Consider the following 72089-nt stretch of genomic DNA (forward strand, 5'->3'; position numbering starts at 1 on the left):
GTTGCATATGTTTAGACAATTTAAATTAATTAATTATTAATGCAAAACAACTAAACGAAAATCCAAAAAATACTAGAAACAAACTCATTTGTACATAAATAGTTAAAAATTAATAGTTTTTTTTTTTATATACATATATTACATTATCGTTATATGGCGTAAGTCGCACTGGTCAAATGGCAAAACGAATGACTCAACAAAGTTAGTATAAAAGCAAATTAATATACATACATATACTATATATTTAGCATATACCATGCATATGCGATATATAGTATTATCGATAGGAATAGCGGTACTAGAGTTAACTGTACTATATTACGCTATTTCAACTATTCGTTCAACTGACTTTTTGATTGGGATAACAAAAAAAAACAAAACAAATACCAATAAACTACGAATCAATAATGATATTATAATAAAATTGTGAATTGTTTAACCCACTCGCTCCTCCGCTTCCAAGCTCATAAATCGCAGCGGAATATATTACTTACATATTATATATAGATAATATATTTATATTGTGTTTTTTTTTTTTTTTTTGTCTGTTTTTGTTAATTACTTTTGTAGATTTTAGTGCTAAACTACACAGAGCCTTATACATTTATGAATGAACACAACTAACCAGAAAATTTGATGAAAACCAAAACGAAAATATTTAAATTTTATGAGTAATACATAGAAATTATTAACTACAACGTAAAGAAAAGCAAAAATTTACCAAATTATGAAAGGTGCAATTACGATTTTTAAGTCAGTGCGACAATTAGTCAAAATTTATATTGAAAAATGAAAAGAAGAAAATCGAAAAAACTAAAACTAAAAAAGGAAAAACAAAAAAAAAAAATGGCCGAACAGATATTTATATATATATACACAAGACATACGAGGAATTGCGAATTTCACACACAAAAAACAAACAAAAACAAACTCAAACCCAAACTCGAACTCACTCAAAATTCACATAAATATTTTGTCAGGTTCATCCGAAGTAGCTAAATGGAAAAGAAATACTCATTAAATACTAACAATTATACGATCACCTTTGATGAATTTACTCCAGTGATCGAATGTATATATTATATATATATATATACACTATACACTCAATATATGTATACATATATATAGATATAGCAGCTTCATTCGCTTAGAAGCGCCAACTGAAATCCCATACAAACAAAAAATCAATTTAGAGTTGAGCAAGACATACACAACAAAAAATTTCAAGAAACCAAAAAAACAAAAAAAAAACAAAACAAGGAAAATTAAAATAAACTTTAGAAGCTTTTATACGCCAGAATTTTTTTTCTAAGCAAAATAATAAGGTACATAATTAATACTACTATAATAACTAACTAAACAAAATACCAAAAATACGCCACTTAATTATTAAAAATGATATAAATTGTAATTAAACAATGTGAATATATACAAGACACAGATACAAAAGCCTTACAAACACTCAAAAAAAAAAGAAGAAAAATACCAAACACACGCCTCATTTTTTGTATACCCACTGCAAAAAAAAAAGAAACCAAACACTTTTGGCAAACTAACAAAAAACAAAGAAATGGAAAAAAACTATTACATTTATGCGAAAAAAATAGAAAATAAATTCTTAAAATATAAATGAAACCCAGTCTTCGGTACATCGAAGAGTAAATACCTCTGCAGAGTGACGTCAATTTGGACAGAAATTAGAGTTGAGTAGAGACATCTCAAGAAACAAAAATAAAGTCAACATACAGAATATCAATTAATTCGATCCGATGAATCCTTAAATAAAAAATATTTGAAGCAAATTTGGTCAAAGTCAAAGTTTGTGACTAATTGTTCCTATCACATCTACTGTGACGCACCATACTGCGCCACAAAAATAAATAATCGTTTCGATAACATATGTACCAGTGTTTTCTCTTATACTTGGTCACTCACCCAGCTGTGCTGAGTTAACAGCGCAAGGCGAGTTCACAGAGCATGCGCAGCGCAAAAATGAGCAAAGCGAGTTCACAGAGCATGCGCAGCGCAAATATGAGCCAAGCAAGTTGACAGCGCGTGCGCAGCGCAAAAATGAGCAAGCAAGTTAACAGCGCAAGTGCAACGCAGAGCGAGTTAACAGCACAAGTGCAACGCAAAAGCGAGTCAACAGCGCATGCGCAAATTTAGGTCAAGAAAGTACAAAGCGAGTTGGCAGAGCCAAGACCTTGACCTAGATAAAAGGCGAGAGTAGGAGGAGCGGCTCTCTCACTCTCTGATAAGAATTCGTAGTGCGTAACACGTAAACCCGCGAGTGACAAAAAACCTAAGTACCACGTGCCGAGTACGCGCCAAGCAATAAAAACTCGCAAGACATTTGGATATTAAAGGTACGTTCAAGCTAAATGCTTGATACACTTTAATTACTCCCTTTGCTCCCCGTTCAACACATGCGATTACGCATAGCCTGTAGCATAGTCATTTGTATTAACCCCATCGAGTGCGACAACGCACAAACACCACCACACTAACGATACACATTGTTTTCTTTTCGCCGCGTCTTACGCTCGTCGTTGTCTACCTTTTTACACAGACGCACACATTTTTCCCCGTTCGCCGTAGTAGTGTGATTACAGATTTCTACAGTCGACGCTGAAAAAGGGTGTATAGTGTGACTGTGCCAGTGTGATAACACGCCAGCATTTGTCTCACTAATACTGTGTGCCTCGTTTTCTCCCGTAGTGCTAGTGTAAAACAAAGTGCCCTCTTCGCGGAACAGTATTACAGTCGACGCTGTAATAGTGTGTATGGTGCGACCGTGTCGGTGTGATTACGCACCAATACTCGCCTCCCCCGTACGTCTCGGTTACGATTCTCCGCGAGGTATACCTAGCTCCCGCCAGCTGCAATAGTGTGACTACAACTATTACAGTCGGCGCCAGAATAGTGTGTACGGTGTGAATTTGGCCAGTGTGATTACACACTCTCAACCACTTCACCCACGCCGCGCGCTACGATTCATACAAATCATCCGAACCCCCGTTTTCTTCCCGGTTAGCTGTAGTAGTGTGACTACAAACTACTACAGTCGACGCCGGAACAGCGTGTACAGTGTAATTGGGCCAGTGTGATTACACACTCTCAACCACTCCGCCCACGCCGCGTGCTACGATTCCTACAACTCGTCCGAACCCCCGTTTCTTCCCGTTAGCTGTAGTAGTGTGACTACAAATTACTACAGTCGACGCCGAAACAGCGTGTACAGTGTAAGTGGGCCAGTGTGATTACACACTCGCAACCAGTTCACCCACGCCTCGTGGCCCGTTTTCCGTATTCTTCGCACGAACCACAACTCTTCCCGTTTTAGCTGTAGTAGGGTGACTACAACCACTACAGTCGACGCCGAAAAGTGTGTACAGTGCTGCATAGTCGGTGTGCTTCACACTGACTTCCGTGACAACTTCCCCGTGTAACAATCCTATCGACGTTGGACCCGAGAACAACCCCAGAAGCAGAAATATTCACATCATTGTTAACAAATCCGTTTCCAGAGTAATAACAAATAAAATTAAACAACGTTGCAATTTGAAAAACTCCTGTCTTTTCTTTACGACTTTGATCCCCCTTCGTCCACAAAGACCGTCTCACACCTTGAGATACTCGACTTGTAGGGTTTCAGCAAACATAAATTTCTTATTTCGATCCCTGGACAGCGCTAGTTACCTCGGCGTTGTGACGGTTCGTTACACTACATATAGTATAAATACAGTAATCAAAGTAACGTAGATTAAATATTGAGAGAATAGTTTGCATTTAAACTGACATACAGACGGAATAGATGTATATATGTATATATACATCATATGTGTATGTCTTCTCTGAACATCTGAAGAATACTGTTTTTTATCTCTGCAAAGGTATAACAAAAAAAAAAAACAAAAAGAAAAGAAAAGAAAACAAAACTACCAATGAAAGTACTAAGCGTTATGCTCTAGACTCTAGATTCTAGTCTCTAGACGAAAAAGAACCAAAATTTTACAAAATACCAAGAGAAAACCAAAATGAAAGCAATGTTAAACATTTTCCACCAAATTTGAGGAGCATAATTGATGTGTATACAACAATATAATCTGAATAACAATTAATGAGTATGAACATTACAACTCGAACATAATAACGTAATAACTACTACTATAATGATAAACAAGAATGATTTCGTACACACGCCCTTTGTTTTTGAACATGAAAAAGCTGCCTATTTAGTAAATATTTACAAATCTTACTGACAACAACAACAAAAGAAAAACAAAGCAAAAACAAACAAACAAAAAATAAATAAATAACAACTTATAATTGTATGTACCAACCAAAAATAATACATTCCAAAATAGTTCGTTCATATATATATTTAATTGTGTTTTTCCGTTGTATTACGCCCGAAAAATACAAATTATAAAATTAACATTAAAAACGAGAAAATTTAATAAATTAAAACTTAGAGAGCCATGCATATTTACAAAACTATATAAAACAAATATATAGGTTATATACCACAAATGCTTGGACAGAACAAAATGGGCATTTGCCTCGACGCTGAACTTATGAACAACTGATGAAAATACCATAAATAAACCAAATAAACAAAATTAACAAAAATTAAGAAACCACAAAAAAATGGAAATAATTAAATTAACTTTATAAAATGAAAACAATATGACATAGTTGTACAATTTATTTGAAAGAAAAATCAATTAATAAATGCTGTAATTAATGTGTATAGTAAATTAATTATTATGACATTAGCATTGATATTAAAACACACACACACACACAAACATAAACACACCAACAAACATATACACACACACACTCATGTTAATAAATCTTTGACTATGTTAAAGAAGAATCCGAAGAAAAGCGTAAGAAAATGTGAAAATACTACTCGTATTCATTCATTATGAGAATTATATTATAAAAGATGAAAAAGCAGCTGAAGAATAAATTGATATTTGATCTATCAGAGCAATGAATATGAAGAAGTCGCAAACGAAATGATTTGAAAAAAACAAAAAAAAAGAAAAACAAAACAAAAAAAAAAGAAAAACAAAACAAAAATGCAAAACAAAACAAAAGAATGAAAGAAATAAATACAATAACAAAATAAATATGTTTTTAAGCTCGTTTTATTTGTATTCTCTATTTTGTGGGGATGGGATTTCCACTTGCATCTGAAGAACGGCATTAATTTCCATATTAATTCTGTGTAAATCACTATAATGTTAGAGAGCTGGCTTGCTTCTACTCCTTCTTAATTTGAAGTTTAACAACTGAGAGAAAAATAGTAATTTGAGTAAAATCAAATTCATTGGAATATCATTTCAGGTCCGAGTATTAGCTGTGATATTATTGTATTCTGTAAGTTCGGTTAATAAGGAACTTGATCTATTCATTTACGTCAATTACAAAATGTTAGATAAATTATAAATACTATAATCTATATAGCAACCTTATTAAAATACAATTGAAACGAAATTCTTAAACTTTTTTTACCTTTCTCTGAGTTATAGCCTTTCATTAAACTACAGTTGTTAGTTTATTATCAATGATTCAATGCTTGGTTTTAATTCAGCTTCATAATCAATTCAATTACTACAAAGTAAACCATTTAATATATTAAACCACTTGCATGCAAAGTATGTTTTTTGACTGACTCCTTTTTCTGAAACTTTGTTAGCAATCATCGTGATGATCACATCAAAAGGATCGGCAACTTTTCAGACGACGTGCTACAAGTTCATAACGTTCTCACCTCTTATTTTGTGAATATGAATTTGAAATAAAATGGAATTTCTAATAGCCATTGGCAATTCATGTATGTGATTGTCGGATGATGTAGAAATCGCCGAGATCACGATATCCATTGCACGTGATTTATAAGCTGTAAAAGTAGCTTTCCGTCAAAAAAAAAAAAGATACCGAAAGTCCCACCAAAACGTAATTGTTTCCGTGCAATAAGTCGACAGGTAAGTGTAATTGAATTAGTTGTTTATTGTTTATTTTAATTACATTTGCTTTTTAGGGGTTGTTTTTTTGTTCGTGTGTGTGTTTTTTTTTTTGTGTTTTGATTTCCTCTTTTTTGCCACATTTATAATAAATATATTTTAGTTATTACATGGTTGCTGCATAATTTGCATTATTTTTCGCATGGTTTCGAAACAATAAAGTGAATTTGCTTTTGTGGTTCATTTTGTTGTCGTTTCTAGTGAGTATTAAAAATAATATTGCAAATTGCATAAACTTTCATTTCTCTCATACATTTTAAAAGTATTTCATGTTATCAATCAATTCACATCTACGTATAATTAATCATCTTGATGAGATCCTAACATTGCCTATCATTTTGTCGCATTCGCTTTCGCTTCCATTTCCGTTTCCGAATATCAAACCTACTTAAGAATAAGTTATGTGAGTGTGTGTGTGTTGGTGTGTATCCAAGTGTGGACGTGTGTGTGTGTGTGTGTGTGTGTGTGCTAACTATGCATGTGTGTACAAAAGAGATTTGTTCTCTCGCCCAAAAAAAAAATGCAGTTAATTGATTACAATTACAATTGCAATTAGAGTTACAATTACAATTAGAATTATATAAAGAAATAAATAAATAAATAAATAAACAATCATATAGTCAAGTACACATATAGCTAAAAATTGCATCTCTCGTATGACATTTATATTAAGACAATAAAAAAAAAAATGATGAACAAAAAACATTAATTTACAATTATTTGTATTGTAAGCATATTTTATTTATCATGATGCCTATTCTTTGCTATATATATATGTATTTATATATAGTCGGTATGTGGGGGTTTCTTTATGGGTTTGTTCTAATTGTTCATACGTTGCCCCTCGGCGCCGTCGCCAATACTGCGCAGCGCCTCCACATCCTCCACAACGACATCATCATCATCCTCTACTTGCTGCTGCTTCTCCTCAGCCTCAGCTTCAGCCTCAGCTTCATCATCATCCTCCTCGTCGTCGTCATCGGTTCGCAACTGCAGCGGCAGATGCAATTTCAAACGGAGTTGCTAGAATGTTTGCGCATTGCGACAGACGCCACAGCCCAGGGCAAACTCCTCACCAGTCGGGGGATGCATCACATGCAGCGGACACTCGTCTCCAAGCAGCTGCTTGGCCTTCGGTCCGGCGGGACACTGTGGCAACTTATTCTTCGGTATGTTCGTGAGACGCTGAAAGTCATCGTGGCACGTGTCGCAAAAGTGCGTGGTGCCAAAGCAAAAGAACACGGCCACCGAGCAGCAGTAGCGACACTTGTACTCGAGGAAATCGGTGCCATGTTTGGGGCACATTTGTGCCCGGGCCACATCCGAGCAGCCGCCACAGACGAGCTCCTCCGGATCGAATTTCTCACCGATCTCAGCATCGCAACGCGCCTCGCCGCCATAGTATGCCTTCTGGCACTTGAAGCACACGTAATACGCATAACGATCCATGGCCAGTTGGGTGACATCTTTGCTATCCGTATCCTTGACCACACCCTCGTACTTAATGCTGTTAGGAATGCGTTCTTTTAGTTACAGTCGATGGCATTGTGTCCGTTGCTTACTTACCGCATGATCGCCTTGCGTTTGACGTCTTGCTTGAGTCCATTGATGGGCTCCAGAATGTCGGCCAGCAATGGATGCTGTATGTCCGCCTTGCAGATGGGGCACAGCGAGAAGCCAAACGTGATACGTGGTCCGCTCCAGCGTTTCTCCAGCACCGCCTTGCAGCAATGAAAGTGAAACACATGACCGCACTCCAACTGCAATTGAAATTCACGATTAGCTGTTGATACTGTTGAACTTTTCTCTCTTTCGTCTCTGACTTACGTGTATGGAGGGCGCACACGAGAGCGCCTCAACGAAGCAGATCATGCACATGTCATCGGCATCTTGGGTTAGTTTCGGATCGCGCAGCTCCTCGGCCAGCTCATTCTCGCGTGCATGGCACACATGCTGCAGACAGGGCAAGCACTTGCGTTCGCCTGCAACGCCGCCGCAGGCATGACCGCAGGGCTTTGTTTTCAGGCAGGAATTGGCCGCATACTCCTGGCATTGGGCATCGGCGCACACGTTGCCAATCTCCAGCAGACCCGAGTTGCCAGTGAGGCCGCAGAAGCGACACCGTCCGACTGCCTCCTGTGGCCCCGAAATGATCGTGTGGCTGCCATCGCGAAACTCGACCATCGCCTTCAGGGTCTTTGAGTCGGCCAGGGCCAAGAGCCAAAAGAGTTTGGTGCGACCGCACGATTCATGCAGCTCCACGCGTATCGCCTCCTCCTCCTCCTTGCACACCTGCGAAGTAGTATCTAAAAATTATATGCATTCTTCTTTGGGGACTCAACGTTTTACAACTTACCGTGCGCTTATGTGAACGCGTCTTGCGATTCAAGTGCAAAAAGCGATCGCAGTCGCCGCAAAGCGAACCGCAGGTCTCGCATTGTATGATCGCCGCTGTTTCGCCATCGTCGTGATTGCTGCACATGGGACGCGTGTCGCAGAGCTTTGACCATTGGCCCGAGGAGAGTTTCTCGACGTGATCACGCTCCAGCACACAGAGACTGGCCAACGCCAGCCACAATGTTGCCGTCTTTGTGCAATGCTCCGGCGTGCGATAGATCTCCTCGAGGCGTGTTAAATTCAACACTGACTCGGCAATGGCCGCCTTGGTGATCTGTGACCACTTCTCGCTCAGCTTGCCCTGCAAAGTAAGACGTGGTATGGTTAATTGCTTGAATTTGAAAACGAGTGAGAAAACTACAGTCGAGTGTGCTCGACTATGATAAGGCTATATTTGGTATATAAATATATTATTACTAAAAAAAATACTAAAATATACCGAAGGATACATATATTTGGTAGCACTACAACATTAATATACCAAAAATATAAAAATTAAATTAACACTATATTTGGTATATCAATTCAATACTACCACATAAATATACCAAGAAATACTAAAATATACCTATGGTTATATTTGATATATCAATATGGTACTGCTGAATTAAAATACCAAACATTTATAAATATACCGAAAGCAATATTTAGTATTTAAAAATACCAATCCCGAAATTATTATACAAAAATAGCGAAGACTATACAAGTATTTGATATATCAATATAGAACTAACGCGTTAATATACCAAAAATAGTAAAATATACCAAATGATATATTTGATAGTACTACCCCATTAATATACCGAAAATATTCTTAAGCCATATATGGTATATCAATTTAGTACTACCACATACATAAATACACCAAGAAATACTAAAATATACCAAAAGCTATATTTGATATATCAACATAGTACACCCAAATTAATATACCAAAAGTATATAAATATACCGAAAGCAATATTTAGTATATGAATATACTACTACTGAATTATTATACAAGAAATACCGAAGACTATAACATATTTGGTATATCAATATAGTTTTACATTCAAAATATACTAGATTGTCGGACAGACGGACATATCTACATCGTCTCAGCATAGCTGTAGGTATAATAAAATAACTAAATCAAGTAACTTACGCTTGCCAAATCCCGTATGAGGCCAATGATGCTCTCCGCCTGTTTGGTGGAGATGATACCGTTGAGGAACCAGCGTTGATTCAGATTCCGTTTGGACTCCTTCTTCACGGGCGCCGCATCAAAGCGAAAGGGATCGCTGCCACCGGGCGCCGTTGATGAGGCAGTCGATGAGGCGGTCGCCAATTGCTCCGCTGTTGTGGGACGTGCACGCAACAGTTGCACGGACAGATCCAACGAACTGCAGAGACGCACAAATGCCGGCGTCTTCTCCAGCTGTCCCGACTTCGCTGTTGCCGTTCCGATGTTTCCGCCAGCCGTTGTGTTGCCGCCACTTGGCACCGTCACGCCGCCAGCTGCATTGGCCGACGTTGTCTTTACCTTGACCTGCAACTGCAGTGACTTGGCAATAACGGCCAGGAAAATGTCGAGCAGCCCCAAGCGACTCATGTCAAAGTCGCTGGCACTCTGATGCGCGATGCTGTAGTCCGCCGGTGGCAGCCGCTGCACGCCGAGCAGCTCGGCGAAACTCTCCGGGGTTATTTCGGGAAGTATGCGACGCAACAGCGCCGTCACCTGACGCTGCACTCGATCGCTGCCCGTGTGCAGCAAACCGAGCAGATCCCGCAGCAGACCGTACTGTTGCGACAGATAGGAGCGACCAACCACGCTGCCGGAGAGCGCCAGCACCATGCTGAGCATCTCAAAGCAATAGGTGTCCGGGGCGCGACTGCGTTCCGAGCTGCTGTCGCTGGAGATGAGCGCTGAAACGCCAGTGGTCGCTGACTGAGGTGCTGCGGCTGTTTGTTGTGCCGGCTGATGCTTGAGCACATGTGCCAAATTGGCCAGCTCCCAGTCCTCCTTGGCCCGTTGCGCCTCCTTCTTGATGGCGTGCACAATGTGCACAATCACCTGCTTCTGCAGATGCGACAGTTTGCTGCGCGAGAACAGTATGCCGACCATGTGTTCCCGGAGATCAAGTGAGTCCGCCAGCATGGAGTTGCCACCACCGTCCAGAACCGAAGAGGAGCCAGCAGCTCCGCCCGCTCCCCCGCCAGTGGCTGTGACCGCATCGTTCACATTGCTGATCAGCTTGCCAAAGACCTGGCCGGTGATGAGACGGAAGACCCGCAGTGTTTCCGCCTCGCAGATTTGCTGTTGAATGCGTGCTGCGTGTGACATGCGCAGATTGGAGCGATGCTCCGCCAGCAACTCTTCGCCAGCAACAGCAGCACCAGCTGCTCCTTGTTGTTGTTGTTGTCCACTTGGCAGTCCCAGCAGCTTGATTTGACGCACCCGCAGTGTGTTCTCCGGTCCGTGGAGCTCGAGGCGAAAATGTGTGGAGCTCTCGTCGCTGATTTTGGCCGCAATCCAAACGCATGCCTTTTGATCCACATCCACTGATTTGATCAGATTGGTATCGCCGAGCGATTGGCCGGCATAAAACACCACATTCAGCACCTTGTTCTGCGGATAGAAATGGAAAGTGAGGTAATGCGTTAAGTGGGCCTAATTATCGATGTATTTCCCATGCTATTGATTTAGGACTGGTACCTAACGTAGTTCTGAATCGGTAATTAGCCCACTACCGCACAGAGCAGTATATTTCAACCATCTCTGGTGAATATGTAGAATGTAGCAACCTCCTGCAGTGTCAATGTACATATATCAGAACCTTGTGGTAATCAACCTATATATGCATCGACCTACTGCAATGTTATCTTTATGGGATATGCTAGTTTGGAGCGCACCTAATGTAGTACAGCGATGTAAGCCAATACGAACCCTTAACACTACTCAAATAGTGCAATAGCTGTAATATATATTTATCAAGCATAATTTTGCGTTTGCCGATCTAGTGAATTACTAACTTATTGCGGCAATGATCTACCGACCGAGCAAGCAACTCATCTAGACAAACTACAATTGCCTGCAGTTCCTTTTTATTATGGAGCCTTATTCACTTCAAGAACCATACCGATCTTATACAATTTTTTATTCTGCTGAAAATATCCAAGTGATAAGCAATCTATTGCTGCACTAATTTAGAGCAGAGCCTTGTAGTTTACCTACATTACCGATGCAATATACCGGCAAAGCGGGTTGCTTATTTTGATAAGTTTCGTCCTCCTGCAGTACCATTTAATGTATTACCGATTTAAAGCAATAAGAATGTAATACAGTAATCACCTAAAGCACTTCGACCTTATGCTTTATCATCCCCCTACAGAAAATATCTTATGCAGTTGCAACCTCCCGCAGAACGGATGTAGATCACAACTTTGTGGTTGTTCGATCCTAGCAAGAGCAAGCGAGCTTCTTATCTATGTATTCGTATATAAATAACGGCCACCAATATTTCTTCTGCAAGTACTAACCTTGTTTAACACCGACCCTTTGCAGTACCTTCTACGGGTACTAATTCACATCATTAACAAAAAACCAAAAAACTTTATCAGAGTTTCCCAATCGTGCACTATAAAAAGAGAGTATCGGGGATGCTTCTTCAACTTACCTGAATGTCGCGGCTGTTGTCGATGTGCACGAGCACAAATTTGCAGGCATAGCTAAGCTTGCTCATTGAGAGCTCAATGATCTTGCATTTGTTGCGATCCTCCTCGTCGCTCTCCCAGAACGTCTCTGTCGAATTGTCCGTAAGGGACTCAGCCATGGCGGGACGCGACGAGACCGTCACCTCGAACATGCCAGCCAAATCGGTGTAGCAAATGACTTTGGCACCCGGCACACTGCTCGAGGGGTTGAGCTGATTGCTAGCTGTGGCAATATTATGCTCGGCATCGCAGTGGATCTCGTTACCAGTGGCTGCCAGCATTGTGGACATGGCCATGGCATCGTTCTGCTCATCGGACTTGGACAGGATCTTCGAGATGTTGCCAAACACATGTGAACTATGCAGGAACTGATGATCGGCCTGCCGGAAGCGTATGCCAAAGCATTGAATCGCCACCCGCTGCAGCGGTGATCCCAGCGGCAGATGCAGCGTCAGATCCGCAACCGATTGCAGCAGAATGTGCAGCGATTGAGTGATCAAGTGTGCAAAGCGTCCACTGATCTGTGTATACGCAACGGATGCTCCAATGCCGGTTCGGCCTCCTCGTACTTGCCATCCACCAGCTCAACGCTGCCCAGCGCCAGCGAGCTGACAAACCACCACATCAGATCGTGCAGACAAACGCCTTGGGTGACGCTGCGCAGCAACCAATTGAGCGCCTGCAGCGCATAGATTCGGCAGGCGGCGATCCTTAGACTGCGTCGCATTGCACCGCGCAATCGGTCCAGCTCATGCTTCTGGGTCATGAACGCCATCGAGGAATTTGTAAAGCATCAAAATCAATGCGTTATTAAATTTTACTTCTAACTTAAAAGGAAATGAAAAAGTAAAATCGCATTAAAAAAACAACAAAATATGCATATGTTCTCGATCGGGAGTTGAACCCTGACCCACAACATGTTGAGCTTGCAAACCACCAGCAGAGCCAACGCGGTCCTTGTGCAAGTGCCATTTAACTGCAAACATATAGAACGCGAGCAATTGTTGTTGTCCTCTTCTGCGAGACTTTCGTCGCGGCAAATCAAAATTGACGTGCGCTAGCTGCTCGTCAGCGAGGCAACTGCACGTTGCAAAACTTCATATGCATACACATACTAATATAGGCGAGCATGTAGATACATACACGCATACATAGAAACGAAAGCAGAGCGCAACGAAATACGCCCGTGCTCATCGCTCCGCATTTGATCTGCGACTGAACTCAACGCTGCGCGCTGCGTTAGAGCTTCGAATTTTCGAATGAGCCGAAGAGGCTCGGTGTTCGAATCGCAGCGCACGACCCGACTGGGGTCGCAATAATACTGTTTTTGATGATACAAAAAATTGTACTGGGCGAAGCATCTATGTATTGTATGGTTAGTGCTTGTGGATTTGTAGAGTTGGTATGTGATTGATTTTCAAACAGTTGTGCAACTGTTGAGTTAGTAAGCAGTGTGTCCATAATTAGTATCTTTTCTCATACACCCACACACACACACGCACGCATACATAAGCATGTATGTGTGTATAAAGCGTAGTACATGTTCCGTTCACAAAACTTGCAGCTGTGCTAGCTTTTAGTGCAAAATCAAATCGAATGGGGCCTAAATACATAGTATATGTAGTTGGTGTATATACAATGCATAATACCCGTCCTAACACACATACTTACATGTGTAGTTGCATACAAGTATGGTATGGCTTGAGCACTCTTTAATCCCTAAGTGAACAAACAAACTGACTAACAGTAATAAAGACAAAGAAGCAGAGAAGAGCAGAATACTACTAGAAAACTATACGAAAATCCCAGCCACAACAAAACGAACAAAAAAACAACAACCACAACAACAACAACAAAAACAAAAACAACACACGAGGCAAAAGACACAAAACATATTGCCGCAAAATGAAAGGACAATCGATATAAAAAACACAATTGATATGAAAACTGCAGTTAAATAGAAATGACAAATGGTTAATAATAATTTGTACATATGTATACATACTTATTATATATTATACATTCACATACATAATACATAGGGAAAGTAAAGAATATGGCGAATGAGAAAACCTTTTGTAAATAAGAAAAGAGTTTTATTGCGATACGATAAATGAATGAACAAAATACGAGTATAAATTGTGCAATGTTATTTACAATACAAATTCAAATTCCAATTCCAATTGTTTAACACCCCACACGCTCACACGAACACACACCTTACACACACACATACACAAACATATTTTGTGATAAAAGCAAATGAAAAACTAAATATAAAATTTATATTAATTTATGAATATATTGTTTAGGCTCGCATTAAATATGGAAAAGGCTTGCACTTGCATATAGTTTATTGTTACAAAAGAATGCAAAATAATTATGAAATATAACAGTTAGTATAATATAAAACATACACACACACACACACACTCATGTACATTGTACAGTACACAAAGACACTAACTGGCGCCATCTATGGGAATAATATCGCAAAGGTTTCATTACATTTAAGTCGTCGCTTGCAGCTAATTTCCCCCACTTGAACGATAGAATACATTTATAGCATTCTTATATATTTAAACACCTAGATCTATTCCAATTAGTTTGTTTTACCTTATTAAAGATCAGTTAAGATCACAGTATAGATCAAAGTTCCCACACATTCACAACTACAAGGCAAAAACAAATAAAAAATCAAAAAACAAAAAACAAAAAAATAAAAAACCAAAACCAAAAACTATTAAAGCAATACGAACTATTTACATACAAATTACATACATATGTTATATATATTGTCTTCCCAAAATCGAAACTTAGTCTAGAGTCTATGTTTTGGGGACTACAGAGTTGTTATTTATCTAGTTTTAGTTCTAGACTTTAGTTGTACCTTTAGTCTGGCTTACAAATTAGCGCAAAATCCTTGTTATAGCTCTGATTTCCGTTTGACAACGCAGCAGCACCATAAAAACTCAATCGAAAAGCAATTCAATTCAGTGGTATTAAAACATGACTTCAACTCTACATACATACATACATATATACATATATACACTCACACAAGCAAACACACATATGGTAAATATGTATATTCCGTATACACACATACATACATATAATTAACTTCAAAGTTTCGATGATAATGACAAATTTGTTGCATATGTTTAGACAATTTAAATTAATTAATTATTAATGCAAAACAACTAAACGAAAATCCAAAAAATACTAGAAACAAACTCATTTGTACATAAATAGTTAAAAATTAATAGTTTTTTTTTTATATACATATATTACATTATCGTTATATGGCGTAAGTCGCACTGGTCAAATGGCAAAACGAATGACTCAACAAAGTTAGTATAAAAGCAAATTAATATACATACATATACTATATATTTAGCATATACCATGCATATGCGATATATAGTATTATCGATAGGAATAGCGGTACTAGAGTTAACTGTAATATAGTTTTCAACTATTCGTTCAACTGACTTTTGATTGGGATAACAAAAAAACAAAACAAATACCAATAAACTACGAATCAATAATGATATTATAATAAAATTGTGAATTGTTTAACCCACTCGCTCCTCCGCTTCCAAGCTCATAAATCGCAGCGGAATATATTACTTACATATTATATATAGATAATATATTTATATTGTGTTTTTTTTTGTCTGTTTTTGTTAATTACTTTTGTAGATTTTAGTGCTAAACTACACAGAGCCTTATACATTTATGAATGAACACAACTAACCAGAAAATTTAATGAAAACCAAAACGAAAATATTTAAATTTTATGAGTAATACATAGAAATTATTAACTACAACGTAAAGAAAAGCAAAAATTTACCAAATTATGAAAGGTGCAATTACGATTTTTAAGTCAGTGCGACAATTAGTCAAAATTTATATTGAAAAATGAAAAGAAGAAAATCGAAAAAACTAAAACTAAAAAAAAGAAAAACCAAAAAAAAAATGGCCGAACAGATATTTATATATATATACACCAGACATACGAGGAATTGCGAATTTCACACACAAAAAACAAACAAAAACAAACTCAAACTCAAACTCGAACTCACTCAAAATTCACATAAATATTTTGTCAGGTTCATCCGAAGTAGCTAAATGGAAAAGAAATACTCATTAAATACTAACAATTATACGATCACCTTTGATGAATTTACTCCAGTGATCGAATGTATATATTATATATATATATATACACTATACACTCAATATATGTATACATATATATAGATATAGCAGCTTCATTCGCTTAGAAGCGCCAACTGAAATCCCATACAAACAAAAAATCAATTTAGAGTTGAGCAAGACATACACAACAAAAAATTTCAAGAAACCAAAAAAAAAAAAAACAAAACAAGGAAAATTAAAATAAACTTTAGAAGCTTTTATACGCCAGAATTTTTTCTAAGCAAAATAATAAGGTACATAATTAATACTACTATAATAACTAACTAAACAAAATACCAAAAATACGCCACTTAATTATTAAAAATGATATAAATTGTAATTAAACAATGTGAATATATACAAGACACAGATACAAAAGCCTTACAAACACTCAAAAAAAAAAGAGAAGAAAAATACCAAACACACGCCTCATTTTTTGTATACCCACTGCAAAAAAAAAAGAAACCAAACACTTTTGGCAAACTAACAAAAAACAAAGAAATGGAAAAAAAACTATTACATTTATGCGAAAAAAAAATAGAAAATAAATTCTTAAAATATAAATGAAACCCAGTCTTCGGTACATCGAAGAGTAAATACCTCTGCAGAGTGACGTCAATTTGGACAGAAATTAGAGTTGAGTAGAGACATCTCAAGAAACAAAAATAAAGTCAACATACAGAATATCAATTAATTCGATCCGATGAATCCTTAAATAAAAAATATTTGAAGCAAATTTGGTCAAAGTCAAAGTTTGTGACTAATTGTTCCTATCACATCTACATATAGTATAAATACAGTAATCAAAGTAACGTAGATTAAATATTGAGAGAATAGTTTGCATTTAAACTGACATACAGACGGAATAGATGTATATATGTATATATACATCATATGTGTATGTCTTCTCTGAACATCTGAAGAATACTGTTTTTTATCTCTGCAAAGGTATAACAAAAAAAAACAAAAAGAAAAGAAAAGAAAACAAAACTACCAATGAAAGTACTAAGCGTTATGCTCTAGACTCTAGATTCTAGTCTCTAGACGAAAAAGAACCAAAATTTTACAAAATACCAAGAGAAAACCAAAATGAAAGCAATGTTAAACATTTTCCACCAAATTTGAGGAGCATAATTGATGTGTATACAACAATATAATCTGAATAACAATTAATGAGTATGAACATTACAACTCGAACATAATAACGTAATAACTACTACTATAATGATAAACAAGAATGATTTCGTACACACGCCCTTTGTTTTTGAACATGAAAAAGCTGCCTATTTAGTAAATATTTACAAATCTTACTGACAACAACAACAAAAGAAAAACAAAGCAAAACAAACAAACAAAAAATAAATAAATAACAACTTATAATTGTATGTACCAACCAAAAATAATACATTCCAAAATAGTTCGTTCATATATATATTTAATTGTGTTTTTCCGTTGTATTACGCCCGAAAAATACAAATTATAAAATTAACATTAAAAACGAGAAAATTTAATAAATTAAAACTTAGAGAGCCATGCATATTTACAAAACTATATAAAACAAATATATAGGTTATATACCACAAATGCTTGGACAGAACAAAATGGGCATTTGCCTCGACGCTGAACTTATGAACAACTGATGAAAATACCATAAATATACCAAATAAACAAAATTAACAAAAAATTAAGAAACCACAAAAAAATGGAAATAATTAAATTAACTTTATAAAATGAAAACAATATGACATAGTTGTACAATTTATTTGAAAGAAAAATCAATTAATAAATGCTGTAATTAATGTGTATAGTAAATTAATTATTATGACATTAGCATTGATATTAAAACACACACACACACACAAACATAAACACACCAACAAACATATACACACACACACTCATGTTAATAAATCTTTGACTATGTTAAAGAAGAATCCGAAGAAAAGCGTAAGAAAATGTGAAAATACTACTCGTATTCATTCATTATGAGAATTATATTATAAAAGATGAAAAAGCAGCTGAAGAATAAATTGATATTTGATCTATCAGAGCAATGAATATGAAGAAGTCGCAAACGAAATGATTTGAAAAAAAAAAAAAGAAAAAAAAAAAAAAAAGAAAAACAAAACAAAAATGCAAAACAAAACAAAAGAATGAAAGAAATACAATAACAAAATAAATATGTTTTTAAGCTCGTTTTATTTGTATTCTCTATTTTGTGGGGATGGGATTTCCACTTGCATCTGAAGAACGGCATTAATTTCCATATTAATTCTGTGTAAATCACTATAATGTTAGAGAGCTGGCTTGCTTCTACTCCTTCTTAATTTGAAGTTTAACAACTGAGAGAAAAATAGTAATTTGAGTAAAATCAAATTCATTGGAATATCATTTCAGGTCCGAGTATTAGCTGTGATATTATTGTATTCTGTAAGTTCGGTTAATAAGGAACTTGATCTATTCATTTACGTCAATTACAAAATGTTAGATAAATTATAAATACTATAATCTATATAGCAACCTTATTAAAATACAATTGAAACGAAATTCTTAAACTTTTTTTACCTTTCTCTGAGTTATAGCCTTTCATTAAACTACAGTTGTTAGTTTATTATCAATGATTCAATGCTTGGTTTTAATTCAGCTTCATAATCAATTCAATTACTACAAAGTAAACCATTTAATATATTAAACCACTTGCATGCAAAGTATGTTTTTTGACTGACTCCTTTTTCTGAAACTTTGTTAGCAATCATCGTGATGATCACATCAAAAAGGATCGGCAACTTTTCAGACGACGTGCTACAAGTTCATAACGTTCTCACCTCTTATTTTGTGAATATGAATTTGAAATAAAATGGAATTTCTAATAGCCATTGGCAATTCATGTATGTGATTGTCGGATGATGTAGAAATCGCCGAGATCACGATATCCATTGCACGTGATTTATAAGCTGTAAAAGTAGCTTTCCGTCAAAAAAAAAAGATACCGAAAGTCCCACCAAAACGTAATTGTTTCCGTGCAATAAGTCGACAGGTAAGTGTAATTGAATTAGTTGTTTATTGTTTATTTTAATTACATTTGCTTTTTAGGGGTTGTTTTTTTTGTTCGTGTGTGTGTGTGTTTTTTTGTGTTTTGATTTCCTCTTTTTGCCACATTTATAATAAATATATTTTAGTTATTACATGGTTGCTGCATAATTTGCATTATTTTTCGCATGGTTTCGAAACAATAAAGTGAATTTGCTTTTGTGGTTCATTTTGTTGTCGTTTCTAGTGAGTATTAAAAATAATATTGCAAATTGCATAAACTTTCATTTCTCTCATACATTTTAAAAGTATTTCATGTTATCAATCAATTCACATCTACGTATAATTAATCATCTTGATGAGATCCTAACATTGCCTATCATTTTGTCGCATTCGCTTTCGCTTCCATTTCCGTTTCCGAATATCAAACCTACTTAAGAATAAGTTATGTGAGTGTGTGTGTGTTGGTGTGTATCCAAGTGTGGACGTGTGTGTGTGTGTGTGTGTGTGTGTGCTAACTATGCATGTGTGTACAAAAGAGATTTGTTCTCTCGCCCAAAAAAAAAATGCAGTTAATTGATTACAATTACAATTACAATTAGAGTTACAATTACAATTAGAATTATATAAAGAAATAAATAAATAAATAAATAAACAATCATATAGTCAAGTACACATATAGCTAAAAATTGCATCTCTCGTATGACATTTATATTAAGACAATAAAAAAAAAAATGATGAACAAAAAACATTAATTTACAATTATTTGTATTGTAAGCATATTTTATTTATCATGATGCCTATTCTTTGCTATATATATATGTATTTATATATAGTCGGTATGTGGGGGTTTCTTTATGGGTTTGTTCTAATTGTTCATACGTTGCCCCTCGGCGCCGTCGCCAATACTGCGCAGCGCCTCCACATCCTCCACAACGACATCATCATCATCCTCTACTTGCTGCTGCTTCTCCTCAGCCTCAGCCTCAGCTTCAGCCTCAGCTTCATCATCATCCTCCTCGTCGTCGTCATCGGTTCGCAACTGCAGCGGCAGATGCAATTTCAAACGGAGTTGCTAGAATGTTTGCGCATTGCGACAGACGCCACAGCCCAGGGCAAACTCCTCACCAGTCGGGGGATGCATCACATGCAGCGGACACTCGTCTCCAAGCAGCTGCTTGGCCTTCGGTCCGGCGGGACACTGTGGCAACTTATTCTTCGGTATGTTCGTGAGACGCTGAAAGTCATCGTGGCACGTGTCGCAAAAGTGCGTGGTGCCAAAGCAAAAGAACACGGCCACCGAGCAGCAGTAGCGACACTTGTACTCGAGGAAATCGGTGCCATGTTTGGGGCACATTTGTGCCCGGGCCACATCCGAGCAGCCGCCACAGACGAGCTCCTCCGGATCGAATTTCTCACCGATCTCAGCATCGCAACGCGCCTCGCCGCCATAGTATGCCTTCTGGCACTTGAAGCACACGTAATACGCATAACGATCCATGGCCAGTTGGGTGACATCTTTGCTATCCGTATCCTTGACCACACCCTCGTACTTAATGCTGTTAGGAATGCGTTCTTTTAGTTACAGTCGATGGCATTGTGTCCGTTGCTTACTTACCGCATGATCGCCTTGCGTTTGACGTCTTGCTTGAGTCCATTGATGGGCTCCAGAATGTCGGCCAGCAATGGATGCTGTATGTCCGCCTTGCAGATGGGGCACAGCGAGAAGCCAAACGTGATACGTGGTCCGCTCCAGCGTTTCTCCAGCACCGCCTTGCAGCAATGAAAGTGAAACACATGACCGCACTCCAACTGCAATTGAAATTCACGATTAGCTGTTGATACTGTTGAACTTTCTCTCTCTTTCGTCTCTGACTTACGTGTATGGAGGGCGCACACGAGAGCGCCTCAACGAAGCAGATCATGCACATGTCATCGGCATCTTGGGTTAGTTTCGGATCGCGCAGCTCCTCGGCCAGCTCATTCTCGCGTGCATGGCACACATGCTGCAGACAGGGCAAGCACTTGCGTTCGCCTGCAACGCCGCCGCAGGCATGACCGCAGGGCTTTGTTTTCAGGCAGGAATTGGCCGCATACTCCTGGCATTGGGCATCGGCGCACACGTTGCCAATCTCCAGCAGACCCGAGTTGCCAGTGAGGCCGCAGAAGCGACACCGTCCGACTGCCTCCTGTGGCCCCGAAATGATCGTGTGGCTGCCATCGCGAAACTCGACCATCGCCTTCAGGGTCTTTGAGTCGGCCAGGGCCAAGAGCCAAAAGAGTTTGGTGCGACCGCACGATTCATGCAGCTCCACGCGTATCGCCTCCTCCTCCTCCTTGCACACCTGCGAAGTAGTATCTAAAAATTATATGCATTCTTCTTTGGGGACTCAACGTTTTACAACTTACCGTGCGCTTATGTGAACGCGTCTTGCGATTCAAGTGCAAAAAGCGATCGCAGTCGCCGCAAAGCGAACCGCAGGTCTCGCATTGTATGATCGCCGCTGTTTCGCCATCGTCGTGATTGCTGCACATGGGACGCGTGTCGCAGAGCTTTGACCATTGGCCCGAGGAGAGTTTCTCGACGTGATCACGCTCCAGCACACAGAGACTGGCCAACGCCAGCCACAATGTTGCCGTCTTTGTGCAATGCTCCGGCGTGCGATAGATCTCCTCGAGGCGTGTTAAATTCAACACTGACTCGGCAATGGCCGCCTTGGTGATCTGTGACCACTTCTCGCTCAGCTTGCCCTGCAAAAGTAAGACGTGGTATGGTTAATTGCTTGAATTTGAAAACGAGTGAGAAAACTACAGTCGAGTGTGCTCGACTATGATAAGGCTATATTTGGTATATAAATATATTATTACTAAAAAAAATACTAAAATATACCGAAGGATACATATATTTGGTAGCACTACAACATTAATATACCAAAAATATAAAATTAAATTAACACTATATTTGGTATATCAATTCAATACTACCACATAAATATACCAAGAAATACTAAAATATACCTATGGTTATATTTGATATATCAATATGGTACTGCTGAATTAAAATACCAAACATTTATAAATATACCGAAAGCAATATTTAGTATTTAAAAATACCAATCCCGAAATTATTATACAAAAATAGCGAAGACTATACAAGTATTTGATATATCAATATAGAACTAACGCGTTAATATACCAAAAATAGTAAAATATACCAAATGATATATTTGATAGTACTACCCCATTAATATACCGAAAATATTCTTAAGCCATATATGGTATATCAATTTAGTACTACCACATACATAAATACACCAAGAAATACTAAAATATACCAAAAGCTATATTTGATATATCAACATAGTACACCCAAATTAATATACCAAAAGTATATAAATATACCGAAAGCAATATTTAGTATATGAATATACTACTACTGAATTATTATACAAGAAATACCGAAGACTATAACATATTTTGTATATCAATATAGTTTTACATTCAAAATATACTAGATTGTCGGACAGACGGACATATCTACATCGTCTCAGCATAGCTGTAGGTATAATAAAATAACTAAATCAAGTAACTTACGCTTGCCAAATCCCGTATGAGGCCAATGATGCTCTCCGCCTGTTTGGTGGAGATGATACCGTTGAGGAACCAGCGTTGATTCAGATTCCGTTTGGACTCCTTCTTCACGGGCGCCGCATCAAAGCGAAAGGGATCGCTGCCACCGGGCGCCGTTGATGAGGCAGTCGATGAGGCGGTCGCCAATTGCTCCGCTGTTGTGGGACGTGCACGCAACAGTTGCACGGACAGATCCAACGAACTGCAGAGACGCACAAATGCCGGCGTCTTCTCCAGCTGTCCCGACTTCGCTGTTGCCGTTCCGATGTTTCCGCCAGCCGTTGTGTTGCCGCCACTTGGCACCGTCACGCCGCCAGCTGCATTGGCCGACGTTGTCTTTACCTTGACCTGCAACTGCAGTGACTTGGCAATAACGGCCAGGAAAATGTCGAGCAGCCCCAAGCGACTCATGTCAAAGTCGCTGGCACTCTGATGCGCGATGCTGTAGTCCGCCGGTGGCAGCCGCTGCACGCCGAGCAGCTCGGCGAAACTCTCCGGGGTTATTTCGGGAAGTATGCGACGCAACAGCGCCGTCACCTGACGCTGCACTCGATCGCTGCCCGTGTGCAGCAAACCGAGCAGATCCCGCAGCAGACCGTACTGTTGCGACAGATAGGAGCGACCAACCACGCTGCCGGAGAGCGCCAGCACCATGCTGAGCATCTCAAAGCAATAGGTGTCCGGGGCGCGACTGCGTTCCGAGCTGCTGTCGCTGGAGATGAGCGCTGAAACGCCAGTGGTCGCTGACTGAGGTGCTGCGGCTGTTTGTTGTGCCGGCTGATGCTTGAGCACATGTGCCAAATTGGCCAGCTCCCAGTCCTCCTTGGCCCGTTGCGCCTCCTTCTTGATGGCGTGCACAATGTGCACAATCACCTGCTTCTGCAGATGCGACAGTTTGCTGCGCGAGAACAGTATGCCGACCATGTGTTCCCGGAGATCAAGTGAGTCCGCCAGCATGGAGTTGCCACCACCGTCCAGAACCGAAGAGGAGCCAGCAGCTCCGCCCGCTCCCCCGCCAGTGGCTGTGACCGCATCGTTCACATTGCTGATCAGCTTGCCAAAGACCTGGCCGGTGATGAGACGGAAGACCCGCAGTGTTTCCGCCTCGCAGATTTGCTGTTGAATGCGTGCTGCGTGTGACATGCGCAGATTGGAGCGATGCTCCGCCAGCAACTCTTCGCCAGCAACAGCAGCACCAGCTGCTCCTTGTTGTTGTTGTTGTCCACTTGGCAGTCCCAGCAGCTTGATTTGACGCACCCGCAGTGTGTTCTCCGGTCCGTGGAGCTCGAGGCGAAAATGTGTGGAGCTCTCGTCGCTGATTTTGGCCGCAATCCAAACGCATGCCTTTTGATCCACATCCACTGATTTGATCAGATTGGTATCGCCGAGCGATTGGCCGGCATAAAACACCACATTCAGCACCTTGTTCTGCGGATAGAAATGGAAAGTGAGGTAATGCGTTAAGTGGGCCTAATTATCGATGTATTTCCCATGCTATTGATTTAGGACTGGTACCTAACGTAGTTCTGAATCGTTAATTAGCCCACTACCGCACAGAGCAGTATATTTCAACCATCTCTGGTGAATATGTAGAATGTAGCAACCTCCTGCAGTGTCAATGTACATATATCAGAACCTTGTGGTAATCAACCTATATATGCATCGACCTACTGCAATGTTATCTTTATGGGATATGCTAGTTTGGAGCGCACCTAATGTAGTACAGCGATGTAAGCCAATACGAACCCTTAACACTACTCAAATAGTGCAATAGCTGTAATATATATTTATCAAGCATAATTTTGCGTTTGCCGATCTAGTGAATTACTAACTTATTGCGGCAATGATCTACCGACCGAGCAAGCAACTCATCTAGACAAACTACAATTGCCTGCAGTTCCTTTTTATTATGGAGCCTTATTCACTTCAAGAACCATACCGATCTTATACAATTTTTTATTCTGCTGAAAATATCCAAGTGATAAGCAATCTATTGCTGCACTAATTTAGAGCAGAGCCTTGTAGTTTACCTACATTACCGATGCAATATACCGGCAAAGCGGGTTGCTTATTTTGATAAGTTTCGTCCTCCTGCAGTACCATTTAATGTATTACCGATTTAAAGCAATAAGAATGTAATACAGTAATCACCTAAAGCACTTCGACCTTATGCTTTATCATCCCCCTACAGAAAATATCTTATGCAGTTGCAACCTCCCGCAGAACGGATGTAGATCACAACTTTGTGGTTGTTCGATCCTAGCAAGAGCAAGCGAGCTTCTTATCTATGTATTCGTATATAAATAACGGCCACCAATATTTCTTCTGCAAGTACTAACCTTGTTTAACACCGACCCTTTGCAGTACCTTCTACGGGTACTAATTCACATCATTAACAAAAAACCAAAAAACTTTATCAGAGTTTCCCAATCGTGCACTATAAAAAGAGAGTATCGGGGATGCTTCTTCAACTTACCTGAATGTCGCGGCTGTTGTCGATGTGCACGAGCACAAATTTGCAGGCATAGCTAAGCTTGCTCATTGAGAGCTCAATGATCTTGCATTTGTTGCGATCCTCCTCGTCGCTCTCCCAGAACGTCTCTGTCGAATTGTCCGTAAGGGACTCAGCCATGGCGGGACGCGACGAGACCGTCACCTCGAACATGCCAGCCAAATCGGTGTAGCAAATGACTTTGGCACCCGGCACACTGCTCGAGGGGTTGAGCTGATTGCTAGCTGTGGCAATATTATGCTCGGCATCGCAGTGGATCTCGTTACCAGTGGCTGCCAGCATTGTGGACATGGCCATGGCATCGTTCTGCTCATCGGACTTGGACAGGATCTTCGAGATGTTGCCAAACACATGTGAACTATGCAGGAACTGATGATCGGCCTGCCGGAAGCGTATGCCAAAGCATTGAATCGCCACCCGCTGCAGCGGTGATCCCAGCGGCAGATGCAGCGTCAGATCCGCAACCGATTGCAGCAGAATGTGCAGCGATTGAGTGATCAAGTGTGCAAAGCGTCCACTGATCTGTGTATACGCAACGGATGCTCCAATGCCGGTTCGGCCTCCTCGTACTTGCCATCCACCAGCTCAACGCTGCCCAGCGCCAGCGAGCTGACAAACCACCACATCAGATCGTGCAGACAAACGCCTTGGGTGACGCTGCGCAGCAACCAATTGAGCGCCTGCAGCGCATAGATTCGGCAGGCGGCGATCCTTAGACTGCGTCGCATTGCACCGCGCAATCGGTCCAGCTCATGCTTCTGGGTCATGAACGCCATCGAGGAATTTGTAAAGCATCAAAAATCAATGCGTTATTAAATTTTACTTCTAACTTAAAAGGAAATGAAAAAAGTAAAATCGCATTAAAAAAAACAAAATATGCATATGTTCTCGATCGGGAGTTGAACCCTGACCCACAACATGTTGAGCTTGCAAACCACCAGCAGAGCCAACGCGGTCCTTGTGCAAGTTCCATTTAACTGCAAACATATAGAACGCGAGCAATTGTTGTTGTCCTCTTCTGCGAGACTTTCGTCGCGGCAAATCAAAATTGACGTGCGCTAGCTGCCCGTCAGCGAGGCAACTGCACGTTGCAAAACTTCATATGCATACACATACTAATATAGGCGAGCATGTAGATACATACACGCATACATAGAAACGAAAGCAGAGCGCAACGAAATACGCCCGTGCTCATCGCTCCGCATTTGATCTGCGACTGAACTCAACGCTGCGCGCTGCGTTAGAGCTTCGAATTTTCGAATGAGCCGAAGAGGCTCGGTGTTCGAATCGCAGCGCACGACCCGACTGGGGTCGCAATAATACTGTTTTTGATGATACAAAAAAATTGTACTGGGCGAAGCATCTATGTATTGTATGGTTAGTGATTTTAGCTTTAAAGTTTTATAAGCTTGGAACTTTTTCACGCAGCGGCTCATGACTTGGGTAAAGTTCGAACAGCTGTGATCAAGCTTTAAAAGCTCGATAGCTTCAAAAGCTTTCAAATTTTCCACGCACGTGATTATTTTTGCACTTGGAAAAACTCGATTTTTCACAATATTAAGAGTGTCACTGTCACTGAGATATTCGCACTTTGTTGCATTTATGCTCCCACACAGGAAACTCTAAATTCCGTCTCTGTCGGTAGTGTTTTTGCAGGTTTTTTATGGTTCTCACACCGAGCACACACGGAGGCACGTCTGTTTAGTTCAAAACCTATACATGGTGAGCAGTGTGTGCTCATCACGTATATATGTATTGGATGCATATATTTCAGTTTGCATAATAGGTAATAATTAAGTTATTACAAAAAGTCTCATCCGATATCAATTCGCTCGCTCTCGCAGTCGCAGTCGGACGTGTTTTTTTTCTTCCCTCTTAAACTTTGTGATTTTTCATTGAATTTCATATTTATTTACAATTAATTTAACATTAATTTTACTCTCTCACTTGTGTTTAACTACAGATCGTTAAATCGCTGTGTGCTTTCTTGTATTTATATATAAAATATAACAACAAATTGTGTGGTCAAACATTGCTTTGATTTGTTAGCAAAACAATTCTGTTTTCATTGCCGCTGCAGTTTGATTTTGTATTTTTGTTTACTTTCGCGCTCTTCTTTTTTCACTTGCTATTCTTTGCGCTCAACGCTGTTACAATAGTTAACTCTCCCTCTCTTGGTGATGTCTCGCTCGACCCGCGCTTTACTCTCAGTGCTTGTGCTTTGTGCTCTCAACGCTCTTTAGAATAGTAACTCTCCCTCTCTTGGTGTTGTAGTTGCCTACCTATCTTACGTCTCGCTCGACCTGTGCATACTCTCTGTGTTTTGTGCTCTTCGTAAGTACAGATCATATTAGTTTGCAAATAATTTATCTATTTTGATTTATTTCTTTTTTGGTTTTTAATTGGTTTAATAATATTTGTTTTAGCAACATGTTGGTCTGTTATAACAAGAAATGCCGGGTGCCAGTTGGTGCCAAAATGGGTTTTGTTTGTTGCTGGTTATGCGACAACGTTGCACATGAAAAATGTGCTGGCTTTAACGGCCGTATTGTTGATTTGATTTCGGCCAAGTCTGGATTGAGATGGACTTGTGAACATTGTAGGGACTCTGAACGCAATATTGCTGGGTTTATACGGCAGACGCGAACTGGGTTTAAAGATATATTGGCGGGCTTTAAAAAACTCTCCGATGGCTTTTCTGCTTTGGATTCTGGGTTTAAGAGTATGAAGCTCTTGACCGAGTCTCCGAAGCGTAAAAAGGCCAATACGCGTCTGTCGATTACCCCAATCGAGCTTTCTGTCCCAGTGGATGTTCCAAGTCGTTAACTCGAAGCGTAGATCCGCGTCATCACCAGCATTTATGTCTTTGGAGAATATGACAGTATCTAATGGTCATGATGTTGCCGATTTATTTGCGGACTTTTTCCAAACGACATATTCTGTCCCAAGTTCTCAAAATTCCTTTTCTTATCCTTATTAGTTAAATTCATCTAATTGTATTTTTGGTCCTTTAATTACTGAAAGCTCTATTTTAACGGAACTATTGGCTATAAAACCTGTTTTTTACGGCATGTCCGGATGGAGTACATAGTTGTGTGCTAAGGTATTGTGCTGGTAGTATCTGTAAACCGCTTTTTAAATTGTTTGAATTATCCGTTAACTCATGTTCTTTTCCTAAAATCTGGAAAAAATCATACATTATACCTATCCTAAAAAAAGGGAGTAAATCTAAAGTTCAAAATTATCGCGGATTATTGGAGTTCTCTTCTATTGTAATTAAAGGATTCGAGAATAAAATGCAAACGGACGTCATTTACACCGATTTTAGTAAGGCTTTTGACTCTGTTAATCATCACCTCTTACTGTATAAACTTAATGCTTTAGGGTTTCCTCATAGACTAATTGAGTGGATATCCTCATACCTTTCCAACAGAATTCAGAATGTTTATTATAATGGTTTTGAATCTAAATGTGTCCAAGTCACTTCTGGTGTGCCCCAGGGCAGTCATTTGGGTCCTCTATTGTTAACTTTGTTCATAAATGATCTTCCTTCTGTTATTGAGCATTCCCGTGTACCTATGTACGCCGATGACGTTAAGCTTTGCCTGACATTTAATGATAGTCTTGCGAGCTCACTGTTACAATATGACCTTAATCGTCTAGAATCTTGGTGCAGAGTAAATATGTTACATCTCAACTGCAATAAGTGTAAGTTTATGACCTTTTGTAGGGGTTCTTCCCAGTTAAATAACTATATGTTACGCCTCTTGAGCGAATTGAAGGTGTGAATGACTTAGGGGGTTCTGCTTGATGAAAAACTAAAATTCGATAAACATATTCTATCTGCTGTAAATAGGGCCATGGGTAAATAGGTTCTGGGATTTATAAAACGCTGGTCGAAAGAGTTCAATGATCCCTACATCACTAAGACTTTGTACGTCTCACTGGTTCGTCCTATCCTTGAGTACGGATCTCTTGTCTGGAATCCCCAGTATAGGGATTATCAAGATAGGATTGAATCGGTGCAGAAACAATTCTTATTATTTGCTCTTCATAGTTTAAATTGGAATCCTAATATTAGATTACCACCATATCGCAGTAGACTTTTATTACTAAACCTTCCTTCTCTTTCTGACCGCAGAACTATGCAAGGTGCTGTTTTTATACAGAGACTAATTAATGGTGAAATAGACTCTTTGGAGCTATTAAGTCAAATTAGTTTTGCAGTTCCTGTCAGGATCACTAGAAATTTTCTTCCACTTCGCATTTCACGTAGATCTACTAACTTTGCTTGACATAATCCCTTCCGTATTCTGTGTGTGAACTATAATAATCTCAATAACGTAGTTTGCTCTAGTAAATCTATTCCTTTGCTTAAAACCTTATTATTAGCTTATTTATCGAGTATTTAATTGTTATTTATCTTATTATACATTTATTCTAACATATTTTGAATCTAATTTAATTAACTGTCCAGCGTCGTTTAATATTTATTCGCGATTTTCGTTTAATGCATGCTGTTCACAAATTTATTTTGTTTTGTCCGCGCGTCAACAAGCCCGTGCTTGGTATCGCTGGGCCACTTGATGGTACTGCCGTTAGTACGTCAACGTCCAAATCAAAACTTGTACATGGTCACACTTAAGCGAGCAAAGGTAAACAAATAAGTCAAAAACATTGAATTTTCGTAGAAATACGTGAATTTCGTGAAAATATAAATAATTATAATGTTTAATTCCAGAACACGCATCCACGACAGTTTATGATTGTCTTCAGGTAAGTATTGCAGGTGTCCTTATAATCATCCAGTGTGGAAGTCGTCAGTGTTGTTGTCACCGTTGATTGGCAGGAGTTGTTACGGTTAGTATTGAGTATTGTGTATTGCATTGGAATTAAACTAATTTTTTATCATTGTCAGAGTTGGAATCGTGTTAAACTGTAGTTGTGAGGTGAGTACATCATACAGACACACACACAAACATTTATACTTATGTATTTACACAGAGTGAGAATTTGACCTCTATACATTTAGTAGCAGATTATAAACTAACAACCATGTTATTTTCTATTTTAGAGTGAGTGTCTGGATCACTTTTTTAATCGTTCATCTAAATGGATTGCTGCAATGTGTTTCTCGACGACAGCGATTCAGTGTGACCCTCCAATTGCTGCCATATGCTGCGTCTATTTGGTCAAGTGGGCCAAATGGTTTGGTATCAGCAGCTTGTATGCCAGTGCACTATATTACTTAACTTAACTTATCGTGATTGAGGCCTAACAGGGAAGACTTCAATCATTGCTGTGTGATGATTGGTTTGAGTGCTGGCGTCCGCTCCCAATTGGCCACTCTTACAGTATCACAAGAGTACCGAATGAAATAGTACTGGCATCTTCCGTATCAGTGCGGCAACCCTTGCAATGGCCTAATGACCTCCAACATCCACTTGCGATGCATTGTTTGGGAGCTGGCATCTGCTCAGTGAACCCAATGATGGTCAATATGTTGTAGCGGCTTCATGTATGCTCCTGGCTGCGGCGACATATTATCTAATCTTTATTTATTTTCGGTATGACCTTGTATAGATTGATGAGATTTGGTAAATTAATTAATATTATTTAATTACATTCAAATTTTCGTCTAGTCTTATTGATTATAATATCCATTGGGAGATGAACACTCTGTATCTGAGAGGTGAACACTCTGTATCACTCTGTCCTGTAGTTGTTATCCTATTTGTTGTTGTTGTGTTTAGAAGTGGCAGAGTTGTAGTGGTCATTGAGGGTACAGGGTCCGTAGTAGAGCTCTGCTATTAAATTGATTGCTGTTGCAGTTGTATTGGCTTTTGTACTTTTTGTCGTCGTTGATGTGGTTGTTGCTATAGTTGTCGACGTAGTGCATCAATATTGTCTACATTGCTGGCACCTATTGTTATGTTAGTGCCACTGCTAGAGTATGTTGTTGTCGTATTTGTTGCTGCTGGTGATTTTGGTGTTTCAGATGTTGTGGTCGCTGCTGTTATCACTGTCTCTCCTTGTGCTTTACTTTCGTTTGCTCGCGATCTGCTATCTTATCGAGTGAGTTTGATCGGAGGCTCAAGGAGTAATTGTGATCATTGATTGCGTCAGTTGCGTCGTGTTCTGTGATTGGCTCTGTGCTGCAACTGTCAGGTATCTCCACACGCTTGCGCTCTCGATTGCAATACAAACGTAGTCATCTGCTCAGCACAACCACACTGTCTGTGTTTTAACTGACCCTTGCTGCTCTTACTGGAGTGCTTGCATTGCTGGGGTGCGGCCCACAGTGGGTAGTATATGTGGTTACGGGGACAGTTTTGCTGCTCAAGGTCATGACTCAGCATTTATTGTGTGAAAAACAAGAAGTAGATAAGCCGCGTTCCGTAAATCAAGACTAAGTTCAAGGGCATGACTAAGAATTTAATCAGCTAAAGGGTGCAAGTCTGAGCTTGCTCCAAGTCTGGGCGGAGGTCTGGGTAATAGGTTGAAGCTTATCTGTAAGTGTAAGCTTATAGCAAATACAACAACATTTTGTTGATCATTCTTATCATAAATGTATAAAACTATGAAGCCCTTTCTTAGCGTTTTGCACAATGAAAATTCGTAGATTGAAATATAAATGTATATGGTATATAGAAAATGGGATAGTGTGAGCTAGCTACAAGTCCTTCAGCGTTCCCACCGTTTTTAAGTGCAATTTTTGATATCTCCAAGCCTTGTAAGCTGACGTTATAATATGGGATAGTTTTTAACAAACGAAATTAGTAGTAGCTCAAATGATGATGAAAAAATACATTGATGGAAAAATACATTAAAAAAATTGATGAGTGGTTCGGTCGTCAGAAATTTCATCAACTTTGTTTTTTTGGTTTGAATATGATGATGAAATTAAAAGTGATGAAGTAGTAAACAATAGTTTACCTCTTCAAGTAGACGAAATAAATTCAACAACTTGTATTATGCCACGCTACAGTCCCTTACATGATGATTATATAAGTTAAGGCCACACATTACCAAATCCCATAACCAGTGTCAATGCACTCCAATGCACCGAGACAACACAAGAGACAACACAAGGCCACACATTATCAAAACCATAGCTATGCATCGCCAGTGCTAATGCACTCCAATGTACCGAGACAACACGCGCTCCGATTCAGCATAAGACACCATCGGAGCAACGACCAAACCAACGGCGCACCTGCACATAACCATAGCCACTTGCGCCTCGTCAGCAGAAACCATCTCCAATGTCCAGCACCTTGCGTAACGCCCAAACCGTGGGACCAAGCCTCGGACACCCAACACCCAGCGCGACAACTGCAGCGGCTACATCCGGCAGCGACAGCGACAGCGGCGACAGCGACAGCGGCGACAGCGACAGCGGCGACAGCGACAGCGGCGACAGCAGCAGAGCTTTAAATTTTAATAATTTAGATTGTTTAAGTTAGTTCTAATCCAACTCTTAAATAATGCACTTGGCTTTTTTTTAAAACAAAATCAATCAATTTTGTTAATTGGCGCCCGAGCAGGGACCCGTTCATCGCGTCGTTGTTAAAGTGAGAGCGCCTCAATTAGCCGCTAGTTAACAACCGCGAGTAATAGTGCCGATACAAAAAAACGGTGCCGCGAAAAATCGAACGTGGTCCAAATAAAAAACTTTGCCGCTGACGTCCTGTTGTGCCCGTCCGCAGGACACCACGAAGCAAGTGTCACCGAGGGACCCTAGTAATCCGCAAGTCGCTGTTGCCACAGGATAAAAAGGATTCACCCAGAGGACCGTCGTGGGAGATTCACCGGATGTATCTTTTAGCCTAAGCATAGTGATTAAGTGATTAAAAAAAAATATTAAATACAAATACAAATGTACAAAAAAAGCAAAACAAGCAACAAGCAAAGAAAATAACATAACGAAAAAAGAAAATGAAAATTGAATTTATTAAAAAAATATAAAGCTAAAAGTCAAACAAAAGAAATATTTGAAAATGTAACGGCGCCTGAAGCAGATATAATTTAAAAGCGTCCTAAAAGTATGCAAGTTACATTTCAACTAAGGCCGCAGCTTTAAGTGCATCAGCTGCGCTGTAAAGCCGAGCTTTAAGTAGTGCATCAGCTGCACTGAAAAGCTCACCTTTGACGTTTAGCGAGTTGCTCTGGAAAGCTCAGCTTTGACGTATGGGTCACCACACGCATGCGCAGCTAACTTAAGCTGAGCCGGTTCCGATTCCGGTCAAATCACTTTTCTGGTGACCGGCAGCACGAATAGACGCCTAGTGGAAATTGTGTAGAAAATTTTTTTTTAGTGCGTCAAGACTTGGTAAGAACTGTGAAAGATTCTGGTAGGCGTATTGGTCTTATTATTGTTGCTTTCGCAGGTCGTTGTCGTTTTCTTGGCTTTTTGATTCGGCTCTTTTGAGCGCAACCGTGCCTCCCTCAGCAATACTGAGCCATCTTTGCCGCCGCATATCGGCCAGCGGAGCGCCCTTAGCGCCGCCTTTGCCGCCGCATAGCGGCCAACGGAGCGCCCTAAGCGCCACCTTTGCATGCATAGCGGCCAGCGGAGCGCCCTTAGCGCCACCTTTGCCGCCGCATAGCGACTAGCGGAGCGTCTTAGCGCCACCTTTGCATGCATAGCGGCCAGCGGAGTGCCAGTGCGCGTCTTCTTGGCTACCGCGTCAGCGGCCAGCGGAGCGCCACTGAGCGCCATCTTGGCTGCCGCACTAGCGGCCAGCAAAGCACCAGCGAGCGCATCTTTCTCGAGCCGCCAGCGCAGCACCCCTGCGCATTGTTTCTTGGCCAGCATCTGCGTCGTTAATCTCAGCTTTAGTCATCATCACCAGCATCTTCTTCATCATCTCATCTCTTCTTCATCATCTCATCTCATCTTTATCATCTCATCTCATCTTTAGTCCTGATCATCAGCGACCAGATCGCTTATACATATAGTGTGTGTGTGTTAAAGTGAATTTATGAGAAATTAAAACCAAATTTAAAAAGTAAAAAAAAAATGATGCGCTACATTGTATAAAACAAAACAAGTAAGAAAGCTACAGTCGAGTGTACTCGACTGTGAGATACCCGCTACCCATTTTGAATAAAAGCAATATATTTTGCGGTATAATTCTCAAAATATACCAAATATACTACAAAAATACTAAAAAAATACCAAATGGTATATGTGGTATATCGATATAGTACCGCATTCAAAATATACCATAGACGGCACAATGTACCAGATTGTCAGACAAAGTAACTAAGACCCCCAGTAAGTAGGCGTTTTTGCCCATACAAAAGAATTTCTTTAATAACTTCGACAATTTTTATCTGATCGCAACCAAATGTTCAGGAATCATAACTACTATAGTAATTATTGTATATACCAAAATTCGTAACTTTAGCTTTAAAATTACGCTTGTTATTCGATTTTTTTGATTTGCGGGGGCGGAAGTGGGCGTGGCAAAAATTTGAAACAAACTTGATCTGCGTGCAAACATAACAAATGCTGTCGAAAAAAAATTATAGCTCTATCTCTTATAGTCTCTGAGATCCAGTGTTTCATACGGACGGACGGACAGACACACAGACACACAGACGGACAGACGGACAGACGGACATGGCTATATCGTCTCGGCTGTTGACGCTGATCAAGAATATATATACTTTATAGGGTCGGAGATGCCTCCTTCAACCTGTTACATACATTTCCTGCCGGCACAAAGTTATAATACCCTTCTACCCTATGGGTAGCGGGTATAAAAATAGTGAAACAATATGATAGATTAAAAGCTCAACAGTGTAGCGCCGCTCAGCACAAGTTAAAATAAAACATGTTGAGAAAAATTTAGTATTGCAAAAATCGCAGATTGCACAGAAATATAAAAAAATTAAAAATAATTTAATTAAATTTAATTAAAATTGTTTAAAAACAAGTAAGAAAGTTACAGTCGAGTGTGCTCGACTGTGAGATACCCGCTACCCATTTTTAATAGGGGCAAAATATTGCGGTATTATTTCAAAATATACCGAAAATACTAAAAAATACTAAAAATATACCAAATGGTATGTTTGGTATATCGATACAGCACACCATTCAAAATATACCATAGACGGCGCAATGTACCAGATTGTCAGCCAAAGCAACTAAGACCCCTAGTAAGTAGGCGTTTTTGCCCATACAAAAGTATTTCTTTAACAACTTCCACAATTTTTATCTGCTCGCAACCAAATTTTCAGGAATGATAACTACTATAGCAATTATAGTATATACCAAAATTCGCAACTCCAGCTTTAAATTTACGCTTGTTATTCGATTTTTTTGATTTCCGGGGGCGGAAGTGGGCGTGGCAAAATTTGAAACAAACTTGATCTGCGTGCAAACATAACAAATGCTGTCGAAAAAATTATAGCTCTATCTCTTATAGTCTCTGAGATCTAGGTGTTCATACGGACAGACGGACAGACGGACAGACACACAGACACACAGACGGACAGACGGACATGGCTATATCGTCTCGGCTGTTGACGCTGATCAAGAATATATATACTTTATAGGGTCGGAGATGCCTCCTTCTACCTGTTACATACATTTCCTGCCGGCACAAAGTTATAATACCCTTCTACCCTATGGGTAGCGGGTATAAAAATGAATACGATAAAAAGTTAAAGGTTGGAAAATTATTTAAAAATTAAAAGTTCCTCCGTTCACAAAAATAGTTAAAATTTCAAATTAATATTAAAGCGCTACTGCAATTGCAGAATTTCAAAATTGCACAAAAAAAAATAAAAGTTAAAAGTTAAGTTAAAAAGTTAAAAGATAAAATGATTTAAAATCAAAAGGAATTAGCGCAGCTGTTTTGCTGATATAAAAAAAATAAAAAGTTAAAATTAGAACATGTATTGTGCCACATTCAATTAAAAAATAAAAGCGCTAAAATATTATAAAACAACAAATTAAAAACGGTGAAGCGCTACAAGAATTAAACAAAACAAATGTACAAAAATAAATAAAATAGTTGAAATTAAATAAGAAATTGTAGAGCCATGAGAATTTAGAATTTAAAACAATTGTTGAATGTGATGTGCACAAGTTACAAAAAATTTAAAATATAAAACAAAACAGCTGAAAGCTTCGAAGGCTAAATGCCTAAATGAAAATTATTATATTAAATTAAATTAAACGAATAAGTTATGAAAATCAGTGCAAGTTAAGAAATAGCAAAATTAAAACAAAAATTAAAACGTATGCAAATTATATTGAATAACTAGTACCAGTTTCGCGTAGGTATTGTATTTTTTTATTTAATTCAGCACTGTTCCAGCACAACTTCGCCGGAGATCGATCGCCGCCGCAGGAGTTCTGTTGGTGAGTTTTTTATTGCGAAACACACACTTTATACTTTCACCTCGATTTACATTGTACAAACACGAAATATAAATTTATTGAAAAGCATACGAAAAAATTCAAACTATTAAATATTAAAAAAAAAAAAAAAATGTTTGAAGATAAATCACAAAATTAAATTAAAGTTTAAAATTAGGTACATGAAATAATACAAAGCACTTAAATTAAAATACATTTATATCTTTAAATTTAATATTATTGCAACTAGCCTCTTATATTATTATTATTGATAATTCGGTACTATTTTTGTTCTTAATGCCTTATCGTTTAATACCTCTCATTAATTAAATATTATAAACCATGAAATAATTTACTTTTATTTAGCCGAAACAAGCCAGCGACACCACTGTCGTAGGGTTAAAAGGATCACCAGAGCCATGCTCTGAGGCAGTGATCATAGGTTGGGAGGGGACATTCATCACTGAACAGCTGTGATGACCTGCCTTAATTCGCTCTCTCTCTCTCTCTCTCTCTCTCTCTCTTGTTCTCTCTCACTTTCTCTCCTTGTTTTTTCCTTTTGTTGTTCCGAGACAGGAACAGAAAGGACAGAAAGGGCTATTGGTGGAAGCAAGACCACCACCCCCAAAGCCGACGAGCTAGAGCCGGACTCTAAAGCGTGCCCCGCAAATACCAATAGCCCTGTCGCCTTGTGCTTCTTCTCGTTACACGTTACAAAAACAAAGAAAAATTAAATAATCAAATCAAAATTAAAACTAAAATAAGAAATATTTGAGATAAAAATTTAATACTAAGTAATTAATAGAAAAAATTGTTTACAACGTGTTAAATACACGACAAAACTAAACTAGTTTTAAAAACAAAATATCAATAAAAGTAAAAAGATAACAAAATATAAAACCGTCATAACAAACTCCAATCTTGCGATTCCTACGGGACCCTCGAAGATAGAAGGAGCAAACCAGCCACTGGTTTTAAATACAAATAAAAAAAATACACTGTCTCAATTAGAAACGCATAAACCTAACCATAAATCTCATCTCACCTTCATCGATATCATCAATCGTGCTTTTCGTATTCTTTCTCTGAATTGTTCAAAAAATAACCGAGAGAAAATGCAGGAAGATCTGTCCGAATCAATGGCAGTGTTAGGTATTGCAGGCCCTAGTCGACAGAAAGCTGTTCCGATCATGGCTAGCACACCTATAGCCACTCCAGAGTTAAGGGAGGTTATAAGAACCATGATTACCGACACCCTTCAGGGAGGTCAAGTCATTAGACGAGCTTTAGGAGTAGAGGCAGAGGAACCATTAGCTGACATACCGTACGTAAGCCCCATACAGAATGGTGAGTTAGAGAAAGTACCAGACGTAACGCGTCTAATCAAAGAATTTTCGGGAGACAGAACTTCTTTCGGATCTTGGAAGAAAAATGTCGACAGAATTATGGCTATGTTCGCAGGACAAGAGCGTACGCAAAGATACTACTTAGTTACGTTAGCCGTACGTATGCAAGTAGTAGGCGAAGCGGAAACTGTGTTGGAATCATACAACACTCCCTTGAATTGGAAAGCTATTTCCAAATGCTTAACAGAACACTACGTGGATAAGCGAGATCTAAAGACTCTCGAATACCAATTGTTCTCGTTAACCCAAGACAGATTGTCCATTATGGAATATTACCAAGCAGTGTACCACCAACTATCCTTGATACTCAATCAAGTTAGCGTACAAGAAGATTCTGCAGACTCCATAAGAGCTTTGACGAACAGTTACCGAGGCAAAGCCCTTGATACTTTCGTACGAGGTCTCAACGGAGATTTACCCCGCCTTTTAGCCGTTAAGGAACCTCGAGACCTTAGCCACGCATTGCATCTGTGTAACCTACTCGACAATCAGGATCACAGAAATGCTTTCTTGCCAAAAGGTGGGCACCCAGCGCCACCAATACCACCTAGGCAATTTACAAGTCAAACGTTTGCTAAGCATACAGCGATCAAACCGATGCATAACAACAATCAGAGTCAATGGAGAAATTTCGATCCAAGACTTTATTATGCACTGCGTCCCGCTAACCAACAATATCAATCAAATTCCAATCAAGCAAGACCCTTTTCTCAATTACCACAACAGCAGTTTCAGTATAGACCACTATACTCAGCGCCTCCGCGAACACTAGCTCCAAAACCAGAACCAAAACCAATCCTAATGGAGGTCGATGGTTCAATCCATTCAGCTAGAGTAAATTATATGAATCTCCCACAACAAGATTTTACCGCTGGAAAACGTCCCCCTCCACTTTCGGGACCACCTCGAAAATTCCAACGGCAATTCCATATCAATACAGGAGAACCAACAGAACAGTACGCTGAAGAGCAACATTATATTGACTACCCAACAGAACAAGATTTAAATGCAGACGCATATGCTTACAACAGTGCTGAACAAGAATATTACGCATGCATGGAATCAGCAGGTTTCTCAGACTCATATGACGATATGGAACAAACCCGTCATGAATCCGAAATAGGAATGACAGACTTGTCTGATGTTAATTTTTTAGTTTAAACCGTTCCTCACTACCATATTTTCAATGTAGAACGAGGGACGGAAGACACCTTAATTTCTTAATAGATACCGGCTCCAATCAGAACTACATTCAACCTTCGTTAATAGATTCCCCTAAACCAAATAAAGAAACATTTTTCGCAAACTCCATAGGAGGTCAAATAGCGATCACTCACCACACATTCTTCAACTTGTTTGGTCTTCACGATATTCCAATCCGATTCTTTTTACTACTAACTCTAAAAACCTTCCATGCTATCCTTGGCAACGATACCATGAAACAACTTAACGTTGTTATTGATGTCAGAAACGACATCCTTAGAGTAAATGGTGACAGACAATTTCGCATCCAGCAACTTCCAGCTCAATCAGTAAATAATATTAAAATTCGTACCGACCATATGTCCGAAAATCAAAGGACAATAATAAACAAATTGGCCGCAAATTACAGAACTCTATTTGCCAGACGAAAAATTGACATACTCCACTAAAGTAGTCGGAGAAATTCGAACTTCGTCAGATAAGCCAATTCACACCAAGCACTACCCATACCCTATATCGCTCAAACAAGAAGTTGAAAGGCAGCTTTAAGAGATGTTAGACGACAGTATAATCAGACCTTCTAGATCCCCGTACAATGCCCCAGTTTGGGTTGTACCAAAGAAAGCAGACGCTTCGGGAAAGAGAAAATACAGAATTGTAAGTGATTACCGTAAGCTAAACGCCGAAACAATTTCTGACCGATACCCAATGCCTGAGATAGGAGAAATCATCGCGCATTTGGGGAGCAACAAGTTCTTCACAGTGCTCGACCTAAAGAGCGGGTTTCATGAAATTCTGTTAAGAGAACAAGATATTGAAAAGACAGCATTCGCAGTCAATGGAGGAAAGTTCGAGTTCACTCGCCTTCCCTTTGGACTTAAAAATTCACCATCCATCTTCCAAAGAGCTCTAGACGACATGCTAAGAGATCATATCGGGAAGATCTGTTATGTTTATATAGATGACATAATCATCTTTAGCAAAACAGAGGAGGAATATGCAAACCATTTAGGACAAGTCTTTTTACGCTGCAAAGCGCGAACATGAAAGTCAAATGGATAATTGTGAATTTTTTAAGAAACAAGTCAATTTCTTGGGATTCACAATATCTAAAAATGGCGTTAAGAAGAATCCGGAAAAAGTTAAGGCTATTTCCGAGTTCCCTATACCCAATTCTCTAAAAGAATTAAGATCATTCTTAGGTTTGTCTGGATATTACCGACGTTTCATAAGAGACTATGCCAAACTAGCAAAGCCTCTTACCGCACTTCTCAGAGGAGATGGCGGTCGAGTCTCAACAAGAATATCCGATAAAGTACAGATTCAACTAAGCCAAGAAGCCATCGAAGCTTTCAACAAACTTAAATTATCTCTTAGTTCAGCAGATGTTAGCCTAAGCAATCCGAATTTCCAGAAGGAATTTCATCTGACAACAGATGCATCTAACTTCGCAATCGGAGCTGTACTAGAGCAAGAGGGTAAACCAATCACGTTTATTTCTCGTACCCTGTCAAAAACGGAAGAAAATTACGCCGTTAACGAGAAAGAAATGCTAGCAATCGTATGGGCATTGCAAAGCCTGAGAACTTACCTATATGGTACTGCTAAGGTTGTGATATTCACAGATCACCAACCTCTCACCTTTGCACTAAGCAACAAAAACCATAACGGAAAGCTTAAGCGTTGGAAAAGTTACCTGGAAGAATTTAACTACGAGTTAAAATACAAGCCTGGCACTTCTAACATTGTAGCAGACGTATTGTCTAGAACACCAGCAAAACACGAGATAAACACTATATCCTCTTCAGCAACGGTCCATAGTGACGATAGTTCGTCCAATAATATGATATAATCTGTAGAAATCCCCATCAATGTTTTCAAAAACCAGTTATTCCTACTCACTGATGATAATCCATCATACAATTTCGAAATCCCATTTCCCACTTAACACAGACACATAATAAAAAGACCATCTTACACAGAGAAAGACCTCATAGAAATAATGAAACAAAGATTAGACTCCAAGATACTTAATGGAATTCATATTTCCGAAAATATCATGGGAAAGATTCAAAATTTTTATCCATTACATTTTATTTCTTATAAAATCCAGTTCGCACAGGGTATAGTAGAAGACGTAAATTCAGAAAGCAGACAAAATGATTTAATGGTACAGGAACATAAAAGAGCGCATCGCAACGCTAAAGAAAATAAAGAACAAATTTTTTTTTTTTTTTGCAGAAAATTTTTTTTTTTCCCTAGATGAATAAGAAAGTAATTGCAATAGCCAAAACATGCTTAACATGTAAAGAATCGAAATATGATAGAAATCCTCCGAAAGGCGCTATACAATCCACTCCAATTCCGCAATACCCCGGACAATTGATCCATATTGACATTTATATCACGGAAAAACTCAATATCTTGACAGGCATCGACAAATTTTCCAAATATGCTCAAGTGAAGGTTCTAAAATCCAGAGCTTCCCAAGACATAATGATTCCATTGAGGGAAATGTTAATAGCTTTTGGGATACCCAAAATAGTCGTAATGGACAATGAAAGAGCTTTAAACTCAGCATCTATCAAATTTATGTTGGAAAACCAACTAAACATATCTGTTTTCACGACACCGCCATATTCTTCTACCAGCAATGGGCAAATAGAACGATTCCATTCTACACTGACCGAAATTCTTAGATCCTTCACAGATCTACTGTTTAAAGCAACCCAAGAATATAACCAGTCAATACATTAAATAACTCAAGAAAAACCCATTGAAACTTTTTCAGAAGTAACATAACTAACACTCCAGAATCAATAGAAAGGAAAAGGGAAGAAATTAGGAACAAAATCGAAGGTACACAAATAGACGATCTAAATTACCATAATGCCAGCAAAACCACCCCAAAATCATATGCAATAGGAGAAGAAGTTTACGTCAAGATCAATAAAAGATTAGGCTCTAAAATTTCCTCGAGGTATAAAAAAGAAATAGTTGCAGAAAATGGTAACTCTACCATTAAAACGAAATCAGGAAAGATAGTTCACAAAAATAATTAAAAAATTAATTCATATTTACGGATTGTTATTTTTACCGTCATGCCTCGGAGCGGCGACAATTTTAGATTACAGCTATTCAGAGCAGCTCATTCAAAATAATACATGTCTTCAACATTCAAAAATATGAAGAAGCATTACAAATACTTGAAAACTCCATCAACTCATCTTTTCCGAATCACCTCACCCCATTCATTACTCTCGAATTAAATCAAATAAGAGACGATTTAAATAGGTTAAGACCAAATAACATAAGAACACGAAGGTCAATAAATATGCTCGGCTCCGCCTGGAAATGGTTAGCCGGAAGCCCAGACCACCATGATCATGAGATCATCCTAAATAAAATGAATGAACAATTAGAAAATAATAATAAGCAAGTAGTAATAAACAGACTTTTTAGCGACAAAATTAAAGAAATCCGAGAAAGCACAAATGCAATACTAAAATTAACAAAAAAGAAAGTCAATCAAACAATAATATCGAAATAGAAACTCTAAAATATAAATTGAAAATGTTTAAAGAAGAACTTACAAATATGATTTATGCAAATAATTGGGCTAAGACAAATACAATAAATTCCATTCTACTATCAACTATCGAAATTCAATTCATTGAAAAGTTAGTGAAAAATTCTAACAATTTGTTCATAAATATAGAGGAATTACTTGAATTCGCAAAAATTAAAGTAGCTTCAAACGGAAAAGACATTCTTTATATTATCAGTCTGCCCACAATAGAAGAACACCTTTGTCAAAGAATATTAATAAAACCAATAAGAAAAGAAAATGTAATTAATAAAATAAAGTTCGGCCTAATAATTTAATGTAATGAAACAATATTTGGAATCAAAGAAACTTGCGAAACAATTAATGATAAGTCAATATGTAAACGAGAAAATTTAATAGACCTAAGTAACAATACCTGCGAAGCTGCACAACTGCAAATGAAACAACCCAATTGTCTGCGAATAAATAGTCAACACATTCCGGAACACGAAGAAATCCTACCCGGAATCATCTTATTGAACGACTTTGATGGAACAATCAACATTAACCAAGAACAACTACATCTGCATGGATCTTACCTTGTCCAAACCAAAAATGCATCGATCACAATAAAAGAAACCTCTTATACAAATAGAGAGTACGTCCACGTTGATCCCTTACCACCCATGCTACAAATCGTTGGCAACAAGACCGAGATAGAAAAAGTCTTTTCGCTGGAAATGGTGAAGGAACTGAACTTCAACAACACTGCAAAAATCCAGCTTATGAAGGAAGACCAAAAGAAAAATAAAATCACCAACATTGGTATTTACATCTTCTTGCTGATGTCCATAATCATACTGGCAATTCGAGCTCTAAAATCAAGAGCAGCGAAAGTAATCATCAACCCAGTAAACAGTCCACCAACAAATCAAAGTCAAGTTCAAATGGCGGCCGAGGACGTCCGCATTTAAAGGTGGAGGAGTTAAGGCCACACATTACCAAATCCCATAACCACGCATTGCCAGTGTCAATGCACTCCAATGCACCGAGACAACACAAGAGATAACACAATGCCACACATTATCAAAACCATAGCTATGCATCGCCAGTGCTAATGCACTCCAATGCACCGAGACAACACGCGCTCCGATTCAGCATAAGACACCATCGGAGCAACGACCAAACCAACGGCGCACCTGCACATAACCATAGCCACTTGCGCCTCGTCAGCAGAAACCATCTCCAATGTCCAGCACCTTGCGTAACGCCCAAACCGTGGGACCAAGCCTCGGACACCCAACACCCAGCGCGACAACTGCAGCGGCTACATCCGGCAGCGACAGCGACAATGACAGCGACAGCGGCGACAGCAGCAAAGCTTTAAATTTTAATAATTTAGATTGTTTAAGTTAGTTCTAATCCAACTCTTAAATAAAGCACTTAGCTTTTTTTTTAAAACAAAATCAATCAATTTTGTTAATTTATAGCATTGAGTCCTGTGAAGGACAATTTCATTGGTTATGAAATTAGAGAAGATGATGAGGTTATCGTACCATCAACAGATGATGAAGCAGAGGATCACGATTAAAATAAAGCAGAATCCCATAACGAAAATGTAGCAGATGATGATGAATAATAATAAAAAAAGAAAAGTTGAAACATACATTTATAAATTTGATTATTTATTTAATCACGTGGTACATTAATTATATCTAATTTATAAACCATGTTGATGCCCTCGGCATTTTGCCTCTCCAGTATCGATCTACTTTTGTTGACAAGCGGTCACCCCCCAATAACCCATTATTTGTGCGTTTATTGTAAAACCCCGAAAGTTTAAATATATGTATAAAATGGAAAACGTGAGTGTTTTTATTCAATTTCGGGAAAGGGAAATCTGGAAACTATCTGCGCCACCACAACATCTGGTCCTTCGAGCCGGATCCGCTCATCATCGTTTGCTTTTCCAGCATATCGCAGATAAGTTTTAAATAATTTCTCCTTTCTTTACTCTCTCTCTTTCCCCACGGTCGTCCGGCGTTCTACATTCTTTTTTGTATGGTGACCAAATATAAGATTTGGAAATTTACTCATATTTTCCGGACGACCTTTATTCCATATTTTCCAATTGCTGTCGTAAATATCTATACTCCAAGATATTTACTATTATTGATTTTACTCATTATTTTTGTTTTTTTTCGCTAATCGCGTACGTATGTATGCATGTATGTTTTTTTTTGTAAGTGCAAGTGCAAGTGGTTAAGAGTGAAAAGTGAAAACTATTAAAAAGAGAGCTCCTAAAGTGCAACACATATTTTCTAATTAAAATCCAAGCTGTGTGTACCAGCATTTCTTATTGCATTTAATTTTGTCCGTTTTTACATACATATGTATGTACATTTGTATGTCGCGATAATCGCCGAAATACATACATACACACATACTTTGTGCACTCTCTCTTGTTCGCAAGCGCATCGGCTTGCAGCAGCACTTGCTCTCTCTCTCTCTCTCTCTCTCTCTCTCTCTCTCTCTGGATACATACATACGTGCACTTCGCCTGCTCAAACGTTTGGCAGCGCAGTGCAGACATACATACTTACATACGTACATACTGATTTGCATGCTGTAACAGCGTGCACAAGTACTTCTGCGAGTGAAGTAATAGATTGGCAGGGCAGCGGTAGTCGCACTCGACATACCCGACCCTTTTAATTTTTCCAAGTGATATATTCTGTGTGTGTACTATAATAGCAACTCTCAGCTCAATTGTCTGTGTATGGGCTTTACTCCAGCCAGTGTTCAAACATACACAGACATACACACACACATATACACACATACATTATCATACTTCACTGCACAAATAATATAATTTATTTTTATTTTTTGTTTTTCCAATCCAACAGCAATTAAGAAACAATTGTTGTTTTTGTTTCAAAATACCAATATATATATACTTTTTGTTTTTCAGCTTCTTGCTCTCTGGTATTTTTTGTACGATTTTTTTTGTTGTTGTTTCTTTTTTTCGACGAACATCTTTTGTTGTTGTTTCGTCGCCCCCGTCCTTTGCGTTCTTCATCTGTGTCCGCTATTTCCGTACCCATTTGGGTGTAAAATACCACATCGCTGCCTTTGGTATTTTTTTTAGTACAGGGTGCGCCATCTAGACAGGGCCTATTGAAATGTTTAATAACTCCGCCATTTTTCAGCCTATTTTGACAAGCCAGCCAGATTCTGAAACGTCAGCCTATGCCATTTTAGACATGGATCGACTCACAGCAAAAAATCGGGCGGAAATTGTAGCGCTGTACATCGAAAGCAATCGTTCAATTGCAGAGCAAGTTCCCGGGACGCGTTGTGTCAAAAAAGGGTGATTTGGAGTGGCCTCCTCGTTCGCCGGATTTGACGGCACCGGACTTTTTTCTGTGGGGCTACTTGAAGAGTAACAACTAAAACCTAATATCAAAGCGGAAACTGCTATTACGCCCGAAATGTTGTCAAATACAATACGAAATGCCCAAAAAAGGGCCGCTTTTTGTGTTTATAATGAAGGCGGTCATTTGATCGATATTGTATTCTGAGTGAATTGTCAATAAATGGCATTCTATACCCTAAATGAATCTTGTTTATTTTCCAAAATGGGCTAAAAAATGGAGGAGTTATTCAACATTTCATTAGGTCCTGTCTATATGGCGCACCCTGTATTTTTTCGGTAATTTTTATTTTTCGTTTGCTACGCTCTTTCCGTATTGTATTACTATCTGGGTCGATTTCAGGCAAAAAAAAACAATTTCCATTTGGTATTTTTTTGGTATATTTTCTTGATTTTTCGTTTTCGAGAAAATATAGTTTGTATCCTTGTCGGACTGTAAGAGCGCCCAGTTACTTTCTCATCCTCTTTGCGTAGCATGTCATCGGGCAAACCTGATAAAAGTAAAGCTCGACTGTCCGTGCCCTCTACTAGCGCCGCTAGAACCTCGATAAGCCCCCCTTTACCTAAATCCAGGAAGGAGTTCGGCTCTTCGTGCATCCAACACTTCGCCGATTCATTCGCAATCGAAAAGGGAGGCTTGCAGTTAAATCCAAGCCGCTGATCTTGGTCACACAGCCTCCGTCCGATCCTAAGACCAAGGTTCCTTCAGTCCCAATACCTCGACTCCCAATTGTCACTCGCTCGCAGGGAAGGATGGCACAAAACATAATAGACACAGCGTTGATGAAATTCATCGCCGCGACTGATCGTATCAGTCACTTTGCGGCGAGTCAACAATCCTTCGGCTGATAGCCCGTCCATATACACGTGCCAAGTCCGAAGGGACCAGATGCGTTCCTTATGGGAAAAGGCCAAATACGAGTACTGCTATGCTGTCTACGAGCAGTGTGCAGCTCAGTTAGGTGAGCAAATAGCCAACGCATCCCAGGCGCTCACCCCCCGTACACCTGTACAACCACAAGCCGTGCAATACATGCCCACTGGGTGTCGATTACCTCCGTGCGACACCGAAGTTTTCGGAGGCGATTACACTCGCTGGCCTACCTGCCGGGATTTATTCACGGCTCTCTACATCCAGAACCCGAGACTGTCGGAAGTTGAGAAATTATTGCACTTCAACTCCAAGACCAGCGGGGAAGCCCATCCCATTGTGTCAAAGTCTCCATTGACAAATGAAGGGTTTCAGTCGGCGTGGTCCAGCTTGACTGAGCATTTCGAGAACAAACGGTTGCTCGTAAATAGTCAGCTGAGAATGTTGTTCAATTTGTCCGCTATTGGGCAAGAGTCGGGTGCAGCTATTCAGGAGCTGCAGAGCACCATTCAAGGGTGTCTGACAGCCTTGGAGCACTCGAAAATCAACACAGAGAATTGGGATTGCATCCTGGGTTTCTTGTGTTCTTCGAGGCTCCTCAAGTTGACCCTTTCTCTTCGGGAACAGTCGATCCAAAATAAGAGCGACATTCCAACGTGGGTTGATATGAACGCTTTTCTTCTAGAGCGGCATCGCACCCTAGAAGGGATAGCGGAAGTGTCATCCAGCACGAACGCTCCGACGGTTCCACGAGCCTCACGCAAGGAGGCCCCCGTCTCCAGGCAAGTCAACTCTTTTGAAAGTAGGGTGACCATTAAGACCCTGACCTGCAATTTCTGTTCCCGGGAGAATCATCCGATTCGATTGTGCCCTCGCTTTCTTGAGATGGGTGTCAATGAAAGGGTCAACCATATCAAGCAACAGAAGCTGTGCTTAAATTGTTTCGCACGAGGCCATGTCCTGGCCGAGTGCACAAGTGCGCACAGCTGTTTTACGTGCAAGGGTCGTCATCATTCACTCTTGCATCGAGTCAACCCGACCCGACAGTCACTAATTCCTCTCCTAGTATACAGTCCACTCCACTGTGGTTCCGCCAGTATGGGAGTTGCGGCCAAAAATACTTCTAGATGTTATATTGCTACGAAATTTTGCCCAAAATTCTATAAAAATATTTTGTATATATAGTAAAAATTGTCTAGATCGGAATACTATATCCTATAGCTCCCATACAACCTTAGTATGGCTTATATGCCGATAGTGCGCCAAAATACTTCCGGTGGAGTTACAGTGCTAAAATTTGATTATTAGCATCCAAGATATGTATAAGACTATTTAAATAACCTTTCTGCTTTCTTCTAGTAAACTAATTACTTATCGAGTTTTTTCTGCATTCGTGCCCTCTTCTGTGCACCAAAGATCAAAGATGTACATGCGTAAAAGCTCGTAGTTATAAAGCGCCAATAAAAATGATAATATAAAAATAAGCGAAAAAAGAATATGTAAAATTGTCCACAAACACAAAAAAAACATCACAAAGGCAAAGAAGGAGCAGCAGATTGCGTCGCAAATTTGACCTTGAAAACAGTAAGATAGCTTGAGTTTATTAATGAGTATATACACATCTGCCAAAATCTGCAGCTGAACTTGACATTTTTATTACCTGAAAACATTGGCAAATGCACTGATATCACTCATAAAGGGGGAATCGGGGGGGAACATACCTAAAAATCTACTTAAACAGAGATAATGACGATCACAATTCACTGAAAATTAGTATTAATTAAAATTAAACAATAACAAATAATTAATAATTCAAATTAATTTCAGTAAAAGATCTTGTAAAAGTAAATATCTTCAACTTTAATACCCTTTTTAAATATTTCAATTTGGTGAATTTTTACGAACGTCCGACCACTTTGAACTTCACTTTTGTTTTGACAAAAAGCCCACTAAACGCAGTTGCTGCAGCAAAATTGAAGACGTGTTCACACTTTGCATTCTATTTTTAGAATGTCCCGTTAAATTTCCAGAAAAATCTAGTTTGCAATGAAGAAGCTTGGACATTTTAGTAACGATTTGTTTACTTTTTGTAAATTTTTGTTGTTATGACTTTTTTATTTTTGGTCTATGGGTGGAACCACTGTGCACTCCTTCCCAGTCAGCTAATGTGCGATCTTTCCTGGCAGTTAACACACAAGGTGTTCTGCTGAGTACAGCTGTTGTACACATCTGCCATCACGGCGTTCGGCACACAGCTCGGTCTCTGATCGATTCTGGATCAGAGGCCACCTTCATTTCTGAACGATTGTTCAAGCGCTTGAGGATGCCATACACATCCGTTCAAGCCCACGTCTCTGGGCTAACTCAAGCTGTAGCAGCCCAGCCCCGAAAGCATTGCCAATTCCTAATTGGCTCTCCGTTGCGACCAGATCTGCAGATTAAGGCGTCGGCTTTCATCCTTCCTCAATCAGCAGGAAAACTGCTCTCATGCTCTGTCCCACAAACCATCTTCAATAATCATTCCGCTGGCCGACCCCAAGTTCTATGAGAGTTCGCAGATAGACGTGCTTTTAGGCGCGGATATCCTCCCATCCGTTCTTCTCGGCGGCTCTCGTCCGAACGTTTGTGGGACCCTCATTGGTCAAGAGACCATTTTCGGTTGGATCCTCAGCGGCCCAGTGTAGGGATCCATTTCTAAGTCCATCTCGTCCTTTTCGACTCGACTGTCCGTTGAACGAACCCCTAAGAATGGTCCTGTGACCTCTCCCTCCTCTACATCTATTTCAGCTTCGAATGGTCCTGTGACGGGACCCCACTCTGATCCTTCTTCGGTTCGACTGTCCGGCGAACGATCCGCTAAACGCAAGCCTTTGTTAGGCCCCAATTAAAAATCTGTTTCGACACCTTCGGCTCGACTTTCCGTCGAACGAACTTTCGCCATTGGTCCTGTGACAGGACCCCACTCGAAACCTCTTTCAGCTCAAAGATCCCGGACGGAGAAGAGTTCTTCCTCTGCACCTATGGCACCGGTCACTCCGCGCAGGGCTTCCATGCTTCTTCCGTGCACCTTCCAGAGAAGAACCACCAAGAACGTCCCATGTCAACGTTTCCCAAGCCGGCATCCACAGGCCCACGCACCAGTCCCGTGCCTAGCTCCCCCAGACGGCACTTTTCAGTGCAAAGGAGTAAGCATATTCCCCACCGCGGCGGTCAGGCTAGAAATGGGAACAGCGGCTTTCGAAGCGCGAGTGCTTTTGGATCCGTATTGTCCCGTAAGCCGCATCACCGAGTCGATGCTAGGGGCCTTGGACCTCTCCATCACTCGCGTGGGCGCTGAAGGAGTCTGCACGGCGACGTTGTGCTAGAAGACATCACCCACTCTATCTATCCAGATATTGTCCTGCCGGGTATCCTCCCAAGGCTGATATTCTTTGCAATCCCAATATTGCTTGGGGGGGGGGGGAGAATGTTGATGCGAGCGCATTGTAGTTGAGTAGCACACTCGCCGTTCCACCGACCGAAAAGCACTCGATGCTTTTCGCTCACCCGCAATGCGCTCACGCGAAAGAAAGCACTCAAGATCCAGTGCGCTCAACTTCTATCTCTCCCACAACTCTCCACCGCAGAGCCGAGCTTTGCAAGGACTCGGCGCTAGATCTCAAAAATGCCGTCGGCATTTTGCCTCTCCAGTATCGATCTACTTTTGTTGACAAGCGGTCACCCCCAATAACCCATTATTTGTGCGTTTATTGTAAAAACCCGAAAGTTTAAATATATGTATAAAATATAAAACGCGAGTGTTTTTATTCAGTTTCGGGAAAGGGAAATCTGGAAACTATCTGCGCCACCACAGCAACCGTAAAGCTTTGGTTGCATACAAATTAAATTTAGCTTCTGTTATATGTATTTCACTGTCTGAGTAGTAAAATTGTGAAAGTTTCAGTATGGTATGTCCATTTATCTATAGTCTTATTTATTAGCATTACTCCATATTTTATTTTTTTTTTATTTGGACGTTGACGTACTAACGGCAGTACCATCAAGTGGCCCAGCGATACCAAGCACGGGCTTGTTGACGGGGCTTGTTGACAGCACAAAACAATTTAACAAAACCCCTTACTCTGCACCAAAGGTCATAAACTTACACTTAAGGTCGATTATGGTCACATTGTAACAGTGAGCTCGCAAGACTATCATTAAATGTCAGGAAAAGCTTAACGTCATCGGCGTACATAAGTACACGGGAATGCACAATAACAGAAGGAAGATCATTTATGAACAAAGTGAACAATAGAGGACCCAAATGACTGATTTACACAGATGTTGCAGTTGAGAAGTTATAATTTCTTCAAATGCTTTCGGAATCGCAGACAATTTAGATATACCGCGATAATTTTGAACTTAAGATTTACTCCCTTTTTTTAGGATAGGTATAATGTATGATTTTTTCCAGATTTTAGGAAAAAACATCAGTTAACGGATAATTCAAACAATTTAAAAGCGGTTTACAGATACTACCAGCACAATACCTTAGCACACAACTAGGTACTCCATCCGGACCAGCCGAAAAAACAGGTTTTATAGCCAATAGTTCCGTTAAAATAGAGCTTTCAGTAATTACAATACAAAATACAATTAGATGTATTTAACTGATAAGGATAAGAAAAGGAATTTTGAGAACTTGGGACAGAATATGTCGTTTGGAAAAAGTCCGCAAATAAATCGGCAACATCATGACCATTAGATACAGTCATATTCTCCAAAGACATATATGCTGGTGATGACGCGGATCTACGCTTCGAGTTAACGAAGTCGTAAAATCGCTTTGGATCACGCTGAAATCTTATTCTGCACCTACTCAAATAATTATTATAACACTCATTGTTATGAGTGCGAAAAGCAGCTCGAGCAACAGAATAGCGGAGAAAATGAAAAGAAGAGCCAGTTCCCTTGAATTTTTTGTAAAATCTCGACTTACGATTTTTTAAATTCGATAATTTCTTAGTAAACCATAAGGGTTTATCAGACAAATGTGGAATACTTGATGGAACACAAGCATCAAATAGCGAGTTTAAAGTAGAATAAAAAAATTCAACCGCTTTATCCAAGTTTGTAGACAACGAAAGTTGGGACCAGTCAGTTTGAGATATAAGCAGAGCAAGTTTCTCAAAATCGGTTTTCCGAAAACAACGAGAAAGCTCACCACAATGTACGCTCGACTCTGACGCAATAAATGGGAGCTCCAACATAATTTCTAAAGTGGGATGGTAAGGGTCTTCAGGGGAAGATATAGGAGATATTCTCGATAGAGAACATGAATCTGGGTCTAAAACAAAAATAAGGTCTAGAGACCTGTTTAAGCTATTTGGAATACCGTTAATCTGAGACAATGATACCCCAAAGAGACTATCAATAAAAACATGAGAAACAGAGGGGCAAAGTCCATTTAGATTCTTGGCGGAATGCCATGACACCCCAGCGATATTAAAATCACCAAGGACTATAAAGTGATCACGATCAGAAAGCATATTATAAATGTTATTAATAATAGAAAAGTGAGCTAAATATAAAGCATCATCTGAAGCAGGAGGGATATATGAGCAAAAAATACAAATGTTAAAACTACCAAAGGATAATCTAACAGCCACTAGCTCAATGTCAGAAGTGTGATCAATCAACTCTGAATTTAATTGAGCATCTACTGCAATTAAAACCCCACCACCGCGACGTACCTTGCGGTCACGTCGGTATACGGAAAATCTACTAGAAAAGATTTCCGTATCAATGATGTCATTTTTTTAACCAAGTTTCAGTAAAGGCAATGACATTGAAAGGGAAAGATACACTATTTAAATATAAGTCAGTAAGTTTACTACAAATACCTCTTACATTCTGATAGCCAAGAAGTAAAGAGGATGTTAGTTTTTTGAACTGACAGACATAGAAGAAGGCTTTGAAATCGAATTCTTGCCACTACTAGGAAGAGAAACCGGAGACCGATTTTTCTTTTTCGCAACAAATTCTTTAACTAATAGGTGTTCCGGCCAAAATTCTTAGACGAAATCTCTCGTTCATACGAGAAATTAAATTTATCTACTTTAACCCTGGCTTGGGATTTGGACTTAATATAAGCCCGAACATCATCAGATGTCGTATCAGGGGAAAGCCTTGAAACGAAAATCTGCTTAAGAGGTGGCACTGCAACTAATGTGTTGCGGACAACTGAGGTAGGGCTGGAGGCGATTCCTCTATCGTTACAGCACTAACGATCTCAACAGAGGATGGTGATGGTTGAATTTCTTCAACCGTCTCCATCTCAGTCGACAACAAAATTGAAGCCGGAGCAGGAGACTCCAATCTTAATGACGTAATGTCATGATCTGGAACATCCAAAGCAACCGAAGGTTGAGGGGACGGAGAACTAAACGACATTAATTCCCCAGCAGGTGGTATAGATAAGCTTGGAACATCAACTGGGACAGAAAGCTCGAAAGCCCCGCCTTTTTACGCTTCGGAGACTCGGTCAAGAGCTTCATACTCTTAAACCCAGAATCCAAAGCAGAAAAGCCATCGGAGAGTTTTTTAAAGCCCGCCAATATATCTTTAAACCCAGTTCGCGTCTGCCGTATAAACCCAGCAATATTGCGTTCAGAGTCCCTACAATGTTCACAAGTCCATCTCAATCCAGACTTGGCCGAAATCAAATCAACAATACGGCCGTTAAAGCCAGCACATTTTTCATGTGCAACGTTGTCGCATAACCAGCAACAAACAAAACCCATTTTGGCACCAACTGGCACCCGGCATTTCTTGTTATAACAGACCAACATGTTGCTAAAACAAATATTATTAAACCAATTAAAAAACAAAAAAGAAATAAATCAAAATAAATAAATTATTTGCAAACTAATATGATCTGTACTTACGAAGAGCACAAAACACAGAGAGTATGCACAGGTCGAGCGAGACGTAAGATAGGTAGGCAACTACAACACCAAGAGAGGGAGAGTTACTATTCTAAAGAGCGTTGAGAGCACAAAGCACAAGCACTGAGAGTAAAGCGCGGGTCGAGCGAGACGCAAGATAGACGATAGCCAACAACAACACCAAGAGAGGGAGAGTTAACTATTATAACAGCGTTGAGCGCAAAGAATAGCAAGTGAAAAAAGAAGAGCGTGAAAGTAAACAAAAATACAAAAACAAAGTGAAGCGGCAACGAAAACAGAATTGTTTTGCTAACAACGCAAAGCAAAGTTTGACCACACAATTTGTTGTTATATTTTCAGAAGAATGATAATAATTTAATAAATACACGAAAGCACACAGCGATTTAACGATCTGTAGTTAAAACACAAGTGAGAGAGTAAAATTATTGTTATATTAATTGTAAATAAATATGAAATTTAATGAAAAATCACAAATTTAAGAGGGAAGAAAAAAAACACGTCCGACTGCGAATGCGAGAGCGAGCGATAACCGACTTCATCGCAGATTATAAACTTTAGTGAATTGAGCGTATCAGGTTGAAACATCCCTTCCCAACAGGAAACATTAAATTTGAGATTTGGTTGGATATTCGGAATTATTCCATTTATACGCTCCATGAACGACATTTCTCTAATGCTTATAATTTATTTTAATGTGTATACATACATATGTATATGTACATATATACATATATATATAATAAATATAATATATTTATATATAATATATATATATGTAAACAGGTCACTTCTGTTAATAATAAGTTTAGCGATCCGGCAGCTCATGCACTCTGTTAAATATGAAGAAGAACAAGAGTTGCGAACGCACTTCACTCCTTGAAAAGTCGCGGAAGTGTTAAGTCGTTGCTGCAAAAAAGTCGTAGTTATAAAATATTATGCGTAGTATTATTCACTCATTCAAGTTATCACGATTTATAATAAACAATTAATTTACATTCAATAAAAATACTTTACATTTGGGGGCTCAACCGGTCGTGAGTCTTGTGTGTGAAAAATTGAAAGTTGTTGCTGAAAATACGGATAGACGGAACAGTTGCAAAGTTGTGAAATAGGGTCTTGTAAGTTGAAGCCCTTATTTCAAAATAAGTTGAAAGGTCCGAATCCAATAAGCAGTAGTACTACAGTGGAAGTTGCAAAAAAATTCAATTCAATTCAATTTTGGTGATCATCTGCGTAATTGCGTTTCTGCGTTGCGGGATACATACACAATGGCTACACTGAATACGCCAGTAAAGAAAAACAAAAAAACGCCAGCAAAGAAAACGAATGTACAACACAAAGAAGCAGAAGAAGAGGTGACGTCGAAATTAGAACTTGTGGTAGAGAACGAAATGGAAGAGGAAAATGAAAAAAGTGTGACCAGCAGTGTATCTGAGAAAGTTGACCAAATGCTGCAGCTGTTAAGTTTGAAAATAGAAGTTGACGAAAACAAAGTGGCCAGATTAAGATTGCAGCCGATAAGTTTGAAAAAGTTGTGGCCGATTACGATGGAAAATCGATACCAGTTAAAAGTGGTTTGAAATTTTCGAAAGAAATGCGGATGCCTACGAGCTTTCAGAAAAACAGAAATATGTTCAAGCCAGAGGCAAGATGGTTGGAACAGCCAAGCTATTCCTGGAGTCTGAAGATGTGTGCGGTTACGAAGAACTGAAACGTAGTGTGATCGAAGAGTTTGCATGCAGTGTCAATAGTGCAGATTTACACAAGAAGCTGCAGGATAGAAAGAAGAAGAAAGATGAGTCAATGCACGAGTACATGTTGCAAATGAGGAAGATAGCTGCGCTTGGTGACATTGAAGATATTGCTGTAATTAATCACATAGTAAATGGACTCGATATTAAAATGAATATAAGTGCAGTATGTTGCGATGTAAGTCACTTAAGTCATTGAAAGAAGAGTTTGAGATTTACGATAAGCTGAATGTGAATGAAAAGAAGAGTGAGCAACAGAAAACGAATTTTAACAACAAGCAAATGACGTCAGCTGGAAAAAAAGAGCATTGCTATAATTGCGGTTCGACAGAGCATAAAAGAAAGGATTGCAATGCCAGCACAAAATGCTTTAGTTGCAATCGAGAGGGTCATATTTCGCGTAATTGTCCTACAAAAGTTGAAAAAGTTAATAAAATTATAAACGAGAACAGCCGCACCAAAAAGATAAAAGTCAACAATCTTGAAGTAGACTGTCTGGTGGACACAGGGTCGGATGTGACGTTGATAAAGGCAAATATCGTAGATCAAATGAAGAACGTAGAGCTTACTAAGACTGCCTCAGTATTGCGTGGATTGGGCAATGCCACGACACAACCAACTGGATGTTTCAACGCGCAAGTAGTGGTCGATCGGCTGTCAACTGACCAAAATTTTATTGTTGTGCCTAGCAATGAAATGGAATACGATGTACTGCTAGGGCACGATTTCATCAATAAATTTCGCATGGTGGCTGACAAACGAGGATATACTTTTTTGAATATGGAAGGAAGCTCGATGCATAATGATGAGTATGACGTATATAATATTTGCGAAGAGTCTTCTTTTACAGTTTCGCCAAAATATCGAAAGCCTATCGAGCAGTTGATAGAGGACACCTACGAGAACCCGCCGCAAGTTGTTAAACAGTGTCCTGTCGAGCTAAAGATAGTGCCAGATGGAGTGGTTAAGCCGTTTCGCCATCCACCTGCTCGGTTATCACCAGATGAAGCTGCCGCTGTACAGAAGCAAGTAGAAGAGTGGATTGATCATGGAGTCGTACGCAAATCGTCGTCAAATGTTGCAAGCAGAGTAGTTGTTGTTAAAAGAAGGACGGCACACTGCGAGTATGCGTCGACTACAGAAAACTTAACAACATGGTACTGATGGATTGTTTTCCGGTGCCACTGATGGAGGAAGTGCTTGAGAGTTTGCAGGCTGCACGTTGGTATACGATAATGGATTTGGAGAATGGCTATTTCCACGTGCCAATTCAAGAAGAAAGCAAATGGATGACAGCTTTCGTTACACGTGAAGGGCTTTACGAATTTAATAAAACGCCGTTTGGTTTTAAAAATTCGCCAGCTGCTTTCATAAGGTTTGTTCAGTTTGTATTCCAGAACCTTATAAACTCTGGAGACATGCAGCTGTACATGGATGATATAATCATATACGCCGAGTCGCCTGAGGTATGCTTGCAGAAGACCAGACGAGTTTTGGAGACAGCAGCGCAGTATGGCTTAAAAATTAAATGGAAGAAGTGCAGCTTTATGCAAAATAAAATCAATTTTCTGGGCCACACCATTGAGGCTGGTAAAATTTGGCCGGGAAAGGAGAAAACTGTAGCAGTCAGCCATTTCAACACGCCGAAGAATATCAAAGCAGTACAGTCATTTCTGGGATTGACGGGATTCTTCAGAAAATTCGTTCGCGGATATGCTCACATTGCACGCCCGTTAACTGATCTTTTAAAGAAGGGAGCAGATTTCCATATTGGTACGGCAGAACTACAGGCAATGCAGCAGTTGAAGGATATACTGACGAAGGAACCGGTATTGCATATTTACTCAAGAGATGCCCCGACCGAGCTCTACACTGATGCCTCTAAAGACGGTTTTGGAGCTGTATTACTGCAGTTGTTCGAGGGCAAGATGCACCCGATTTACTATTGGAGTAAGAAAACGACGGACGCCGAATCAAAAAGACACAGCTATTACTTAGAGGTCAAAGCAGCCTATTTAGCCATCAAAAGTTTAGACCCTACTTGCTGGGTGTTAACTTTAAGCTGCTGACGGACTGCGCCGCATTTAAGGCTACAACAAAAACAGGAGGTTCCACGAGAAGTTGGGCAATGGATATTGTACTTGCAGGATTTCAGTTTTGAAACAGAACACCGCCCTGGGAATAGAATGCAGCATGTAGACTTTCTTAGTCGTTTCCCAAATTCCTGTATGGTGGTAACGACCGAACTGACAGCTCGCATAAGGAAAGCGCAACAACAAGACGATTTTATGAAGGCGATCATAGAAATCGTTAAAGAACGACCTTATAAAGAATTTAAGCTGAAAGGGGCGTTCTTTTCAAAAATGTTAATGGAAGCGAATTACTAGCTGTTCCAAGGTCACTGGAGCGGGAGGTTATTCAAACAGCACACGAAGTTGGTCATTTTTCGACACAAAAGACGATGCATGCTATCCAGCAGCAATTCTGGATCCCACATGTGGAGAGTAAGACAATTAATTTGATCTCTAATTGCATAAAATGTATAATCCACAGCAAGAAATTGGGAAAACAAGAGGGTTTTCTAAACACGATCGACAAAGGCGATGCTCCCTTACACACATTACATCTGGATCATTTAGGTCCCATGGATGCATCTGCTAAGCAATATAAGTACATTTTGGCGGCAGTAGATGGATTCAGCAAGTTCGTATGGCTGTTTCCAACCAAGTCGACGGGCCATGAGGAAGTTGTGAAGAGGTTGAACGAATGGTCCAATGTGTTCGGGCTGCCCCAGCGTATTATTACGGACAGAGGAGCAGCATTCACATCGGATGGATTTCAACAATTCCTTGACGAGATGAAGGTAGACCACGTAAAGACGACGACAGGCGTGGCAAGAGGTAACGGACAGGTTGAACGGGTTAACCGAACAATTTTGTCGATCATATCAAAACTGTCAACAAGTGAGCCAGACAAGTGGTTCAAGCACGTCGCCGCAGTTCAGAAAGCCATCAACTCACATGTACATGCATCTTTAAAGATGTCTCCGTTTGAAGTACTTTTGGCGCAAAATGCATAATCAATCCGAAGATCTGTTACTGCAGATGTTAGAGGAGGAGATGGTCTGTCAATTCAACAATGAGCGTCAAAAGCAACGTGAGGAGGCGAGACGAAATATAGAGCAGACACAGCAGGTCTACAAACGCAATTTCGACAAGAAGCGCCGGCTAGAGCAGACATATAAAGTTGGAGATCTGGTCGCCATAAAGAGAACGCAATTTGTCGCCGGACGCAAGCTGGCAAGCGAGTATCTTGGTCCATACGAGATAACAAAGGCGAAGGGAAATGGGCGATATGACGTTCGTAAGGCAGCTGATGTTGAAGGGCCTAATATCACTGCTTCTAGCTGCGACAATATGAAGCTCTGGAGGTTTGTGATGGACAACGAGGAGTTACTGTCATCTGGGACAGATGAAGAAGATCAGGAGGGCCAAATGTAAACAGGTCACTTCTGTTAATAATAAGTTTAGCGATCCGGCAGCTCATGCACTCTGTTAAATATGAAGAAGAACAAGAGTTGCGAACGCACTTCACTCCTTGAAAAGTCGCGGAAGTGTTAAGTCGTTGCTGCAAAAAAGTCGTAGTTATAAAATATTATGCGTAGTATTATTCACTCATTCAAGTTATCACGATTTATAATAAACAATTAATTTACATTCAATAAAAATACTTTACATATATGTGTATGTATATTTATCAAATCCAAAAACAAATTGTATAATATATTTATATTTAATTAGATAAAATGAATATAATGTAGATAAATATATATTTTCAGTTATATGGTATAAAAAAATTTATTGCCAATATTAATTCATCTATGAGAAGACTTAGAGTTCAATTTCCAAAACCTTATGTATCTATTTCTTTTATTATTAAAAATTAATTTGTTATTTGAAAATGAATAACTAAAGTGTTATTAATGGAGTCCGTCGCCAGTACTCCAGAGGTCATGCCTGTCCAAAGCTAGTTTTTGGTAATTACCTTTAAAAAGGGGCAATGTTTAAGATCTATGTTGCCATGGTAGGGAGGGTGAAGAAGAGGATCCATCGCCATCAGGTTCCTCTCTCCTAAGAGCCAAAGTCTTGTCCGTTTAATATTTTCTTAATATTTGATTTTCAATTATTTTTTTTTTTTTTCCCGCACACCCAGTGCACTTATTTATTGTTAAGTCTGAATGTTTTAAAGGCAGAAAGATCCCCGCCCCAATCCGTCGAGCTTAGCTGGAGCCAAAGCCAGAAGTGCACGAATTTTGTTCTTTTAAAACATACCCCAGTCACACGTTACAAGCAGACGAGCTGTACGTACCATATACAGCGGCCTATTTGTTGCATGTGCAGCATATGGGTCGTCTATGTGGTATGAGGCAGCAAAGACTGTGGTGGGCAGAAAGAAAATGCTGGCTTGCCAGCGTGTGATTCTTTTAGGTTGTTTGCCTGTGTGCCGCACTGTTTCTACGAAAGCTTTGCAGGTATTGCTTGGTGCACCCCTCATGACTTGGAAGTCAGACGTAGAGCCTTGATGTTCAAGATTAAGAGGCGGCTGCCATTGCTGCAGAATAAGTGGTTATTTAAAAGGGACGTAAATAGCTTAGCAGTGGATAGGTGTAAGAAGCTGTTGAAAGAGTGTGTTCTGTCTGACTGGCAGGTTAGATGGGATGTAAGTGTGAATGGGCGGGTGACTCGCGAATTTATTCGTGATGTCAATTTTGCTGCAGACCGTCCAGACTTCAGATTTAATCTGAGTCTCGGATTCCTGTTGACTGGCCATGCTTCCCTCAATGCATTCTTGCATTTAAAAAGCCTGTGCGATAGTCCGAAGTGCCGCTGCGGTTTGGCAGCGAAGACTGCCATGCATGTGTTGTGTGAATGTCCACTGTATAGCGATATACGTGTGATGGATGAGCTAGGGATTAGGCAGACTGGTGGTGGGTTTGACGTAAGTCAATCACACTCCACTAGTACTAGTGTAGGTAAATTGAATGAGTTTGCCCGCATTGTATTTGCGAGACGGCGGATGAGCGTTCCTGGAGGCAGGAATGAATGATTGTGTGAGTAGTGTATGCGTGCGTGTTTATAGGTGAGGGGAATGGGAATAATAGGTAGGCAGGCGTGAATCGGTATGTATGAATGTGGGGTTGCAATGAATCGGAGCGTATGTATGTTGTATGCTTGATGTTTCCACCTGGGCCACCAACCCGTAACTGTTTGGAGTTAAAATTGGTAGTACCTTTGTGGTACGAAACCTGACCGGAGGTTTTTCCGGTACCACGGGAACCAGGTGCTCGCGGACATATGTCCGTCCTGGTATTTGGTTGCGGCCCTTCGGGGAGTATCGTGGTGGCTGTGGTTTACCATCCAAATACAGATAGAGTGGAGTTATCGACGTGGAGTTGCGTAATACAACCGGTTGCCGTGATACCATGGATCGGAGAAGGTTTTAGATGGGCCTCGTTCCCCACACAGGAGGTTGAGCTGATACAAATAGTTGGCTCTTCAATGTGTACCTGTGAACTGCTTCCCGGGGGCGCTGATCGACGCTTAAATTGAGTCCTCTGTGCTGGGCACCGTGAGATAGAGCCAACATGGCAGGTGCTCACGTTAATCTAATATTTCCATGTCCCAATCTACGCAGTTGCGAACGAACTTCCGAAGTGAGCAGTCGTGCGTCCCGTGCGCTCCGTACGAAAACCGCGTAACACGATAAAACAGTGCCGACTAAGACGGAATATAGTGTGTCCCGTGCGGGAACCTAAACGCAATAATTTGAATAGAAAATAGTGACAGTGACACTTAGATTTTCCGAGAAATTTAATTTCTTTTGTGGAAAATTAATACCACGTGCGTGAAAACTTCTAGTAACTTTCAGTGAATAGCAGAGCAAGAAGAAGAAGAAAAGTTGAGAAAAGCGTATAGTTTTTGTCACGGACAAAAGCTTGTTAATTTTGTCCTTCCACCGAGTACACTGCTTACCACACGTGTACTGCTTGCACTGCTTGGGGGTTCGACTGCTTAACTGCTTGCAGTGTTTCTTCTGCGGTTGTTGTGGTGAACAGCAAAATCGCGGAATGTCCAGCGTGTGTTGGTACGCACCATACTGCGCCTCAAAATAAACAATAGCCCAAAAACGTATATACCAGAGTTTTTCTCTCATACATGGTCACTCACCCAGCTGTGCTGAGTTAACAGCGCAAGTGCAACGCAAAGTGAGTTAACAGCGCATGTGCAACGCAAACATGAGCCTAGCAAGTTGACAGCGCATGTGCAACGCAAAAAGAGCCAGGCGAGTTAACAGCGCAAATGCAACGCAAAGTGAGTTAACAGCGCATGCGCAAATTTAGGAAAAGAAAGTAAAAGCGAATTGGCAGAGCCAAGACCTTGACCTAGATAAAAAGGCGAGAGTAGGAGGAGCGGCTCTCTCACTCTCTGATAAGAACTTGCCAGTGCGAAACACTTTTACCAGCGAGTGCCATCAAGAAAAGTCTAGAACCACGTGCAAAATATACAACGAGAAGTTCCATCACGCAACACACGAATATTTTAAAGGTACGTTCAAGCTTAATGCTTGATACCCACATTGATTATTCCCCTTTGTCCCCCGTTTAAACATATGCGATTACGCATAACCAGTAGCATAGTTATTGCAATAACCCCCTTCGAGTGCGACAACGCACTAACACAACCACACTAACGTCATACGCTACATATTATTCCTTTTCGCCGCGTCTTTCGTTCGCCTTTTTCTTTTCGCACAACGCGCATACACACGCCAGCATTTGCCTCACTCATTCTGTGTACCTCGTTTTCCGTAGTGGTCGTGCAAAGCAAAGTGCCCGTTCGCGGTAACAGTGAGTAGCACAGTCGACGCTGGAATAGTGTGTATAGTGCGTCTGTGCCAGTGTGATTACACACCAACACTCGCGTCACCTACACCGTACATCCCGGTTACGATTCTTCACGAAGTACACCAAACTCCCGCTAGCTGTAGTAGTGTGACTACAAACTACTACAGTCGACGCCGGAACAGTGTGTACGGTGTGATTGGGCCAGTGTGATTACACACTCACAATCATTCCACCCACGCCGCGTGCTACGTTTGATACTATTCGCACGAACCCCCAATTTCTTCCCGTTAGCTGTAGTAGTGTGACTACAAACTACTACAGTCGACGCCGGAACAGCGTGTACAGTGTGATTGGGCCAGTGTGATGACACGCTCACAACCATTTCACCCACGCCGCGTGCCCGTTTTATATTATTCGCACGAACCACAACTCTTCCCGTTAGCTGTAGTAGGGTGACTACAACCACTACAGTCGACGACGAAAAGTGTGTACAGTGCAACAACCAGTGACAACCACCCGTGTAACATTCCTATCGACGTTGGACCTGAGGACAACCCCAGAAGCGGAAATATCTACATCATTGTTGACTAATCTGGTACCAGAGAAATAACAAATAAATAAAACAAATTAAGAATTCAAAACTCCTATCTTTCTTTTACATCGTGATCTCCATTTGTCTACAAAGATTGTCTCACACCTTGTGATACTCGATTTGTAGGGTTTCAGCAAACATAAATTTTCTTAATTCGACCCCTGGACAGCGCTAGTTACCTCGGCGTTGTGACGGTTCGTTACAGTGTAGCGAGTCCGAAATGTTCGTTTCGGAGGATCGCCCAAAAGGAAAAGGAGCAGACGGGCGCGGAACAAGGCTGTATCGTCGCCCATCTTGGTTGTGAGCGACGATGCCTCCTGCTAAGCGGTTGGTCGTCTCCTTCTTTGGAGCCAACGCCGATGGAGCAGCTGCGGATGGAAACGCCAATGGAGCCGCCGTTGGAGCCGCTGATGGAGTCGCCGCTGGAGCGGCAGTTGGAGCTGCCATTGGAGCCGCCGATGGAGTCGCTGCTGGAGTCGCTGACGTTGCTGCTGCTACTGCCGCCCCTGCACCTGCTATGGTGGCCGCTGTCGCCCGACTAAGTGCGCCTGCCCGTCCAGCTCCTGCTGGTAGCTTTGTGGCTGCCAGTGTGGTGAAGGACGGGACTGATGTCGTATTGGCTCAGCTTGCGGGTGTAGACCAGACGGTAAGGTCCGCTGTGCTGCGCGCTGGAAGCGACCATCGCCGTTTTGGAGGCAGCTTAGCGAGCTGGTGACCGCGCTAGTTGTGCGAAACGCCGTCTTGGAGACGAAAGTTGCGTTGTGCGAACCAGCTGCTACGCCCTTTACGGCCCCAAGTGCGAGTGGTGCCGCCACCAGAGCTGTCTCCGGCGTCACCCCGATGGCCGCACCTAGAAATGCTCCTGTAGCCAAGAAGCCCGTGGAAACGTGGTCGGCTGTGGTGACGAGCAAGGACCCGACAGTGTCGGGCAAGGAGATTGCCGATAAGGTGATGAGCCAAGTTGCACCAGCTCTGGGCGTTAGGGTTCACGAAGTCCGTGAACTGAAGCGCGGTGGCGCCGTTATTCGCACGCCGTCAAGGGACGAAATAAATAAAGTGGTGGCCAACGCGAAGTTTAACGAGGTCGGACTGGAGGTTGAGCCCAACCGTGGGGTGAGGTCGAGGATCACTGTGTTCGACGTGGACACAGCGATCATCCCGGAGGTATTCATGGATGAACTCTATGAAAACTATTTCAAGGAGGAGTTCTCGCCGTCGGCCTTCAAGAAGATGGTGCATATGGAATCGAAGCCGTGGTCGATCACTGATGGTGCCAGAATCAATCTGACACTTTAATGTGATGCAAAGGCGCAAGCGGTGCTTGATAAGACCGGGCAGGTCTATATCAAGTGGTTTTCGTTCCGCTGTAGGTCGCTCGTCCGTATATACGCGTGTCATCGCTGTGTGGGATTCGCGTCGAAATGTGCTAGCCCGGTGGACTGCCGAAACTGCCGTTTCAAGGGGCTTCCCTCCGGGCATTACATGCTGTCAGAGACGTGCCCAATATATGGTGCGGTCTTAGCGAGGGTGCAAGCTAGACATTAAAATGTTTAGCTTCATCCAAGCTAATTGTGGTCGAGGTCGAGCCGCTAGCATTGAGTTTGCAACTCGGTTGCGAGACTTCCGCCACATGTTCGCTTTGGTGCAGGAACCGTTCGTCGACAGAGTTTACGGCATTACGTGCATTCCAGCCGGGATGCGTGTGTTTGCTGATCGGCGTTCGAAGGCTGCCATCTTTTTTGACGACCCGGATGCCATCTGCATGCCGATTGAGTCGCTCATCACGGACTTTGGCGTATGCGTGAGTTGCACTGGAAGATTTGGCTCAATCTTCCTGAGCTCCGTGTATTGCCAATACAACACTGAATTGGAACCGTATCTTGCGTATCTAGATTCCGTGCTACTACTGGCTGGTAGCAATCCGGTTATCTGTGGCTTGGATGCGAATGCAGTATCCCCCACGTGGTTCAGCAAATCGCTCGAGCGTGCTCGTGGCGACTTGAACCTCCAACGGGGTGAACTGCTGACCGAGTGGATTCAAGAATCCCGAGCCGGCATGCTTAACGAGGTCTGTAGTTTGTATACGTTTGATAATCACCGCGGACGGATGTCGACGTCACGATTGCCAACGAAGCAGCGTTTATGTGGGCCACATATGACTGGAGAGTGGACGAGTGGGACCTCAGTGACCACAACAGGCCCCAGAGACACAGTTGAGAGCGATGCTTCTGTTCCGTGCTGGAACTTCTCCAATGCACTTTGGCAGTCGTTCCGTGGTGAGCTTGTATGCAAGCCTGAGGAATTCCCGCAGGACTACACGGAGATGTCCATTGATGACCAGGTGTCTGCAACGCGTGCACTGGTACACAGTGTATGCGACCATGTATTTGGACGCAGGCAGCCGAGAGCCGTTCGGAAAGTGGTCTGGTGGAATGCCAACCTCAGTACGAAGCGCCGAGAGGTCAGGAGGCTGAGGCGACGGCTACAGAATGCTCGTCGTCGTGGCAGCGATGAAGCAGGGCGACTTGCTACTGACCTGCGGATCTCCGTGGGTCAGTACAAGAAGCTTATTCTGTCGGCAAAGGAGGACAACTGGCGTCGCTTCGTTGGAGTTAATCGGGATGATCCTTGGGGCCATGTCTACAGGATATGCCGGCGTCACAAACGGAATTCCGAGTTGGGCTGCCTACGGGTAAATGGCGAGCCAGTCGTAACATGGCACGACTGTGCGCGAGTGCGCCTCCGTAACTTCTTCCCAGTTGCGGAGTCGAATGCACCGATTGCCATCCCAGATGTGCATTCGCCCAACCTCGACGAGTACGAAGTGAGTGCTTGTGTCGCCAGGCTACGGAGCAGACGCTCGCCTGGCATGGACGGCATCACTGGAGTGATCTGTAAAGAGGTTTGGCGTGCTATTCCTCAGCATCTTACAGCGTTGTATTCCCGCTGTTTAGCCGAAGGACATTTCCCTTCTGAGTGGAAACGCCCGCGCGTTGTGCCACTTCTCAAGGGGCCCGATAAGGACAGGAGCGATCCTGGCTCTTATTGTGGTATATGTCTGCTACCAGTCTTTGGTAAGGTGCTCGAGGATATCATGGTCAGCCGAATGAAGGACATGCTCCCAGAGGGCTGCAGATGGCAATTTGGATTTCAACCTGGACACTGTGTGGAGGATGCTTGGAGACACGTTAAGAGTACTGTCGAAGCCAGCCCGGCAAGATATGTACTCGGAATCTTAGTGGACTTCAAAGGAGTATTTGACCACGTGGAGTGGGATGCTGCGCTACGCCGACTGATCGACTATGGCTGCCGAGAAGCCAGCTTGTGGCGAAGCTTCTTCTCTGGCAGGAGTGCGTGCATCGTCAACAGATACGAGGAAGCATCTGTGCCGGTGACCAGAGGTTGCCCACAGGGTTCTATCAGTGGTCCATTCATTTGGAACCTCATGATGGATGTGCTTCTTCGGCGCTTGGAGCCTTTGTGCAAACTGAGTGCGTATGCAGACGACTTGCTGCTTCTCGTCGAAGGAAACTCCCGAAACGATCTGGAGTCGAAAGGAGCGGAATACATGTCCATCGTAGGAGCTTGGGGAACAGGCGTGTAGGCGTGTCCGTCTCCACCAGTATGACGGCTGTCATGCTGCTGAAAGGCAGATTATCGCCTAATAGGCGTCCTTGGGTACGGTTTGCTGGAGCAAGCTTGCCCTACGTTTGCCAAATACCGGTATCTGGGCATCACGGTCGGCGAGCGGTTGAATTTTACCCCACATATCGCGTCTCTACGTGATCGGCTGAGCGGAGTCGTTGGTGTTTTGGCACGCATACTACGGGTCGACTGGGGAGTCAGTCCCCGTGCTAAGCGGACCATTTACACTGGACTCATGGTGCCTTGTGCGTTATTTGGTGCCTCAGTTTGGTATGCCACGGCGATGAGACAAGTAGGGGCCAGGAGGCACCTATTGTCCTGCCAAAGGCGCATCCACTGTGGCACTGCAAGTTCTTGCTGGTGTTCCCCCGTTTGATTTGGCTGCCAAGAAATTGGCAATCAGTTTCAAACTCAAGCGCGATCACCCGCTGGAGGAGAGCGATTGGCTGTTTGGACAAGATCTGTCGGGTCTTGATCACAAGCAGAAGATGGCGATGCTGGACGACCGTGTGCTGCAGGAGTGGCAAAGCAGATGGGATAATGGTGATGAACCCGGCCGGGTGACTCATCTTTTTTATCCCGGATGCTGGTTTCGTCTTCAGCAGGCGAGACATCGGTTTCAGCCTACGCGCTGGATTCCTGCTGACAGGCCATGGATCGCTGATTGCATTTCTGCATGGGAGACATCTAAGCGTAACGCCTGCATGTCTATGCGGTGCAGATCGCGAAGATTCGCTGCACGTTCTGTGTGTATGCCCCATATATGCAGATTTACGTCACCTCGATGGACTTGGAATCGAATACCTGCATGGCGTCTGGAGGGTTTCTGGAGAGGTGGCGACACAGGAGAGGATGCAGCTGTTGCAAACATTGTCGATGCCGTGTTCGCAAGGCGTCGGCATTTGTTGAACCAGGAGGCGACGGATGGGCCGGCAGTCCCGAGCTGAAAAGCTAAAACTGCCTCACCCGTGTTGTTGGCGGGTCTAAGAATTCTTCCCCAGCTTATCCCTGCTTGTCGTATGAGGCGACTAAACGGATAATTTCTTTTTGGGCTGTCAGTCCCGAGCCAAAAGGCTAAAACTGGCCTCACCTGTGTGGTTGGTGGGTCTTGGAATTCCACCACAATGCACCTCTGTTTGCCGTACGAGACGACTAAACGGGGTAGCTCGGCCGTCAGTCCCGAGCTTACAGCTAAATCTGACCCACCCGTGTGGATGACGGGTCTTAGAATTTCACCACAGTGGACCTCCACTTATCGTACGAAGCGATTCTTGAGGTGCGTCACCAACGCTAACTGTTTGGAGTTAAATTGGTAGTACCCTTGTGGTACGAAACCTGACCGGAGGTTTTCTGGTACCACGGGAGCCAGGTGCCCGCGGACTTTTGTACGTCCTGGTACGGGTTGTGGCCCTTCGGGAGCATCGTGGTGACTGTAGTTTACATCCAAATGCGGAGAGAGCGGAGTGCTCGAAGTGGAGTTGCGTAATACAACCGATTGCCGTGAACCACAGATCGGCAGAGGTTTTAGGTAGGCCTCGCTCCCCACACAAGAGGAAGTACCCAGCCCAAATAGCTGGTGCTTCAGTGTGTACCTGCGGAGAGTCTCCAAGGGGCCGCTGATCAACGCTTAAATTGTATCCCTGTGCTCAGGCACCGTGTGACAGGTGCACACGTAAAACACCGGTCTTTATGTCCCTATCTACTCAGTCTGGTTTCAACTGTTGAGCTGAACAGATGTGCTGAGGGGTGCCTGCATTTCGTAGTGTTTTTGCGATAACAGTTATTTGTTGTCTTTCGAATAGCGGTAAAATTTCGCGTGTGCGCTTTGTGCTTCGCGTTCGATGTGTGCGTGTGAGTAGCGTGGGAAAATCGTCGCGCATCGTTGCGAGTGTGTGCGTGCGTGTACTTGTTTTAAGCGCTCTCAAAGCAGCTTAATTTCGTATGACCTACTTTCTGGTGAGTACAGTTGTGTGTTTTTAAGACTTGCACAAAAGTCTTGGATGCCAGCGTGCAAGCCGGCCGTTGGAGCTGGGGGGAGTGGTGCGTCGATGGACGACCTCCCTTCGGTGGCTGACGGGAAGGTTAAGCGGAAGGGGGGATCGGCGTCAGCGAAGAAGCTGAGGAAGGCTGCTTCTTTAGCTTCTTTTGGTGATGCTGGGTTAGGTAAAGAGTGTCTGGGAGCCGCTAGTGGTGGTGTCAGCGCCGCTACTAACGTGCTTAGCGTGGCTGAGAAGAATCTGGTGTCGGCAGATTCGTCCCCGATGTGCTCATTGGGGAATATGCTTGAAGAGTTTACGGCGGCTGAAATGGCAGCAGAGGCTTTGGTTGCTCCATTGAGCAAGCCAGGACCAAAGATGCGCAAGGGAAGCCCAGTAGACAAAATGAAGGCGATCAGCAAGGACGTGCTCACGCTCGTATTTGCTGATTGCGGAATGCAAGGCAATGCGCTGGTTAGTGTAGTTGACTACCTAGCGGAAATGGAGACGCTGCTGTTTTTGCAGATGGCGGAAAATGAGCGTCTCCGAGGACGGTTGGAGGAGGCTCGCGCTCATGCGAGTAGCGGCCACTCTAATGGTCTTTTCCAAGTGCCAGCGCAGGTTAGTGGGTGCTCCAATGCGTGCACCAGTTGCCAAAGGCGGTCCAAGGTCGGCAACGCCGTCTACCCTGGAGACGCCGAAACCCAAGCCAGTAGAGACATGGTCCCTCGTGGTCCGCAGCAAGACTGCGAAGACCTCAAAGGAAGTGGTTGATCAGGTGGTGAAGGAGGTAGGGCCAACCCTAGGTGTACGGGTGCACGAGGTATGTCCTCTTCGGGATGGCGGTGCTATTATTCGCACTCCATCCGTTGCAGAGCGGAAAGTGGTCGCAGGAAACGCGAGATTCAAAGAGGTGGGGCTTGAAGTGAGTGTGAATGTTAAACTGGGGCCTAAAATTGTGGTGACAGACGTTCACTCGCAGATTACTCCTGACGAGTTCATGAGTGATCTTTACGAGATGAACCTCAAGGACAGTATGTCTCTTGAGGCCTTCAAGAAGGGCGTCCGTATGGTGAGCAGGCCATGGCCTGTGACTGGTGGTCAGCATCAGTCAATGTTGTGTTAGAGGGCGATGGCATGGCCATGCAAAACAATGCAAAGTGGTTTTCTTTCCGCTTGAGGAACTTTGACCCGGTTCTGAGCTGCTTCCGTTGCCTGGGCTTTGACCATAAGATAGCGGACTGCAGGGCCAAGCACGATGTCTGGCGCTGTGGTCAAATGAGCCATCGGGTGGCTAAGTGCACCAATGCACTAAGCTCCCGGAGTTGCGCATTTAAACGGCAGTCTTCGGAGCATCTTATGATGTCTCTGGCATGCCAACGCTAGACATTAATATGGGCTAGCAAAGTCCTTCAGTTGAACTGCCAGCGGTCATATGCAGTTATGTGCGATGTGGGCGAAATGATGTGTGAGAGAGGCAGTGTAGTGGCCCTGCTGCAGGAGCCGTATGCAACTGATGGTTGCGTACGTGGCATACCCGCGCACATGAGCGTGTTCACTGACAGCAGGGCCAAGGCTGCGGTGGTGGTGAATGATGTTGGTATTGAATGCACTCTGATGTGCTCTACCGACAGGGGGGTTTGTGTGTGCCTTAATGGCAATTTTGGCAGGGTTTTAGTTGTGAGTGTGTATTGCGCGTTCGGGGAACCCCTCGAGCCGTATATCGCGTACATGGATGAGGTGCTACTACTGGCGAGTACCGATCCGATCATCCTTGGTATTGATGCGAATGCGTCGTCCCCCGTATGGTTCAGTAAGATGCCGAGACACTCGTCTGGGTATCAGAACGCTAGCCGAGTGCGTGTTGATCGATCGAGATGAAGTTTGCATATACTCCCACAACAAATGAAAGTGTTGGGGGTAATTCGTGCAGCACTTGTGGTGTGAATTGGGCCCAATATTAGCTGTTTATATGTGAAGCGGCAACGCAAGTTTCGCTTAGCACCTTCAGTGCTATGAGTATGTTACAGACGAGCCGGTCATGTGTGAATAGACGGATGACGAGTGTGAATGATAGCATGCTTCGGAGACACCGCAAGGTGAATCTTAAGCGTGTTAAGTGGTGGACGAGTGAGTTGAGTGCTAAGCGTAGGATACTTCGAACTCTGCGGAAACGTTTCGGTTGTGCGAGAACTTAATGTCCACTGTATAGCGATATACGTGTGATGGATGAGCTAGGGATCAGACAGACTGGTGGTGGGTTTGACGTAAGTCAATCACACTCCACTGAGTACTGAGTGTAGGTAAATTGAATGAGTTTTGCCCGCATTGTATTTGCGAGACGGCGGATGAGCGTTCCTGGAGGCAGGAATGAATGATTGTGTGAATAGTGTGTATGCGTGCGTGTGTATAGGTGAGGGAATGGGAATGCTAGGTAGGCAGGCGTGAATCGAGATGTATGAATGTGGGGGTTGCAATTAATCGGAGCGTATGTATTTGTATGCTTGATGTTTCCACCTGGGCCACCAACCCGTAACTGTTTGGAGTTAAAATTGGTAGTACCTTTGTGGTACGAAACCTAACCGGAGGTCTTTCCGGTACCACGGGAACCAGGTGCTCGCGGACATATGTCCGTCCTGGTATTTGGTTGCGGCCCTTCGGGGAGTATCGTGGTGGCTGTGGTTTACCATCCAAATGCGGATAGAGTGGAGTGCTCGACGTGGAGTAGCGTAATACAACCGGTTGCCGTGATACCATAGATCGGAAGAGGTTTTATATGGGCCTCGCTCCCCACACAGGAGGTTGAGCTTATCCAAACAGTTGGCTCTTCAATGTGTACCTGTGAACTGCTTCGCGGGGGCGCTGATCGACGCTTAAATTGAGTTCTCTGTGCTGGGCACCGTGAGATAGAGCCAACATGGCAGGTGCTCA

The 72089-nt window shown here is 41.4% G+C and overlaps 4 protein-coding genes and 1 long non-coding RNA gene across 5 annotated transcripts; 1 reads left to right on the forward strand and 4 right to left on the reverse strand.

The window, feature by feature from the left end:
- Positions 1-6078: 6078 nt before the first annotated feature.
- Positions 6079-12427, reverse strand: LOC133849969 (E3 ubiquitin-protein ligase highwire-like). Its single transcript, XM_062285955.1, has 6 exons — positions 12095-12427; positions 9583-11046; positions 8398-8739; positions 7869-8333; positions 7608-7801; positions 6079-7548 (listed from the first exon to the last, which is right to left on the reverse strand). The coding sequence occupies exons 1-6, from the start codon at positions 12425-12427 to the stop codon at positions 7065-7067; spliced, it is 3282 nt and encodes a 1093-aa protein (XP_062141939.1). The 3' UTR covers positions 6079-7064.
- A 200-nt stretch (positions 12428-12627) lies between these two features.
- On the reverse strand, positions 12628-12897 carry LOC133849971 (E3 ubiquitin-protein ligase highwire-like). Its single transcript, XM_062285956.1, has one exon. It carries the CDS (start codon positions 12895-12897, stop codon positions 12628-12630), a length of 270 nt encoding a protein of 89 aa, XP_062141940.1.
- A 6549-nt stretch (positions 12898-19446) lies between these two features.
- LOC133849972 (E3 ubiquitin-protein ligase highwire-like) lies at positions 19447-26039 on the reverse strand. The gene is made up of 6 exons (XM_062285957.1): positions 25471-26039; positions 22959-24422; positions 21774-22115; positions 21245-21709; positions 20983-21176; positions 19447-20923 (listed from the first exon to the last, which is right to left on the reverse strand). The coding sequence occupies exons 1-6, from the start codon at positions 25801-25803 to the stop codon at positions 20440-20442; spliced, it is 3282 nt and encodes a 1093-aa protein (XP_062141941.1). The 5' UTR covers positions 25804-26039; the 3' UTR covers positions 19447-20439.
- LOC133849973 (E3 ubiquitin-protein ligase highwire-like) lies at positions 26004-26282 on the reverse strand. The gene has a single exon (XM_062285958.1). It carries the CDS (start codon positions 26280-26282, stop codon positions 26004-26006), a length of 279 nt encoding a protein of 92 aa, XP_062141942.1.
- Positions 26283-30128: 3846 nt separating this feature from the next.
- Positions 30129-30669, forward strand: LOC133849967 (uncharacterized). The gene is made up of 4 exons (XR_009895545.1): positions 30129-30161; positions 30248-30366; positions 30425-30511; positions 30581-30669. It is a non-coding gene; the product is annotated as an uncharacterized LOC133849967 (long non-coding RNA).
- The last annotated feature ends 41420 nt before the right edge of the window (positions 30670-72089 follow it).

Source organism: Drosophila sulfurigaster, unplaced genomic scaffold, assembly GCF_023558435.1.
Source record: "Drosophila sulfurigaster albostrigata strain 15112-1811.04 unplaced genomic scaffold, ASM2355843v2 ctg56_pilon, whole genome shotgun sequence".
NCBI lineage: Eukaryota > Metazoa > Arthropoda > Insecta > Diptera > Drosophilidae > Drosophila > Drosophila sulfurigaster.

Excerpts from the sequence above, each read along its gene's own strand:
- LOC133849969 (XM_062285955.1), bottom strand. The coding sequence starts at position 12,427 with ATGGCCATGTCCACAATGCTGGCAGCCACTGGTAACGAGATCCACTGC. Across the intron at positions 11,047-12,094 it reads ACAACAGCCGCGACATTCAG|AACAAGGTGCTGAATGTGGT; the intron begins GTAAGTTGAAGA and ends TTCTATCCGCAG. Across the intron at positions 8,334-8,397 it reads CGCGTTCACATAAGCGCACG|GTGTGCAAGGAGGAGGAGGA; the intron begins GTAAGTTGTAAA and ends ACTACTTCGCAG.
- LOC133849971 (XM_062285956.1), bottom strand. The coding sequence starts at position 12,897 with ATGACCCAGAAGCATGAGCTGGACCGATTGCGCGGTGCAATGCGACGC.
- LOC133849972 (XM_062285957.1), bottom strand. The coding sequence starts at position 25,803 with ATGGCCATGTCCACAATGCTGGCAGCCACTGGTAACGAGATCCACTGC. Across the intron at positions 22,116-22,958 it reads TCATACGGGATTTGGCAAGC|GGCAAGCTGAGCGAGAAGTG; the intron begins GTAAGTTACTTG and ends TTACTTTTGCAG. Across the intron at positions 21,177-21,244 it reads CGTGTGCGCCCTCCATACAC|TTGGAGTGCGGTCATGTGTT; the intron begins GTAAGTCAGAGA and ends TTTCAATTGCAG.
- LOC133849973 (XM_062285958.1), bottom strand. The coding sequence starts at position 26,282 with ATGGCGTTCATGACCCAGAAGCATGAGCTGGACCGATTGCGCGGTGCA.